General features: G+C 44.5%; 1 protein-coding gene across 1 annotated transcript; it reads left to right on the plus strand.

The window, feature by feature from the left end:
* Positions 1–6,997: 6,997 nt before the first annotated feature.
* SIKE1 (suppressor of IKBKE 1) lies at positions 6,998–53,844 on the plus strand. The gene is made up of 6 exons (XM_082247827.1): positions 6,998–7,067; positions 9,997–10,157; positions 12,449–12,554; positions 23,165–23,307; positions 34,745–34,858; positions 53,734–53,844. Exons 2-6 carry the CDS (start codon positions 9,999–10,001, stop codon positions 53,833–53,835), a joined length of 624 nt encoding a protein of 207 aa, XP_082103953.1. The 5' UTR covers positions 6,998–7,067; positions 9,997–9,998; the 3' UTR covers positions 53,836–53,844.
* Positions 53,845–72,089: the final 18,245 nt, after the last annotated feature.

A 72,089-nucleotide genomic window follows, 5' to 3' on the forward strand; every position in this document is an offset into this window, starting at 1 on the left:
TTGGGGTTCTGTGAGGCCTATGTTACAAGGGTCCCAGACCTCACCCCACCAGGAAATATTGCTCGGGCCAGGGATCAGAACACTGCCTATGAGGAGATGATCCAAAGAGTGCATACCCCATTTTCTCCACCAGGGAGAGGTAACCGGAAAACCCTCCCCAGACTGTCAAGAATGCAGAGGCGGATGCAAAAGAAAGTTGCCTTGGAGTATGGCTATGACTACCCATATGCTCCAAGGGAGGTCATGCTATTAGTGGAAAAATACAGAGACTGGTGGTGCGATGAACTTATCTGGGACTATCTATTTGTCCCTAAGCGGTACAGAGATTCTCTGGAGGAAGGATTGAAAGACAAATTTAAAAAGGTCAAGGTTCAGTGGCATAGGCACACCCTAATCATCCTTCCCTGCAGGGCCGGCCGCTTTAATAGGGCCGCCCGCAGCGCCACTTTAAGTATTGCCGGCCGCTGCATTGATTGGGGCCGCTCGCGCTCGCCGCTGATTGGCCGCTGTGCAGGCTGCGTGCACTGCCCCGCCCCCGGCCCCCGCTGCGCTCCAGAGTGACCGGCGTCTGTCTCTTCCTACGTCAGCTGCTGTGAGCAGCATGACGTCAGGGGGCGGCTGCGCCTGCGCGGCGGACGGTGGTGCTGGTGGCTGGTGCATCAATTCAACTGAGGCGAGCTGGCTGGCGAGTCTCTGTCACAGCGCCGACGATCCCTCCCCCTCCCAGTCTCCCACACAGACGACGAGACGTCACGCACGCCAGCAGCATGTGATCGCAGGTTAGCCTGAGGTCAGTCAGAGTCTCATGACTGAGAGTGTCTGAGTGTGCAGTGCAGTCCGGTTTCATGCTGGCAGAGTCGACTCGAGTGTGGAGTGTCCCATGCCTGGTAAGGATCCTCATGCTGCCTCCTCTACTATTGTTTGTTTTCACTGCATTGCCAATGACCGATCCAGGAGGACTCGGTACCTGCAAGGTGTACCCGCTCCATTGTACAGGGCAGCCCACACAGCCAATCACATGTCAGATACCTCCCACTTACAGCTGACAGAATAATGATAGAAGATTGCAGATTGGTTGGTTGCTATTTGTCATCATTTAAAGATCACCATACACATTACATTCTGACAATGGTGGCCATGCACTGTACAAATGGAATAAATTGCTTAGGTGGGGGGGGTCTCCTGTTACATTTATGGGAAATCTAAAGAAGATTGTACAATCTGTACATATAATGTGTCAGACCTCCTATATGACCATCTCCTGTACCATGTCCGCACAGCCTATGACATCTCCTGTACCATGTCCACACAGCCTCTGACATCTCCTGTACCATGTCTGCAACCTCTGACATCTGCTGTAATATGTCTGCAACCTCTGACATCTCCTGTACCATGTCCTCACAGCCTCTGACATCTCCTGTACCATGTCTGCACAGCCTCTGACATGTCCTGTATCATGTCCACACGGCCTCTGACATATATATACACATACACGCACGCACACACGCATGCACACACGTGTTTGAGCTTTGGTTTGAGGTACACACCCTAATGCCATAGGCAGCTCACGCCTATGTTCAGTGGTACTATGGACGCTCCATCTACATAGATAGGGTGGAGTTCCGTCGCCCAGATGGCTCCAGACAAACCTGGTTCATCCGAGTCAAAAAAGAAAATGGGGAATATGTTCAAATACCTCATCTGGAGTACTATATCTGAGAGAAAATAAATTAATTAGTGGCTAAAGGAGGAAGGAGAGACTTAACAAGAAAATTTGTGTGGCCGGCCGGCTACCACAACTGACTAAGGAAATCTTTTGTTCATACAATAATAGAGTGCTGAATTCAAGTTGCATCTGTTGAAGTGAAATAGACCCCGTGGGCCATCGGGCCAGGGTCTTTGGGAAAGTCAAGTGTTGCATTGTTAGACCTTCTTAGACCATCGGGTCGGGGTCTGTTGTGGATTACAAATGGTGAGTGAGATTTCACCCACAGTCTACACAGAAGAAGAAATTGTTGCAAAGTTTGTGAGGGCCAAGAGCTTTGGTGTAGGGTGCCGTGCTGGACCCTTGTGATGTTTCCCTGACTCAGCAGGACTGTAGGCCATCAGAGACTGTGGCCTGCCCTGTTTCCTTACTGAAGTGCTCAAAGAGACAGCAGGGGGCGCTGTGTTTCACTTCAATAAAGAGGACTCTGTTTAGACAGCTAGTGTCAGGGGATCAGCTCTTCTAAGTTAAAGGAGGACCCCGGCGTGTCAAGACACTGGTTGGCAGAGGCCATCAGGGAGGGAATGGAAAGGTCGCCCTTGTAATTTTGAAGGAGGGTCTTTCTATTCAACTGTCAGTTATTTAGAAATGTGATGTGATTTCCATGTGATGTATGAGATTGACTAACTTTTGCTTCCTTTCTTCATACAGGTGGGACCACCTTAGAGTTAGGCAGTCAGGATGTTTGCATTATATTTTTCCTTGTTGTCCTCCACCAGGTGAGTTCATTTGTTGGGGGTGCATCTGTTTTCATGCACCTTAAAACGTGTATATACATGTATACATATACAGCAGATATAAAGATATATTTTTTCACGCTAATTTATTCTGTAAATTTGTTTTTCCCTTCTCCCCCTTTCCAGGTTTGTGGGATAATCCTGATTCTTTTTCGGCAGAGTTTTTGATAGGAGGCGGCTGCCTCAGAGTCAGAGGGACCTGACTCATTTTGGTGTGGGGTGGGTGTAGCACCCTACAAATAGGTGCTAAGTGAAACTATAGTGGGCCTTGTCTGCCTAACAGCAGGGCTGTGGTTTATCTAGTCAGGGCTTCCAGATGTGCCTGCTGAGGGGAGAAATATCCCCACTGGCTCCTGTGAGAGGCTTCTCATAGGGCAGTGACGGAAGCCCAATCAGGGGACACATCCCAGCTTGTAACTACCCCAGAAGGCAGATTACGCTGCAAGGGATTCTGGGAGTGGGTATAAGTTTGGGGGGAAGTGCGTGGCATGGTGTCTTTGGGGGGAGCAGAGTCCCAGGAAGGAGAGTGCGGCTGTCTCTCCTCCTGTCTGAGGAAGGTGGATGTCTCGGGTGTCGCCTGAGAGTCCAGAGAGTGCTGAGTTGAGCTGAGGGGGATCCGCAGTGCCGAGAGCTTGCAGAGAGAGAGGAGTCCAGTCTCAGGAAAGCCTACACAGGTCGTGAGTACTGAGGACTGCCCCTGGGGTCAGAGGGGACCCCTCCGGAAGAGGTTCGGGGATCCAAGGTCAGCTAGCTGTAAAGGGGGTACCTAGGTTGAGGACCCTGAAGTGTAAAGGGGGTACATAGTCAGTGGACCCTGAAGAGTTCAAGGAGCAAAGGGGGCACCTGCAGTCTGGGCCCTGAATTGTATTGCGTGTGCCAGTTACAGTGTTAGCTATTTGGAGTTCTACAAAATACTACCTCAAGCTGTGCCAGGCGGGGGAAAAGTATTCAAAGACTTACACAGTGAAGCAGTGTCAGGAGTACTACAGTTCAGTCTTGGATCTACTGGACTATGGGTCGGTGATTCAACACCTACTCTGTTGTACAAAGTGTTCTCAGGGTCAGTGAGCGTTGGTTGGCGCTGGCTAGCGTCAAGGAAGCGCCAATGAGCATTTTTCCAGGATTAAAGTCCCAATTGTAATTAATTCAATCCCAGAGAGGAGTATCCCACTCATTCCCTTCTCCCATCCCCTTAATTTATAATAAAAACCACAAAGATGCCGGAGTTGTCACTGTTTCAATTGTCACACCTGGGGACTCAGCTCACATGGGCTGGAGAGGATTCCGGTACTAATGGCAGACCCACATCAGGCCACAGGCCTGGAAACCTTGCTACACTGGGTACACACGATCCAAATATCGGCCGGTTCAGGAGGAACCAGACAACATTTGGACACTGTGTAAAGCTGCCTGTCTGACAGAAGCCAGTCTCACAACTGGCATGATGGAAAACCAGCATCTGACCAGCAGCTGATCAGCGCTCGCAGCCATTGGCTGCCAGTGTGTTGTGGTGGGGGGGGGGGGGGGAGTTCCCCTATCAGAACACAATAGCACAGTGGAAGAGATCCCTGCACCAACATCACGTAGTACAGCGACCTCTCAGTTTTTTTTTTTCATTCAGCTTGCTGGGTTGAACGAAAAAAAAAAAACGAAATGTGTGTACTTAGCTTTAAAGAGGAAGTAAGGTCAATTGTTTTGTTTTTTTGTTTTTTTTTCCTACCTGGAACCTCCAAACGAAGCCCTCGGGTGCCGCCGGTCACGGCACAGGGCTCTGAAGAAACGGCATGGGCAGCTGTTCCTTCAGAGCGCATTTACCGATGATGTCATCGGCGCAGTATACAGTAAATATCTCCTAAACAGTGCAAGTTTAGGAGATATTTACAGTGCCTATAGGTAAGCCTTATTATAGGCTTACATATAGGTGCAGAGTTTGATGAACTAACAAAATAAAGCCAATCTCCAGCTAACAATTTTTTTTTTTTTTAAGCAGTTACATCAACAGTTTTTTTTCCTTTTGAGATAAAGGTTTTACATAAATAAATAAAAGCTGATCATTGTAAGTATCCTGTCATTGTTAAATGGTTTGTCTCAACCCTCTGAGGCCTCATACACACTGGATATTTTTGCTGTCTCTCCAATACTCCTTTCCCCCTGGCAGAAGTGTTTTGGCAGAAAAAAAATGCTTATAAAAGCGTGTAACGCGCTTGGGCGTTAGTTCATTTCACTGGCCAGAATAATAATTTATTCCAGCCATTGAAATTAATTAACGTTTACGCGCTTCGCACGATACGTGCATTTATGGCCAGTTATAGGTGAGGGCAGTGGCCATTTGTATGTACTGTTGGAATACTGGTGATGGGACGCACTGGACACCTTTGCTGCTATGGTGCTATATGCTGGATGTCCAGTGTGCCCCTGTTTTTTTAACCACCCTGGCGGTATTCCCGAGTGTTGCTCGGGGTTAACTTTCAGTACCAAAATCGGTAACCCCGAGCCACACTCGGGATTACCCCAGAATCACACTAACCTTCCCTGTGATCCCCCGCCATCCTCCCCGCTGTCCTCTCCGGCGTCCTCAGTCTCTCCCCGCTCTGTGCATGGCCGATTGCCGGCTCTTGTCTTCCGGTTCCCTTCCCTGCGAGCGTTGCGACGCAGGGGGTGGAACTGGCGGCAAACTCAAAAGTGTAAATACACAAATGACATGATACAAAGCTGTGATCCTAACGGATTACACTGTATCATGCCATTTCAGCACAGGATTTCACCTGGTGACTTTTCCAGTGCCCTGCTTGTGCTTTTCCAGTGCTGTGTGCCTGGAAAATTTTGAATGACCATCGTGTCCAAAAAGCGTACTTTTATCGCAAAAGCGCTTTTAGACGAACTGGAAAACAGCGACAGCGAAACTGAGTTACTTGAAGAACATCATCAGGTACGGAAAGTGACGACATTGACGATTCTGATGTCTCTTTCTGGCACATAGCTTGTGGAATTTGGGAAGTATATCAAATGATTCATGAGGAACCATTTCCTTTGGAAATTCTGAAGATTCATTTTATATACTTCCCAAATTCCACAAGCTATATGCCAGAAAGAGACATCAGAATTGTCGCTGTCATCACTTTCCGTACCTGATGACGAATTTTCCCACGAATCGCTATCGCTCAGTTCTTCAAGTAACTCAGTTTCGCTGTCGATGTTTTCCAGTTCGTCTCAAAGCGCTTTTGCGCAAAAAGAACACTTTTTGGACGCCATGGTCGTTCTCTATTTTCCAGGCACAAAGAACTGGAAAAGCACAGGCAGGGCACTGGAAAAGTCATCAGGTGCAATCCTGTGGTGAAATGGCATGATACAGTGTAATCCATTAGGATCACAACTTGGTATCATGTCATTTAGTGTATTTACATTTTTTAAATTGCCACCAGTTCCACCCCCCTGCGTCGCAACGCTCGCAGGGAAGGGAACCGGAAGACAGGTGCCGGCATCGGCCGAGCACACAACAGGAGGACGGCGGGGAAGGATGGTGGGGGAGGACGGCAGGGGATCGCAGGGGAAGGTGAGTTTTAAAATGTAAAACAACAGATTTCCATGCAAAAGAATGTACCGCTTTTAGCACAGAAATCTGGACATAATCAGACCGCCAGGGAGGTTAAAGAGGGGTGGGCACCCTCCAGGCTCATCTGCCCTCTGCCTATCTATTATAATGCATGTGCGTCTACTATGGAGGTTCTCAAAATTTGGAGTTCGGACTGCAGATAAAACTGGGGTGCTGTGAAGTGGCCCTGCAGCTTACGCATGTATTTGAAAATGTGTGCAAACAAAACCCCTGTTCTAACGCATTTTGTTAGATCAGTTTGGTTGGTCGCATGCTGCTTGGTAAGATGAGCTTGGAAATCTCTTTGTATTTGTTTGACCTACGTCGCCCTTCCAGTGCTCCCTGATGAAAAGACTAGTTATAGGTGGGGCAGTGGGCATTTGTTTGTAGATTTTTCTATTGCTTTGGGGAAAAACACGTGTAAATGCACATAAACAGGTGAACAATATGCTCCATATTTTTTCTGCCACCAGTCTTGGCATTTTTCTGCAGCTTAGTGTGCATGGACACTAAAAGATACAAGAGAATATTTAAATATGCCCGTGTGCATGTTATTCATGTAAATACAGATAAATTGAATGCTAGCTTATGCTCAACATCCAGTGTGCTTCAGACTTAGAAAAGCATGACATAAAGTTCTGGACGCTATACCGCTACTGACCACTAGGCGGCATACGTCTCACACAATATTCAGGAAATGGTTCCTTCTCCCGACTTCAAGCGCTGTATAAAACACAAGTAAAATACACATAAATGCGTTTGTTGTTCTATTTTTATGTTAAGTAGCCTGAACTTTTTGGGGTTATATCTCTCCCTTCATAGGAAGTTTCAAGGGAAAATGCCATTAAGAAATATGGCCGCATGTGTCGTGTACGTCATTATGATGCTGCCAACCAGGGCTCTGGGTTGTGATATCCGGTCAATGGCAGCGGAAGTTGGCGGCAGTGTTGGAGCGCAGAGAAAGATTTGACAGGTAAAGGCTGAAATAGGTTTTCAGTTTGTTTTCATGCGGAAAGTCCTGTGATTGGTCAGGTAATGGTAAAAGGGGAAGAGGAGGATGTTCTGTTTGCAGGAATGATAACAGAGATCTATATGTGCGGTGCTAGATGGGTTTTGTATGTAGGGGATCTCTAAGAATTGCTGCCTGGTATATGGAATGGATCAGTGATCGCTCTACATGTCCTCAGGGTCCACACGGCATGTTAGGCAGACATGCCATCATAAGCAGCATGGCAGGGGAAAACTGGAGGTGCAGATGGGTTAGGGGGGGGGGAACAAGACTGATCAGGAACAAGGGTGAGCGGGTACATAGAGGAAGGATACACAGGGTACAGCAAACAGAGCAGGATAATATCTGGCAGAAAGCAAAACACTGGAGCACTTAGTGGGGGGGGGGGGGGGCGCAGCAATACCCCTTCCCTTGCAGCAGCCTCTACTGTTCTTGCCAGGGAAAGGGCACAGCCCGGTCGGTCAGGGGCCAGGGAAAGGGGCACAGCCCGACCGGTCAGGGGCCCGGGAAAGTAACACAGCCCGGCGGGTCAGGGGCCAGGGAAAGGGGCACAGCCCGGTGAGTCAGGGGAAAGGGGCACAGCCCAGCGGGTCAGGGGCCAGGGCAAGGGGCACAGCCCGGCTGGTCAGGGGCCAGGGAAAAGGGCCTGGCCAGTCAGGGGCCAGGGAAAGGGGCACAGCCCGGCCGGTCAGGGGCCAGGGAAAGGGGCACAGCCCGGCCGGTCAGGGGCCAGGAAAAGGGGCCCGGCCGGTCAGGGGCCAGGAAAAGGGGCACAGGCCGGCGGGTCTGGGGCCAGGGAACCGGCACAGCCCGGCGGGTCTGGGGCCAGGGAACTGGCACAGCAACTGGCTTGACAGCTGGCAGTAGATCCTCACAGGCCAACTTGGCAGCTGACCACCAGAGACAGGCTTGGCAGCTGAACATCAGAGGCTTAGCAGTGGATAACAGACCACCAGAGGCAGGCTTGACAGCATGGCACAGGGGACTTTTACTCCGAAGGAGGCTATATTTTTCATTCAATATCTTGGAGCTGAGAACAATTTATCGTTCCCTTCTATGGTACCTTCTCAAGGGTCTTCTGGTAGAATACAGCCCAACAATCCCACAAAGTTGTGCAGCTCAGAAGGAGACGGATCTCATCTTACATTGGGCAGAGACAAATATTCCAGCCATATCTGCCATGCGCATTCTGGAAGTGGAAAATTGGCAGTTGGACTTTGTATGTGACCAATAACTGATGCCAGGGGAATGGTTGCTACACCTGGAGGTGTTCAGGGAGGTCTGACTTTGTTGAGGGACACTGTACATGGTCAACAAGAAACTTGGACAGCTTTGTGTTCGGAATAAGGGATCCTCTAGAATTGGCAGTGCACGCCCATCTGACTCGGTGGGATCAATTCCATCTGTTTTATGTGTTCCCTCCACTTCAGTTGTTATCACATCTGCTTTCTTTCTTGGACATTCTTCATATGTTAGTGGAACCACCCTGACCTTCTGTCACAAGGTCTCATTTAGCATCCTTCTCAGTTGCTGGCTTTGTACTGGCATGGTTGTTGAGGCTCAGGCCAGAAGGAAAAGATGCTTCACTGTATTGGTGTTCTTAAGGCAAGAGAGGCTACTTCCTGCAAGGTGTAGCAACGTACCAGGAAGGCATATTTCCATTGGTCTGAACAGAAGAACTTCCAGCTCCACCGTTAATCTATGGGTCACTTGCTTTCCTTCCTACAGTCAAAAACTGTCCTTGAGTACCCTGAAAGGGCAGGTCATTTTGTTCCAGAGACATCTAGCCTCGAAGCCTATTGCTGAAGGCCTTTGTTCAATAGGTTGCTTACATCAGTGGTTCTCAATTCCGGTCCTCGGGACCCACTAACAGGCCAGATTTTAAGTATTACCTTGGGGGATGCAGACTAGAATACTGCAATCACTGAGCAGCAAATTAGATCACCTGTGATGTAATTTAGTTATCTTGCAAACCTGGCCTGTTGGTGGGTCCCGAGGACCGGAGTTGGGAACCACTGGCTTACATCATCCTGCTCCGTCGGTCGCCAATGACACTGTGAGACCTGTCCATGAGAGTCTCGGTCCTCCAAAAGCTGCCCTTTGAACCAATCCAGGAAGTCCTCTTGCTGTATTTTACCCATAAGGTGGCTTTTCTGGTGGCTGTTACCTCAGTTAGACAGATTTCAGAGCTGGCATCCACAAATGAGGATATTAAGTTGCCCTTGCCCTAAAGGTCCAAAGTAGACATCTATCCACTGTTTGGATGAGATGTGAGCTGTGTTATGTTATGGCTATGGTATCCATCAGAAATATGGACTCGTCTTCATTTTGCCAGATGGAGCCAAAAAGGGTTTGCTGCCTCATGATCTAAAATTGCTAGGTGGATTTGCCAGACCATTTCTTGGTCCTATTCTATCAAGGGTAACGAGCCTCCCTTCTCAACTAAGGCTTATTCTACTAAACCTGTTTGGCACACCTTGGGTGTTTCAAAATCAGACTTCTGTTTCTCAGCTTAGCAAGTCCTTCCTTTTTTTTTTTTTTTTTTTGTCATTTTTTATGTACCTGTAAAATATTTTCTTGGAGAACAGCACTGGGCACAGGGCCCCACCCTCTGTGTTTTTGGTCCTTCATTTCTTGCTATAAAACTGTGGATCACATGGTGGGGGGGGGGGGGGATTATTCAAGGGAGTGTTTCAAAGCTTTGACTGGCTTTGCCAATATCCAATCACCTGAAGGTGGAGCATAACCCATTCATTATGATTACAGGCCTGGCCTGTGCCGTATTGCAAGATAAAGTATTTTACAGCTACATAAAAAAAATTAGATTTTTTTTTTTTCTTTATAGCTACAATGTTTTTTTTCTATCATGTTATTTTCATTTTGTCCTTTGCAGCTATGACGTGCACTATAGACAAGATCTTACAAGATGCCAAAACTTTGTTAGAGAGACTGAAAGATCACGACAATGCTGCAGAGTCCTTAATTGAGCAGTCAAGCTCTCTGCATAAGCGGGTGGAAGCCATGAAAGAGGTTGGGACAACTTTACCAGAAAAGGTAGGTATTTTTTTTTTTTTTTTTTGCTTTACAACCACTTTAAGCTGTAAAAGCCTCAAGTTTTTCACCTTAATGCATTCTATGCATTAAGGGGAAAAACCTTTTGTGCTGCAGCTCCTCCTAGACCGCCCCCTTATCTGATCCAGCGATGTACACGATGGATAGCAGCGGGAACCATTGGCTCCCTCTGCTCTCAATCAAATCCAGCGACATAGCAGTGGGGGGGGGGGGGGGGCAGGGCCGATTCCCGCTGTGTGAGTTAATGGACATAGCAGTGGGACTCAGGAGCGAGCCCGCATGGGTTCCCCAATGGAAGGGGATTACATTTTTTTTTTTTCCATTTCCCCAATTTTCTTTTTGCTAGAAAGTTACTTAGAACCCCTAAACTTTATAGATTTTTTTCTTGGCAGAGGCCCTAGAGAATAAAATTTTTTATGTCACACGGTTTCTGCACAGTGGTTTTTCAAACGCAATTTGTCTGGGAAAAAATACACGCCAATTTTTTAAAGCAAAAAAAAAAAAAAATATGTAACTCTATTTTGGCTAACATATAAAAGATCCTGTTACACCAAGTAAATTGATACCTAAAATTGCGCATGCTCGTGGAATGTGGAATGGCGACAAACTACGATACTTAAAAATCTCCAATCTCCTGCTTTAAAAATGTTTTACAGGTTACCAGTTTAGAGCTAGAATGGGGGTCTAGCACTAGAATAATTGCTCGCGCTATAAAGTTTGCAGCGATACCTAACATGTGGTGTAAACACTGTTTTGACATATGCAGGTCACCTACATATGCGTTTGCCTCTGTGCTTGAGCATGGGGTGACTGGGGCGCTTTACAAAATTATTATTTTTTTTTTTTAACTGTTTTATTTTTTTTACTGTCCCTTTTATTTTTTTGGATCATTTTTTATTCCTATCACAAGAAATGTAAACATCCCTTGTGAAAAAAATAAAGCATGACAGGTCCTCTTTGTGGCTACATCTGGGGTCTAAAAGACACAAGATCTCTCCTCTACCCTTAAAAGCATCAGATAGCGGGGGAAAAAAAAAAAACAAAAAAAACCTTGATCTCATGCTTTCCAAAAAAGGCAGTGTTTAAATCTGCCCTAACCGGAAGTGAGGAAAATGCTTGTCGCTTCCAGTTTCCTAGAGCATAGGGGTGATGCGAGATGATCTAGCCTCCAATCCCCTCCATTGTAAGCCAGCACCACCGCCAGCTTGGATTTTAGGGCTCCAGAAGGTGGCTGGAGAGGGGACCCTCTTCTGCTGCCTGAAAAAAGCAACCCAGCGGCTAGTTACCCTCTATGATTGCTTTTGCATTGTAGAGCACTGCCGGCTCTAGAAAAAAAAAAAATACCAGAGTCATGGCTGACAGTTGCAGCCTTTACCCCGGTATAACCATTTGCAGTAAATCACGTACATGTACGTGATTGGGCTGCAAGTGGTTAAACAAAGGGAAAATTTCCTTGCGAAGTGAACATCCTTTCTTCCTTTTGGAAATCAACTTTTAGTCCTTAAAAACTTGGGGGGGTTTACTCTTCTCTCAGCAGTTTGCAAAAAAGAAAAGTGGTGTGATCCCACTTTAATGTTTGATCACTCTAATAGTGCAAATATGTAGAGTGTGTGGTTACATCTCAGGCAGATAAAGTGTATCTAAAGACAGAATTTGTTTTCCATTTGAATAGTGTAGGCCAATGTTTAAATATCTGTCAAGTTTGTATTGCTGTTACTTGTCTCTGTGTCCAAGTTCATTTGTATTCCTGATGTGGCTGACTTTAACTAGTCTCTTTAACTAGTGATGAGTTAATTGATCTGTCTGATGAGGATTTAGGCCCCTTTCACACTGTCCGTCCGTAGGACGGACTCCGTTTATCTCAGCGGGGGATCGATCCGCCGATCCCCCGCTGAGCAGGAGGATGACAGCTGTGTCTCCGTGCTGTGTGCGGAGATACAGCTGTCAGTTCCCCATGCATCTCTATGGGGGAATCGGATGGGAACGGACCGTCTGTCCGTTCCCATCCGATCCGATCCGCTGGACGGATGGAAAATAGGGTTTCCACCCGTCCAGATTTGACGGATTGGATGTCAGCGGACATGTCTCCGCTGACATCCTATGCCCCATAGGGATGCATTGGGGGGTCGTTCAGATCCGCCAAAAAAACATACAGGTGGATCTGAACGGTCCGCCTGTGTGAAAGAGCCCTAATAGTGGACCAATGAGACAGCTGAAAACAGCACAGAGCTAAATGAAAATGTAAAAGCAATTACTTTTTTTTTCTTCTACAGTATCAAGAAGACTTGACAGAGTTAAAGGATGCTTCAAAGTACAAACCACACTTGCTTTTATGTCAAGAAAATACTCAAATAAGAGATCTTCAGCAAGAAAATAAAGGTAATATAAAGGTTTCCAAGCTCACACTTCCCCACTATGTCAATTCATAATTTCCCCCTTCATCTTCCAGGACAGCTACTTGGAGAGATGATTGGCTCCGCCTGCTACAGGAAACTCGAATCGGACACAATTTAAAGGGCCCTCCCCGTCCTCTGACCCTCAGTTTGTTTTGTGTTTCCAGACCTCCAGGAGTACACACTGAAATGTTTGTTATTTTCTTTGGTCTGGTAACAAAACAAAATTGGGAGACTCGATGGGCTACGGACTTTTTCTGCCATCACTTTTCTATGTTTCTTAAACATTTTTTCACTTTATATTTTATTACACTCATTGATATTGGTATAGTATTGTATTTTATGGTGGTTAATACTCAGGCTGTGGTCTGCTGTATTTTCTCCTTTACCTAAAAGGGTTTCCCTTGTTTGGTGGCACTTGCCTTATTGACTTGAGAAGGCAACTTCCGCATCCCGGTTCTCTTCGGGCCCCTGAAGTATGTTTGCCATGGTTAGCCAGGAGGGGAGAGCATGCGGTGTATGGACTTCCTCTCTCTGCTTTTGGTGTACCAAAATGGCGTCTGATAACGCACTTCTGGTGACGTGGCAAGATGGCGCCGGAACCAGAAGTGGCCAAACATGCTTTCGGACATGAGGTTACCTTTTCCCCACTGGCCCGGGAAGATGCCTAACCGGGGGGGCGCTGGTAGGAATCGGTCAGCTCCTTGCAGTGGCAGGAAGCTCTGCCTTAGCAGCGGCGCATTCAGTCGGGTTTGAGGCTCCTTACAGCATCCCCCAATCAGCATTACAGCCTGTGCGCTCCCTAAGATGGACAGTGAGGACACCCCTACTAATGGAGCTGTATCCTCTGCCAATACTGCCTCAAAGGTATGTGTCTCTCCTATTTTTTGAATGGCGTGCCATCAGAGCCCGTGTGGTTATTTTGCAGACCGTGAAAGTTGTCCTTGTATGCTTTAAGGCTGGCCATACACTATACAATTTTCTTATTCAATTTCCTTTAGATTTACCTTAAACTATGTAGTGCAAGGGCCTGCCTGACTGCATACAAATTGAAAGTGTTTAGGTTTGACCCTATATTACATGGTTTTGGTAAATCTAAAGGAAAGTTGAACAAGAAAATTGTATAGTGTATGGCCAGCCTTACTCTCTGCTTTCTTCCAGGCCAACAAACTACTTCTAAAAAAAATGTGGAAATTGTAGGCCTAGATTTCTTGATAGTTGCTAGAAGTTACTGTGTGATAATTTTATTCCGAGTGTATTCATTGTGTTCAGAGTCAGTTGCCTCTTTGAAGCAATTATCTGTGAAGGAGGTGGTTTCCTCCTTTTCAATCTTTTAGTGATAGGCTGTAGGGGTTGGGCCTTTCCACCTCAGTCAGTTACAGTTACTTAGTAACCTTTACCTATAGTCTGTCAGATCTCCCCCCCTTTGGAATTTGAAACAATCTCGGGCTGTTTCTGACCTTTCCAGTTCATCATTCTCTGAATGATCTGATTCTTGCTGAGTGGAAAGAGCCTGGAAAAGGGTTGTTTAAGTCCAGGGAGCCATAAGAGTCTTTATCTCTTTCAGTCTGAAATTGAAGCAGTATTTTTTAGGTGCCCTTGATTAGATGCTCCTCTGTCTCCGGTATCTAAGAGATCAGACCTATCCTTCGAGGATTCTGGCATACTGAAAGATCAGATGGACAGGAAAGCAGATGCACTGCTGCGTAAAGCCTGGGATGCCTCAGCTTTCTCCCTGGGTGCAGCCCTAGCTTCCACGTGTGTGGCTAGAAATCTAGATACGTGGATTCAAAGATTAGATGTTATACTTTCCTTCGACACGCCTGTAGAGGAGGTTAGAGAATCCCTTCCCTTAGTTGCTAAATCTGTGGCATTTTTGGCTGACATTGCAGGTGAAACTGTTAAATCTGTGACCATAACATCAGCACTTAATAATTCCAGTAGGCGAGCTATCTGGTTGAAGTCCTGAGAGGGGACCTTGCTTCCAAAAGTAAGTTGTGCGGTATTCCTTTTGAGGGTAACTTTTGCTTGGTTCCACTATAGAGGAACTACTAGCAGGCTCTTCAGATAAAATTTAAGCGTTTCCCCTCTAAGAGAGGTAAACCTCGAGGGTAAGGGACCTTTTCGTGATTTACAAAATAAATCTGAGAGAAGGGGTCATTCAATAAGGACAAGTCAAAGGGGGTGTTATCTTTGCTCCTTCAGCCCCAACCAAAAATTCACAGTGCCGCCAGTTTGGGGTTGGGAGGAAGGCTGACCGTGTTTGCCGACCAGTGGGCAGAGATCACCGAAAATGCATTTATCCTCCAGATTTTAAAAGAGGCTTACAGGTTAGAGTTCAAACTCCCCCCCCGCCCCAGAGATTTATTTTTCTCACCAGGCTGCCCAGGGACCAGGAGAGAAGGCGGGCCATGTTAGACCTGCTCTAGCTTTTGGAGTCTTAAAAAGTAATTTCTTCTGTTCCAGAGAATAAAAAATGTAAATATATCAAGGGGGTAAATAAGGTGCACGAGGGAAGGATTTTCAATCTGAAAGCAAAATCAAGAACACGGGGACATGACCTCAAACTAACTGGAGGGAAGTTCAAAACTAATCTTAGAAAGTATTATTTTACTGAAAGGGTAGTTGATGCTTGGAATAAACTACCAGCAGAGGTAGTGAGACAGTCAACAGTAAATGGCTCCAAACATGCTTGGAACAAACATAGATCTATAAAAAAAAGTTAACGAAAAAAACAAAACAAAATGGGGAGACTCGATGGACTACGGTCTTTTTCTGCCATCACTTTTCTATGTTTCTTAAAAGTTTTTTCACTTTATATTTTATTACAGTCATTGATATTAGTATAGTATTGTATTTTATTGAGCTGTTTTTAAAGGGATAGCACACCTATTGTTTGTCACAATTTTTATAAAGAATTATTTTTGGTTTATTGCTTAAAATAACTTGAAACATTAGAGAAGGAAAGGAGGGGGTATCTTGGGACTTTAACGGTGCATGATCACTCTGTGCGACAGAGTTGTGCGTCTGACCGGGCTGTGCGACTGTGAGTGTTGTGCGACTGACCAGACTGTGCGACTGTGAGTGTTGTGCGACTGACCGGGCTGTGCGACTGTGAGTGTTGTGCGACTGACCGGGCTGTGAGATTGGGAGTGTTGTGCAACTGAGTGTCAAGTGAGTGTAGCGGAGTACCAGAGGGTGAGAAGGTAGAGTTAGGAAGCCAGGAAATAGCCACATAGGATAGACTTAAATCGCTGAATCCCCATTAGATTAGATTAGTAGGTACAATGCCCGGCGGGTGTGGAGATGCGACACAGTGTACATCTTGTGATATGTATGCGTTCCTCAGACATGTGATCGAGGGCGAATACAAATGCGCAAAATGTAAGCACGTTGCTTCCCTGGAAGCCCAGGTCCTGAATCTAGGGAAGCAGCTGGCAACACTGAGACGAATGTCCATACCGGAGGAGAGCCAGGATCGTACCAGTCAGGTGCAGGCAGGGGTCTGCACAGAGGTGGGCGGAGTATTGGAGGTGCAAGCATCAGAGCAGAATAGAGGGGTGACAGTTAGGAGGGGTAGAAGGGGACAAGGCAAGGAGGCTGATCCTGGGCTGGAGCACCCCAATAGATACGCCCCGTTGTGTGATGTTGGGGAAACCAGTCAGGGACCAGCATTGCTGGAGCAGAGTGACGCCCCTAGCTGCCAGGGGAAGAACTCCTCCAGTGAGGCCGGGAGAAAGGGAAAGGAAAGACAGGTGCTGGTGGTAGGGGACTCAATTATTAGAAGGACAGACAGTGTAATCTGTGACAAAGACCGTGTGCGCCGAACAGTCTGTTGTTTGCCGGGCGCTCGGGTTCGGCACATCGCGGATCGGGTGAACAGATTATTGGGTGGGGCTGGGGAAGACCCAGCTGTCATGGTACACGTGGGTACCAATGACATAGGCAGAGGAAGATGGAGAGTCCTAAACGATTTCAGGGACTTAGGAGCTAAGTTGAGGAGTAGGACCTCCAAGGTAGTATTTTCCGAAATACTACCTGTACCTCGAGCCACACCAAAGAGGCAGCGGGAGATTAGGGAAGTTAACGAGTGGCTGAGGAGCTGGTGTAGTAAGGAGGGTTTCGGGTTCCTGGAGAACTGGGCTGACTTCTCAGTCGACCACCGGCTCTTTGGTAGGGACGGATTGCACCTAAATGGGGAGGGTGCAGCCGTACTGGGTGAGAGGATGGCCACAAAGTTAGAGGGGCTTTTAAACTAGGGAGGGGGGGAGGGTACAGATGTAGAATTAGTCAGGGGAAAGCAAGATTCAGAGGGCAGAAATGGGGGCATTAGCGGTAGGGTGTTCGGAGCTCCTAAACCCAGGGTGGGTATGGGGAAAAATCAAGAGAGCAGCCTAATAAAAACAAATGAGGATATATGTAACCGATCAAAATTAACCACTTTACCACCGGAGGATTTTGCTGTCTTCCGTCCAGGCCACTTTTTGCGATTCGGCGCTGTGCGACTTCAACTGACAATTGCGCGGTCGTGCGACGCTGTACCCAAACGAAATTTACGTCCTTTTTTTCCCACAAACAGAGCTTTCTTTTGGTGGTATTTGATCACCTGTGCGATTTTTACCATTTTGCGCTATAAACAAAAAAAGAGCGTTTATTTTGAAAAAATAACAATATTTTTAACATTTTTTTTATATGAAATTCCCCCCAAAAAAGATGTAAAAACCAATTTTTTAAAAAAATTTTGGCCAATTTGTTTTCTGCTACCTATGTTTGGTAAAAAAAATCGCAATAAGCGTATTTTGATTGGTTTGTGCAAAAGTTATTGCGTTTACTAACAAAGGGAAAGATTTCTGTCATTTTTGGTGGTTTTTTTTTTTTAACGCGTAATGGCGGCAATCTGCGTTTTTTTTTTTTTTTTTTTTTTTTTTTTGTGGGACTGCGACATTGCGGCGGACAGATCGGACCCTTGACTGACATTTTTGACACTTTTGGGGGTACCAGTGACATTACTGCAGTAATCAGTGCTATATATATGCACTGTTACTGTAAAAATTACACTGGCAGGGAAGGGGTTAATTTTATTGGAGAGGGAGGGGTTAATGTATGCCTGGTGCTTACTGACGTGTAGGGGGGGAGGTGACTGAGTGAGACATGGACAGATCGGATGTCCAGCTATGCTGAACAGTCCGATCTGTCACTCCCTGTCACTATGGAGATCCGTCCGCTTGTGTTTACACAGGCGGGCGGATCTCCACACTAGATCCCCGGCGATCGGGGCAGAGCAGCGGCGATCGCCGCTGCTCCTCCCCTGGCCCGACTCCCGCTGTGAATGAAAACAGCGGGAGCGAGCCTCCGGCGGCGCGCAAGCGCCGCCCAGAAGGGGGAGTGTCTGACGATGTTAATACTACGTCGTCAGACGATAACGAACCACTCTGCCGCAGTAGTATTACCGCGAGCAGACGTAAAGTGGTTAAGAGGTTTGTATACCAATGCCAGAAGCCTGGCCAACAAGATGGGAGAGCTGGAGCTGCTGATGTTTGAGGAGGACTTAGATTTTGTGGGGATAACTGAGACTTGGTTTGACAGCTCCCATGACTGGATGGCGACCATTCAGGGGTATTCCCTTTATCGCAGGGATAGAGAAGGTAAAAAAGGGGGAGGGGTATGTCTGTATATTAAGAACAGTATACAGGTAAATATGAGGGATGATATTAATAATGGAGCTAAGGACGAGGCAGAATCCCTATGGGTAGAGCTTCAAAGGGAAGGAACGGTGGGGAAGGTAATATTGGGCGTATGCTATAGGCCCCCCAACCAGAGGGAGAAGGGTGAGGAGGACCTCATGTTACAGATAGGATTGGCAGCAAGGATGGGAAATGTCATTATAATGGGGGACTTTAATTATCCAGATATAGACTGGGCCGAAGGAACTTCGCACTCAGCCAAGGCTAGGCAGTTCCTAAATGTTTTGCAGGACAATTTCATGGGTCAGATGGTGAATGCACCGACAAGAAACAATGCGGTACTTGACCTACTGATGACCAACAATACAGACCTGCTCAAGGATCTAGAAACACGGGACAACTTAGGAAACAGTGACCATAGGTCAATTGGTTTCAGTATTAATTACAGTAATAGGAAGCACAAGGGTAATATAAGGACACTGAATTTCAAAAGAGCCAATTTCCCTAAACTGCGCTCGCTGCTAGAAAATTTCAAATGGGATAGAACCCTGGGAACAAAGAACACAGAGGAAAAATGGGAGTGCTTCAAGAGCATACTTAACAAGGGGATTGGCCAGTGCATTCCAAAGGGAAATAAATTTAAAAGAGCAAAACTAAACCCTGGGTGGCTAAACTCCAACATAAAAATGTATATTAGTGCTAAAGAAAAGGCCTTCAAAAAATACAAGACTGAGGGGTCATTGGCAGCATTTAAGCATTACAAAGAGTGTAATAAGAAATGTAAAGATGAAATCAGGGCGGCTAAAATAGAACACGAGAGACATATAGCGGAGGAGAGTAAAAAGAACCCCAAGAAGTTCTTTAAGTATATAAACAGTAAGAAAGCGAGGCCAGAACACATTGGCCCCATAAAAGATGACAAAGGAAATATGGCCACTGAGGACAGAGAAAAGGCGGAAGTGTTAAATAATTTCTTCTCTTCAGTCTTCACAAAAGAATCGGGGGGGCTATACGAACCTTGCTTGTAAGGCCGAACTAAATAATACACCTCAGGAAATACCGCCATGGCTAACAGAAGATAGACTTAAAACTAAACTAGAGAAACTTAACATAAATAAATCACCGGGACCCGATGGCTTGCACCCGAGGGTTCTTAATGAGCTCAGCCAGGTGATTGCCAGACCATTATTCTTGATCTTTAAGGATAGTTTACAGACGGGTATAGTGCCAGCTGATTGGAAAAAAGCCAACGTGGTACCAATATTTAAAAAGGGGCCGAGATGTATCCCGGGTAACTATAGGTCGGTCAGCCTAACATCAGTAGTCTGCAAAATTTTGGAGGGGATGTTAAGGGACCACATACAAGACTTTAGTAATGAAAATGGTATTATAAGTAGTAATCAGCATGGATTCATGAAAAATCGTTCTTGCCAAACCAATCTATTAACCTTCTACGATGAAGTGAGCTGCCACCTAGATAAGGAAAAGCCTGTGGATGTGGTGTATCTGGACTTTGCAAAGGCCTTTGACACCGTTCCCCACAAACGCTTACTGTACAAACTAAGGAAGGTAGGTATGGACCATAAGGTGAGTACCTGGATAGAGAACTGGCTCCAGGGGAGAGTCCAGAGGGTGGTGATTAATGGGGAGTACTCGGATTGGGCGGGTGTGGAAAGTGGGGTCCCCCAGGGTTCTGTCCTGGGACCAATCCTGTTTAATTTATTCATAAATGATCTAGAGGAGGGGATATCTAGTACAATCTCAGTATTTGCAGATGATACTAAACTAGGCTTGGCAATATCTTCTATGCAGGATGTGGAAACCTTGCAAGCGGACCTGAACAAAATAACGGGGTGGGCAACTACATGGCAGATGAGGTTTAATGTTGAAAAATGTAAAGTAATGCACCTGGGGGCCAGAAACCAGAAAGCAAGCTACTCACTAGGGGGGGAACCTCTGGGTGAGTCTAGGATGGAAAAGGACTTGGGGGTACTGGTAGACAACAGGCTTGGCAGTGGCATGCAATGCCAAGCCGCTGCAAGCAAAGCCAATAGAATACTGGGATGTATAAAAAAGGGGATTCACTCCAGAAATAAAGAGATTGTTCTCCCGCTCTACAAGACTCTGGTCCGGCCACATCTGGAGTATGCTGTACAGTTCTGGGCACCGGTCCTCAGGAAGGATGTGCTGGAACTGGAGAAAGTCCAGAGAAGGGCAACAAAAATGATTAGGGGAATGGAGGACATCAGCTATGAGGATAGGCTACAAGCACTGAACCTATTCTCTCTGGAGAAGAGACGAATGAGGGGGGATATGATATCAATGTACAAATACTGTACTGGCGACCCTAGCATAAGGAACAAACTATTCAGAGAAAGGAGATACAATAAGACACGTGGCCACTCACTAAAACTAGAGGAAGGGCGGTTTAACCTTAAAGTGCGTAAGGGGTTCTTCACTGTAAGAGCGGTAAGGATGTGGAATTCTCTTCCACAAGCAGTCGTATCAGCAGGGAGCATTGATAGTTTCAAAAAACTAGTAGATGGGCACCTTAGAGACCACAACATACAGGGGTATACGATGTACGGTTAAAAGCAAACACACACACACATCATAGGTTGAACTGGATGGACTGATGTCTTTTTTCAACCTCACTAACTATGTAACTATGTAAAAAAGTGTTAAGCTAATCAGGACACATGCTTTTTTAAAAAAAAGAAGTCAAACAATTTTATTAGGCGACTACATTAAAGCACTCAAATCACAAAAAACACAGACAAGGGTATAACAAGGGGCATGGGGTATGGATTGGTTCTGAACGCTAAATGGTTTTTGACCATTTTCGCCAAGTCAGCCTTCTTCAGAAAATTAGCGTAGACAAGGGTCCCTCTATCAAGTAAAGCATATACATGTCAATACAAGAAAATTGGTGCATTTTTAACCACTTACCGACCGACTATATACGGCGGCGGTCAGCCCCTCCCAGGCAAACTGACGTATCGGTACGTCACTAGCCTGGGAGCGAATAGGAGGCGAGCGTGCGCCGCCGGAGGCGCGCCCCCGCTCCTACCAGAAGAAGCCGGCGCGTGTGACCGGTGGACCCGATGTCCGCCGGTCACTCGCGATCGTCGGGTAGAGAGGGAGAAAGGCAGGCGGCTAGTGTACACAAAGCCGCCTGTCACTCTCCCCTGTGTAAAAGCACAGATCACTCGGTCCTGCTATGTAGGACCATTGATCTGTGCTGTTACACACAAAGCCACATCCAATCACAGTAAGAAACACGCCCCTAGGGACACACTTAACCCCTTCCCTCCCAGTGTCATTTTTACAGTAACAGTGCATATGTATAGCACTGATTACTGTAGTAATGTCACTGGTACCCCCAAAAGTGTCAAAAATGTCAGTCAAGGGTCCGATCTGTCCGCCGCAATGTCGCAGTACCGCAAAAAAAATCGCAGATCGCTGCCATTACTCTGCCATGGACCATTACTGGTCCAGTAAGTAATCTTCACTATATACTTATTCGTCATATACTTTTCTTTAAATGTAGTAAATTGTACTCCGTATCTTGGGCTAATTGAATACCTATGTGTTTCATTAAGATACTACCTCTATATTGTTGGCTCCTACATTACCACTCTCTGCAGGAGACCAATAGTGGCCGTTCCTGCGTGGCTCCTGGAAGTCTGTGCTTCACAAACTTGGGCTCACACATCCCCATTTTCCATTATCTGCTCCAATATACAGGTTTGGTCAGTTCTTTTATACTTCGGGTCTCACTGGGCGGATTTTGGTCAATATGCATGAACATTGATTTATCTGTATCTGCACTAAATGTATATCAATATTCTTGTATTGACATTACTTGATAGAGGGACCCTTGTCTATGGTAATTTTCTGAAGAAGCCTGACTTGGCAAAACCGGTCAAAAACCATTTAGTGTTCAGAACCAATCCATACCCCATGCCCCTTGTTATGGCATTAATTTTTTATTATACCCTTGTCTGTGTTTTTTGTGATTTGAGTTCTTTTAATGTAGTCGCCTAGTAAAATTGTTTGACATCTTTTTTTAAAAAACATGTGTCCTGATTAGTTTAGCACTTTAAGTGATCATGCACCATTAAAGTCCCAAGATACCCCCTCCTTTCCTTCTCTTATACATTATGGGGATGTTGGTGCATTATTAACTTTATTATATTGGCACCATCTATTTGATTTTCTAACTTGTAACATTGTTTATTCATTTAAAAATGATCACAAATGAACATATGAAATATTTAGATTTTCAAGGAACAATCAAGCATTTAAAAGTTTTATGTGTTTGTAAATTAGTTGAATTCAAACTATCACACCTACCTAGGAGAGTGAGGTTGATTTACTAAAGGCAAACAGACTGTGCACTTTGCAAAGTGCAGTTGCTCCAGAGCTTAGTAAATGAGGTAAGGCTCGTTTACCCAATCATGTGCAAGGAAAAAAATTAAGAATAAAAATACAGCATTTTTGCTTGTACATGATTGGATGATGGAAGTCAGCAAAGCTTCTGCTCATTTACTAAGCTCTGAAACAACTGCACTTTACAAAGTCCACAGTCTTATTTGCCTTCAGTAAATCAGTAAATCAGCCCCACAGTGTTCCATGGGGTCATGACCACCGTCTCTTTGAGCTCTTGCTTTGCACCATTGCCCGCACAAATTGGAGCATGCGAAATTATTGGCACGACAAACAACCATTTCAATGCAGTCTGGAAGCAGTATGAGAATCTGCAAGGTTTCATAAAACCCAAATAAATGCAAATTGGGATACCTGTTTTATTAATATAGTGGCAGTACTTTTGTATAGCTTGAGCAAGTCGCTGATTGTACTCCTTATATTGCCTATGGACTTTTTTAAATCTACATTTTATGTATTGCAGAGTTATGGCTGTCTTTGGAGGAGCATCAGTATGCACTGGAGCTGATCATGAGCAAGTACAGGAGACAGATGCTACAGCTAATAGCAAACAAAAAGCCTGCACCCACAGAGCCAGTTCTAGAAGCTCACGAAACATATTCTTCTGTAAGCCATATGTATAAAGTAATGTATTGTTTTACTTGTATACAGTAGCATTCATTCAATATAGAAAAATATTATTTTGCTTATTCTTAACTCTACTCGGCACGTTATAGTATGTGTGCTATAATCTTTTCTGATCACACTCAAGTGTATGTGAACTCATTCTTAAAATTACTCTAGTTATGAACCGGCACACTCGTTTTTTTTATTTTAATGCATTCTCTGCATTAGGGTATAAAAACCTTCTGTATGCAGCCCTCCTTTATACTTACCTGGGCCCGATCTCAATCTAATACTGTGCCCGAGAGCAGCAGCGCTCTTTCTCTCTTTCTTCACTGGACAAAGAGGCAGCAGTGGGAGCCATTGGTTCCTGCTGCTGTCAATCACAGCCAGATAATGGGAGGTGGAGCCAAGCAATGCTCTGTGTATCAGACACTCAGAGCACAGCTCGGGATCGAGCCCGCATGAGTGCCACTATGGGAAGCCACTTGCTATGGGGTGCACTCAACCAGGAGCACAAGCGGGGGACCCGAGAAGAGGAGGAACAGTGCTGCTCTGTGCAAAACCATTGCACAGAGAAGAGAAGTGTAACCTGTTATTTAGAAAACAAAATAATAGGTTTACAATCCCTTTAAAGTGGAACTTCACTCAAAAGGGGAAGTTACACTTTAAGGCCTCCTCTCCCACTTCTCTATCATATTTGGCAATTTTTTTGGGGGGGCGGAGAGGGGGGGGGAGTGGGTATCTGGTTTTGGAGATACAAGTGAAAGTTATTCTTACCCCCCCCCCCCCCTGGAGTCTTCTGGGACATGTCACAGGTCCCAGAACACTACAGGACCATTCACAATGCGCAGCAGGCACCCGGCACAGTTAAGTTCCTCCACCTCAAACTTGCTCATTTACAGTTTCTCACAAAAGCGAGTACACCCCTCACATTTTTGTGAGATACTGTATGTGTTTATGGACCTTGTTTGTGCACTCGTGTGCAGTCATGTTGGAACAGGAAGGGGCCATCCCCAAAGTGCTCCCACCAGGTTGGGAGAATGAAATTGTCCAAAATGTCTTCGTCTGCTGACGCCTTAGAGCAAGGGTCTTCAAACTATGGCCCTCCAGCTGTTTAGGAACTGCAATTCCCATCATGTCTAGTCATGTCTGTGAATGTCAGAGTTTTACAATGCCTCATGGGATGTGTAGTTCAGCAACAGCTGGAGGGCCGTTGTTTGAGGATCCCTGCCTTAGAGTTCCCTTCACTGGAACTAAGGGACTAAGCCCAACCCCTGAAAAACAACCTCACGCCATAATCCCCCCTCCACCAAATTATTTGGACCAGTGACCAAAGCAAGGTCAATAAAGACATGGATGAGCGAGTTTGGGGTGGTGTAATTGACTGGGCTGCACAGAGTACTGTCCTCAACCCGATAGAGCACCTTTGGGATGAATTAGAGCAGAGACTGTGAGCCAGGCCTTCTCGTCCACATCCAGTGCCTGACCTCATAAATGCACTTCTGGAAGAATGGTGAAACATTCCCATAGACACACTCCTAAACCTTGTGGATAGCATTCCTAGAAGAGTTGAAGCTGTTATAGCTGCAAAGGGTGGGCCAACTCAATATTGAACCCTATAGGCTAAGACTGGGATACCATTAAAGTTCATATGCATGTAAAGGCTGGCCTCCTAATACTTTTGGTAATATAGTATACGTTCAGAAATAAAGCTATGTGTAGGGAAAAAGTATTAAACACTTTAACTGAAATGTATTTAATACTTCACAAGACGCATCCTGTATGGAGAAACTAGTCGTATGCATTGCCCAGGTGTGATTTTGGCCCATTCTTCCTCATAGTCTTCAAATCTTGAAGGTTCCGTGGGCCTCTTCTATGAACTTTGATCTTTAGTTATTTCCATAGATTTTCTATTGGATTCAAGTCAGGTGATTGGCTGGGCCATTCTTGCAGCTTTTTTTTCTTTCTTTGAAATCAATTGAGAGTTTCCTTGGCTTTGTGTTTGGGATCATTGTCTTGCTGAAATGTCCACACTCCTTTCATCTTTATTATCCTGGTAGATGGCAGCAGATTTTTATCAAGAACGTCTTGGTACATTTTTCCATTCATGCTTCCTTCAACGATATGAAGTTTGCCAGTGCCATATGCTGAAAAATAGCCTTACACCATAATGTTCCCTCCTCCAAACTTCATTGTTGATATGGTGTTTTTGGGGTGATGTGCAGTGCCATTTGACCTCCAAACATGGTGTGTATTATGTCATCCAAAGAGTTCAATTTTGTTCTCTGACCAGACTATATTCTCCCAGTATTTCACAGGCTTGTCTAAATGTTGTGCAGCAAATTTTAAATGATCTTTAACATGCTTTTTCTTCAGCAATGGAGTCTTGCCTGGTGAGCGTGCATACAGGCCATAGCAGTTGAGTGCATTACTTATGGTTTTCTTTGAAACAATTGTAAGTGCTAATTCCAGTTCTTTTTGAAGCTCTCCACAAGTGGTCCTTGGCTCTTGAACAACTCTTCTAATAATTATTTCACTCTGTCAGAAATCTTGCGAGGAGCACCTGCTTGTGGCCGGTTTATGGTGAAATGATGGTCTTTCCCCTTCCAGATTATGGCTCCAACAGTGCTCAATGGAACATCCAGAGGTTTAGAAATCCTTCTGTAACCAATGCCATCAGTATTTTTTGCAACAATAAGTTTGCAAAGGTCTTGAGAGAGCCCTTTGCTGTTACCCATCATGAGATTTCTTGTGTGACACGCTAGTAATGAGACACCTTTTTATAGGCCATCAGTTAAGACTGAACCAGCTGATAATTTGCACTGACAGCGAGCAGGATTGCTTTCTAATTACTGATAGATTTCAGCTGGTGTCTTGACTTTCCATGCCTTTTTTGCACCTCCCTTTCTTGATGTGTTTAATCCTTTTTCCCTGTGTCATTCTGTTTTTATTACACATAACTTAATTTCTGAACTTATTTGTTTTGGTTTCTTTGTAGTAATGGTTGTATGCATGGGTTGTTACCGACATGTAGTGAAAAATAAAACAATGTTCTTCATCTCTGAAGGACGAGGCCCATATGGAGTAGGAGGGAGGTTGAGGTGGTGGTGGATGTGGCGGTCTCATAGGCGTGCGCACAGGGTGTGCCGGATGTGCCTGGGCACACCCTAATCACCTAGGGCACATAGCATTATCGCTCTGTTTGCCAGTGAGGAGATGGGAAAGATCTCCCTCGGACCTGCTCTGCTCTATTTCACTTTGCCAGCAGGGAGAGTAATGTATCGGGGCCATGTACATGTAGGCAAACACATGCATGTGTATTTAAACTTTGGGGTGCACACCCTAATGCAATAGGCTGCGCACACCTATGGGCGGTGTAGGTGGAAGCGGCGGTGGAGGAGGAGGAGGACGAGGTAGCCAACACTGCTTCTTTTCACACATTTTAAATGAGGGTACACCCCAAAAGAATGAGAGAGCAAAAACGTAACAATGGCTGGGTAAGGTCGGTATCCATCGCTATTCTGCACAAGGTACGGAAAAGTCCCGTGGGATCCATGCCTGGTTCATTTTAATGAACGTGAGCTTGTCCACATTGTCTCTGGACAGGCGGCTGCGCTTGTCTGTTATAACGCCCCCAGCCGTGCTAAATACTCGTTCAGATAATACACTGGCTGCAGGGCACGCCAGCACCTCCAAGGCGTAAAGGGCAAGCTCAGGCCATGTGCCCAATTTGGAGACCCAGAAGTTGAAGGGGGCAGACCCGTCATTCACTACATGTAGGCGTGTGCACACATACTGCTCCACCATGTTGGTAAAATGCTGCCTCCTGCTAAGACGTTCCATCTGAGCTGCTGGTGCTGCTGTTTGTTGTGGCGTGCTGACAAAGCTTTTCCACATTTCGGCCATGCTAACCCTGCCTTCTGAGGTGCTGGCGGTGCCCTGGTTGCGTTGGCGACCTCTTCCTCCTCCCCCACCTCCTCCTCCTCTGCCTTGTGCTTCCACTGTGGCCCCACTGTCAGGTGGGAATGCCAGTAGCATCGCGTCTACCAGCGTGCGCTTGTACTCGCGCATCTTGCGATCGCGCTCCAGTGAGTGAATTAAGGACGGTACGTTGTCCTTGTAACGGGGATCCAGCAGCGTGGCCACCCAGTAATCAGCACAAGTTAGAATGTGGGCAACTCGGCGGTCGTTGTGGAGACACTGCAGCATGTAATCGCTCATGTGTGCCAGGCTGCCCAGAGGCAACGAAAGGCTGCCCTCTGTGGGAGGTGTATCGTCCGTGTCCTCTGTATCCCCCCAGCCATGCACCAGTGATGGCCATGAGCTGGCCTGGGTGCCACCCTGCTGTGAACATGGTTCCATCTCCTCCTCCAGCTCCTCCTCCTCATCCTCCAGAACTGTGCCCCTGCTGGACAATTGTGTCCCTGGCGTTTGTGTGTGCAGGAACCCACCCTCGGAGCCCCTTGCGAATGACTGTCCTGAAAGCCTTGGAAATGTTACCTCTTCATCCTCCTCCTCCTCCTCCTCATCCTGTGCCACATCCTCTTCCATCGTCGCCCGAATTTTTTTTTCAAGGAGGCATAGAAGTGGGATAGTTAAGCTGAGAACGGCGTCATCGCCACTGGCCATGTTGGTGGAGTACTCAAAACAGCGCAACAAGGCACACAGGTCTCGCATGGAGGCCCAGTTATTGGTGGTGAAGTGGTGCTGTTCCGCAGAGCGACTCACGCGTGCGTGCTGCAGCTGAAACTCCACTTTGGCCTGCTGCTGCTCGCACAGTCTTTGCAGCATGTGCAAGGTGGAGTTCCACCTTGTGGGCACGTCACATATGAGGCGGTGAGCGGGAAGGCCGAAGTTACGCTGCAGCGCTGACAGGCGAGCAGCAGCAGGGTGAGCACGCCGAAAGTGCGCACAGACGGCCCGCACTTTCTGCAGCAGCTCTGACATATCGGGGTAGTTTTTAAGGAACCTCTGCACCACCAAATTCAGCACATGTGCCATGCAAGGGATGTGTGTCAAACCGACTAGGCCCAGAGCTGCTATGAGATTTCGCCCGTTATCGCACACCACCAGGCCGGGCTTGAGGCTCGCTGGCAGCAACCACTCATTTGTCTGCTGTTCCATGCTCCTCCACAACTCCTGCGCGGTGTGTGGTTTGTCCCCTAAACAGGCAAGTTGTAAAACTGCCTATAGTAAAGAAAGAATTCCGCGCGAATGGATCTGCTAGTGTGGTTGGCTGCAGCGGAGTAGGAGGAGTTAGGAACAGGAGGCAAACTGAAGCGCCCTGCAATCCTCGGTGGTGGAAGGACATGCGCCAAATTGCTATCCGCCTCAGGCCCATCCGCCACTGCATTTACCCAGTGTGCCGTTAGGGAGATATAACGCCCCTGACCGTGCTTACTGGTCCACGTATCTGTAGTTAGGTGGACCTTGGCACAGATGGCGTTGCGCAGTGCACACCTGATTTTTTTCCCCCACTTGGTTGTGCAGGGAAGGGATGGCTTGCCTGGAAAAGTAGTGGTGGCTGGGCACGACGTACTGTGGGACAGCCACCGACATAAGGTTTTTAAAACTGTGCGTCTCCACCAGACGGAATGACAGCATTTCAAAGGCCAAGAATTTTGAAATGCTGGCATTCAGGGCCAGGGATCGCGGGTGGGTAGGGGGGTACTTCCTCTTCCTCTCAAGTGTTTGGGAGATGGAAAGCTGAACGCTTCCACGGGACATTGTGGAGATGGTTGGTGACCCAGGTGGTGGTGTTGCTGACAGATCCTCTGTTTGCGGGGTGCCAGGTGCCGGTATCACTACAGATGTGGCTGGAGCGGCTGAGACTGCAGCAGAAGAGGAAGCAGGATGAGCCAGAGACGTTTCTTGGTTTTGAAGGTGTCTACTCCACTGCAGCTCGAGCTTTGCACTTAGATGCCTGATCATGCAGGTTGTGCTCAGGTTGAGAAGGTTTATGCCTCGCTTCAGGCTCTGATTGCACAGGGTGCAAACCACTCGTGTCCTGTCATCTGCACATTTTCTAAAGAACTTCCACGCTAGAGAACTCCTTTGAGCTGACTTTGGTGCGCTCATTCCCTTGCTGCGTTGGGCAGTAGGCCTGCCTAGGCGTAGTGTCTAGGGCACGGCCGCTCCGCTTCTGCACCCTGCTCCCTCTTCTGCTGTGCTGGTGGCTCTGTGCGACCACCGCCTCTTCCTCCAAACTACTCAGGTCACCTGCATGACGTTCATTCCATGTGGAGTCGAGGACCTCATCGTCCTCCACATCATCTTCCACCCAGTCTTCACCCCTGCCCTCCTTGTCGGTCTCCACAATGCTGAACGCCACAGCAGTTGGCACCTGCGTTTTGTCATCATCGGAGACGTGCTGCGATGGTCCTTGCATGTACTCATCTTGAGAAATGAGTGGTTGGGCATCGCTGCACTCAATCTCTTCCACTTCTGGGGTAGGGCTAGGTGGATGGCCCTGGGAAACCCTGCTGACAGAGTCTTCAAAAAGAAGAAGAGACTGCTGTATGGCTTGGGGCTCAGACTGCTTGCCTGATTTGCAAGGGGGTGAGGTGAAAGACGGTTGGACATCGGCTGCAGGTGCCAACTCTGACCTTTCTGTAGTAGACTGGGTGGGAGACAATATGAAGGAACTGGAGGCACTGTCAGCAGCAAACCAATCTACTATCGCCTCTACGTGTTCTGGCCTCATCACTTCTAGAGGCGTATGATGCCCTACCAAATACTAATGCAGGTTCTGTCGCCTACTCACACTTGAGGAAGGTGTTTCACTTGTGCGTGTAGCTGGCACAGATCGACCACGTCCTCTCCTTGCAACAGGAGCTCTACCAGCAGCACCACGACCCAGTCCACGGCCCTATTTGACGGTCTCCTCATATTTCTGTAATTTAAGATCTTGCCCTAGAAAGGTGTTTATTGAATAGCGGAACAAAACAACAACAGTATCGCACGGGTGTATCTCACAGTCAAATATGCAAACTATGCCGCAATTTAATGTTTTTTACCCCAAAAGGGTGTATATTGAATAGCGGAATAGGATAAAAAACGGTGTATCTCACACGTACAAACACAGACTAGGCCCGATTAAATTTTTTTGTACCCTAAAGGGAGGATGAGGAAGAGTAGTAGGAGGAGTTGGGAACAGGAGGCAAACTGAAGCGCCCTGCAATCCTTGGCGGGGAAGGAGATGCGCCAAACAAATTTAAAAGGTGTATCTCACACGTACCGATACAGACTATGCCGTAATTTAATTTTTTTACACTCCAAAAGGGTGTATATTGAATAGCGGAATAGGAAAAATTTTATAATACGGTGTATCTCACACGTACAAACACAGACTAGGCCCCGATTACAATTTTTTGTACCCTAAAGGCAGGATGAGGAAGAGGAGTAGGAGGAGTTGGGAACAGGAGGCAAACTGAAGCGCCCTGCAATCCTCGGCGGTAGAAGGAGATGCGCCAAACAAATTTAAAAAGGTGTATCTCACATGTACCGATACAGACTATCCCGCAATTTAATTTTTTACACTCAAAGAGGGTGTATATTGAATAGCGGAATAGGACAAATTTTACAAAACGGTGTATCTCACACGTACAAACACAAACTAGGCCCCGATTACAATTTTTTGTACCCTAAAGGCAGGATGAGGAAGAGGAGTAGGAGGAGCAGGCAGGAGGCAGACTGAAGCACCCTCAAATCCTCGGCAGTATGAGATGCGCCCCAAAAATTGGAAAGGTGTATCTCACAAGTACCGACACAGACTATCACGCAATTTAATTGTTTATACCCAAAGGTTTTTGATTAAATAGCGGAATAGAAAATATGATCCAAAAAAGTGTATGTATATCACACGTACACAACCACACTAGGCCCCAATTACTATTGTTTGTACCCCTAAAAGGCTGGATGAGGAGTAGGGGGAGTATGGAACAGGCAGCACCCTCAAATCTTCAGAAGTATGAGATGAACCCCAAAAACTTGGAAAGGTGGATCTCACACGTACCAACACTGACTATCCCCCAATTTAACTGATCCCCAAAGGTTTTTGATTAAATAGCGGAATAGAAAATATGATCAAAAAGAGTGTATGTATCTCACACGTACACAACCACACTAGGCCCCAATTACTATTGTTTGTACCCCTAAAAAGGATGGATGAGGAGTTGGAGGAGTATGGAACAGGCAGCACCCTCAAATCTTCAGAAGTATGAGATGAACCCCAAAAACTTGGAAAGGTGGATCTCACACGTACCAACACAGACTATCCCCCAATTTAACTGATCCCCAAAGGTTTTTGATTAAATAGCGGAATAGAAAATATGATCAAAAAGAGTGTATGTATCTCACACGTACACAACCACACTAGGCCCCAATTACTATTGTTTGTACCCCTAAAAGGATGGATGAGGAGTAGGAGGAGTATGGAACAGGCAGCACCCTCAAATCTTCAGAAGTATGAGATGAACCCCAAAAACTTGGAAAGGTGGATCTCACACGTACCAACACAGACTATCCCCCAATTTAACTGATCCCCAAAGGTTTTTGATTAAATAGCGGAATAGAAAATATGATCCAAAAAAGTGTATGTATATCACACGTACACAACCACACTAGGCCCCAATTACTATTGTTTGTACCCCTAAAAGGCTGGATGAGGAGTAGGGGGAGTATGGAACAGGCAGCACCCTCAAATCTTCAGAAGTATGAGATGAACCCCAAAAACCCCAAATATCATTCAGCTCTGCTGCAGGCCACAACTTAATTTTTTTAACCCAAGGCTGTATATTGAATAGTGGAATAGAAAAAAAGTGTATGATTTTTGAAACCACTCAATATTAGCACATGTGAACTGAACACAGAAGTTTATGATCAGTCACTCGGCACAGCACAGCTGAAGGAAAAAGGCTTCACACAGTGTCTGATAGAAAAATACTTTTCTCCTTCCTCCTCAGTGGGCAAAAAAGATTGTGTTCACTGCACCCCAAAAAGATTGTGTTCACTGCACCCCAAAAAGATTGTGTTCACTGCACCCCAAAAAGATTGTGTTCACTGCACCCCCAAAAGATTGTGTTCACTGCACCCCCAAAAGATAGTGTTCACTGTACCCCAAAAAGATTGTGTTCACTGCAGCCCACACACAGCAAAATGGATGTGGATCACTGACACCTGCCTATCTCCTATCCCACACCAGACAGCAATATCGATTGTAGTTTGTAGAACACACTTTTCCTAAAAATCAGCAGACTCTATCCCTAACAGGATTGATAAGATCGTAGATCGGGACTGCAAACCCCACCCCACACAGCAATATCGATTGTAGTTTGTAGAACACACTTTCCCTAAAAATCAGCAGACTCTCTCCCTAACAGGATTGATAAGATCGTAGATTGGGTGACTGCAAACCCCACCCCACACAGCAATGTCGATTGTAGTTTGTAGAACGCACTGTCCCTAAAATCAGCAGACTCTCTCCCTAAAATGCCTACAACTCGCCCTGCCTAACACACTCCGACCTGTCCCTCAATTCTATCCGGACACAAATGTTTTTTTTTTCCTGTCTGTCCCTAATCAGCAGCCAGCACGTTGATGTGTGCTCTCTCCCTGATCTAAACAGCAGAATGACGCCGCAGCGGCGCTGCCTCGAACTTATAAAGACTTGGTCACATGCTTCAGACGGCCAATCACAGCTACTGATACATTTGCAGGCATGGCTGGGATGGCTTAGGCACACCAGTTAAACGCTTGTTGATTGGCTGTTGAAAGCCCGCCATGAAAAGCGCGCCAAAGCATGCAAAACCCGGAAATAAAACGACCGAACACGGATTTTTACCCAAATATACAGTAAAGTGTTCATGTCCGTGTTCGGGTAACAAAAATCCAATTATTCGGTACGAACACGAATAATACAGTCCGTGTTCGCTCAACCCTACTTGTCATTACAAATTCAATGTAAATGAATGAGAGCCTTCTTAATATGCACTACTGAAGTCGCTCCGACTTCAGAAGAGGTTCCTGTACTACTTCAAGGCGACCTCTGTCCAACTTGTGCACATAGACCACAATGGGAGTCGCCTCTAAGTCGGATCCTTATCTATTTTCAAGCGACTGTGATCAGACTTTCCAGGAAGAAGAAAAAGATTAGCATTCCCCACAGACAAAGTCGCCTATAATTTAAGTCTCTTGCAAGTCTCTGCTAAAAAGTAGCTCCTTCATGGGGCAACTTTCTGGTCGTGGTAGTGTGAACCGGCTCTTAGAAATATATTTACCTAGAAAAATGGTGACATGTTCAATACTTATTTTACCCGGCGTATCAATGTATAATTTTTGTTTTTTATTGTTACAGTAAGGCTTTTTATTTTTGTCCCCTTATTTTTTTTTTTATTTTTTTTTTCGGGGGTTAAATTTACAATTGATCCCTGCCAACTCTCCTTTGCCTGTCCCAACTCTCCTTTTGCCTGTTAATCTACCTTAGTGGCCAGTAAGGGCATTTTCATTGTAATGATAGAAATCAAAGAGGGGCACAAAAGAGGCTTTGTTGGTTTTTAAAAGATATAGTTGTAATTGTAGCGCCAGCTTCCTTTTCCACACTAAAGCCCCGTACACACGTACCGATTGTCGGCCGTAATCGGCCGATTGTAGGCTTGTTAGTATGATGCTTCCGACAGCCGACAGCGCATTTTCGGCCGAACAGAATCTGTCATGCAGGCATTAAAATTTTTGTTGGCCAACACCAGAACGGCCGATTGTTCGCCAGTCAGTACAGATTTCGGCCGACAGACAGCAGATTTGCAAGACTGGGCATGCTCAGAAAAGAAAAAAGACAAGGAAAGTTAACCATCACATGACATCACTTCTGCAGTCGGCTGTTGTTGGCCGACAAAATTCATGTGCAGTCTTTTGCAGTTTTCAACAGACACGACAGCCCTGGACAAAAGACGGCCGATCGTTCGGTCGACGATCAGTACGTGTGTACGGGGCTTAAGAAGTGCCTTGTATCGCATGCGTTTTTTGCAAATTCCCGTAATCATATTTTAGGGCCTTAATTTGAGTGGGCTGCCCTACGCGTGAAAAATGCTTAAAGATGCTACCATGATTTTAAAAACCGCGTCGTACCAAAACGTATGGCACTGCAGTACTATGTGTTTTGGTAGATGCACATGCGTGCACAATTCCTGGATAAGGGGACCAATCTGACATATTAAAACCCGCATGCAATTGGTGTGAATGAGCCTTAAAAGTTCATTTTTAAGTTTTAGTTAGAATTATTGGTCATGTAATAAAGGGTTCTACAGTTAATGCAGAAGAAATATTCCTTGATTTATTTTTTTCTCCAGCTGAGCTGTGTGCTAAATAATTTGTATTTCCCTAGTTTTTTTTTTTTCTCAACTGTGATATTCCGTCAAACTATGTTCTTTTTCTGCTAAAGGAAATAGAGAGACACATTGACCGGATATGTACTATGGGAGAAGTCATGAGACAAGCCATCCAGATCGATGAGGATAAGGCATACAGTATTCAAGAAAGACTTGCCCAACTAGAGGTAAGAAGTGTTTGTTTTTTTTTTTTTCTTTTTTTTTTTTTTTTTCTTTTTTTAACCATACGTCAAGGCAAAATAAAAAAAAATATCTTTTGTATATCTTAGCAAAACATGCACATCTCCCTATGCTTTATCCCTTTTAAAGCCATGCGAAGAACTAGGAGGGTTAAATATCCTTTTTGAGATAACAAAGGAAGTAAGTAGTGGAAGAGGGCAGCTCTGAATTTCTACCCAGATTAACAGGCTTTTTTTAATTTCTCTTATCAACTAGATATGACAAAATGCTTCCAGTTGTATATTTAAAGTGTGAACCACTGTTCGATCCGATTCTGAGGCGGCTCAAAAAATGCCTCATGTGCGAGTTTGCTGTGGATGCGTTGCGAATTCAGCCATACAAAGTGCATGGCTGAACTCGCATCCGCACAGGAGATCGCATGTAATGAAGGAGCAGTGCGCTCCGAATTACATGCGATCAGCGCATCCGCATAAGTGTGAACCGGCACTTAAGCATACATGTTGCATATATAAATAAATAAATAAAAAATGTAAACTTGTTTCATAACTGCATAGCATGCATGCTTAGGTGCCACATCTTGCCCTTACAGTGCCTGAATGCCCGTACCGCCATGCACTGCTGAAAATCCATAAAGACCTTCTACAAATAGAGAATTCCTAAAAGTCGTTTTTCGCATATGGCTGAGCATGAAATTCTCCCACCATACTGATGATGGTGCAGGGACCTGGGGATGGGTTGCTTAGTGGCAAAGAACTGCATTGTGGGATGGTAGATGGAGTACACACCCAATGTCAGGATTTATTAAGGGACTACCACGTTACAGCGCAGCTGTGAGGGTTTGTTTTTTTCCAACTAAAAAACTGGTCGTTATTTAAAACAGAACTCCAGGAAAACAACTTAATACACAAATGAAATGCATGAGTTATTTTAGCTTCCAGGGATGTAAAAACATTATCATCAGAATCCATGTTTACATGTAATTTTCATATACATGCATGCTAGATTCTGAATGCTGTATTTTGACTTTACATTAAAGTAGATCTCCACCCTCTTATAATGTTCCTTCTCCTCCTCCTGTCCTGTTTAAGAATAGACCTGTCTTTTAAGTAATTTGTCCGGTCCCACCCAATGCATGTCATTCTCCTAGGCAAATGATGTGCACAATACTTGCAGTGCCTCCTGGGGTATGATCGTCATATATACCAGAAGGCATATTGTTTAATTTAGAAAGAAGGGGGGGGGGGCAGGCCTAGCGGCAGATTACTGGGAGGTCCTCCCGCTGAACTTGGAAGAGCCAACGCTGGTGCTGCAAAAGACAGAAGGATCTCAGCGGGACAACTCTTGGGTGGGTGAGTATATGAAATGTGCAGGACCCGCCTTCCGGGAAGCAGTGATTAAAAATAATAATAATTTAGCGGGGTACTTTTTTAAAGTGTATCTATATCCCAAACTTTTTTCTTTTTTTTTTTTATTTTGTTTAGTGTAGGAAAGTTTTAAAACTCCTGTTGGGGTTTTATTGCTGTCTGAGTTAGAGATTTCCTCTCATTTCCTGTCTATGGGAAACCCTTTTTACCCCTTTTTACCAGATGGAAAGTAAAACTTGACAGCGGTTTTATCCTTCCCCACACACTATAAAAATATGAAAAAAAATAAAAATGTAGGCAAAGATACATTTTAACTCTCTTCTATCCAAGGATCACAGATGCTTAGATGCCCAGGCCACATTTAGCAGCATTAGCTTGTGTAGATTACAAATGATAGCATATTCTTTTTAACAATATGTAAGGCCTTTATTTGGTACAATGTTTAAAAAATATCGGTTCTGTGTTGTTTTTAGTATATTAATTATATATTTTTATTCATGTTTAGGTGTCTTTTTTTTTTTTTTAACCACTTGATCTCCAAAAGATTTTACCCCTCTATAACCAGAGCATTTTTTGCTATTCAGCACTGTGCTATTTTAACTGGCAATTGCTTGGTCATGCAACACTATACCCAAATGAAATTTTCTATAATTTTTTTTCACCCAAAAAGAGCTTTCTTTTGGTGGTAATTGATCACCACTGGTTTTATTATATATATAATATAAAATGTATTATATAAACAAAAAGAAGAGAATATTTTGCAAAAAAACCCTAAATAAGTGAATTACACCTTGATGAAATTAATAAATGGTGTTCCATGAAGTTACAAATTCCACCTATATTGCCATCTTGTGGGCAAATGACTAAATGCAAGTCCAAAAATGTTATACCGTGGCAAGGCAATTAATAATATATACAGTGCCTTGCCAAAGTATTCACCCCCCTTGACTTTTTACTTATTTTGTTAAATTACAGCCTTAAGTTTAATGTTTTGTTTACTCTGAATTGTATGTGATGGATCTAAACACATCAGTCTAAGTTGGTGAAGTGAAATCAGAAAAATATAAACATAAAACCTATATTTTTTAGAAATGGAAAACAGAAAATTGGCATGTGCGTATGTATTCACCCCCTTTGTTATGAAGTCCATAAAAAGCTCTGGTGCAACCAATTATCTTCAGAAGTCACATAATTATTGAAATGATGTCCACCTGTGTACAATCTAAGTGTCACATGATCTGTCATTACATATACACACCTTTTTTGAAAGGCCCCAGAGGCTGCAACACCTAAGCAAAAGGGGCACCACTAATCAAACACTACCATGAAGACCACCAAAGAACTCTCCAAACAAGTAAGGGACAAGTCAGGGATAGGTTATAAAAAATATCCAAATCTTTGATGATCCCCAGGAGCACCATCAAATCTATCATAACCAAATGGAAAGAACACGGCACAACAGCTAACCTGCCAAGAGACGGCCGCCCACCAAAACTCACGGACCGGGCAAGGAGGGGATTAATCAGAGAAGCAGGACAGAGACTAATGCCCCGTACACACGTGCAGATTATCTGAAGACTTTTGTCTTCAGATTTACCTTTTCTATGTAGTGCAAGGGCCTGCCGGATTGCATACAAATTGAAAGTGTTTAGGTTTGACCTCATATTATATGGTTTTGGTAAGTCTGCAGACAAAAGTCTTCAGATAATCTGCACGTGTGTACAGGGCATTAAGGTAACCCTGGAGGAGCTTGCAGAGTTCCACAGCAGAGACTGGAGTATCTGTACATAGGACGACCATACGCTCTATAGAGTTGGGCTTTTTGACAGAATGGCCAGAAGAAAGCCATTACTTTCAGCAAAAAACAAAATGGCACGTTTTGAGTTTGCGAAAAGGCATGTGGGAGACTCCCAAAATGTATGGAGGAAGGTGCTCTGGTCTGATGAGACTAAAGTTGAACTTTTCGGCCATCAAAGAAAACGCTTTGTTTGGCGCAAAACCAACACATCACCTAAAGAACACCATCTCCATGTTTTTCAGCAGCCGAGACTGGGAAACTGATCAGAGTTGAGGGAAAGATGGATGGTGCTACATACAGGGATATTCTTGAGCAAAACCTGTACTGCTCTGTGCGTGATTTTTAGGCTAGGACGGAAGTTCACCTTCCAGCAGGACAATCACCCCAAACACACTGCTAAAGCAACACTTGAGTGGTTTGAGGGAAAACATGTAAATGTGTTAGAATGGTCTAGTCAAAGCCCAGACCTCAATCCAATAATAAATCTGTGGTCAGACTTAAAGATTTCTGTTCACAAGCGCAAACCATCTAACTTGAAGGAGCTGGAGCATTTGTGCAAGGAGAAATGGGCAAAAATCCCAGTGGTAAGATGTGGCAAGGTCATAGAGACCTATCCAAAGCGACTTGGAGCTGTGATTGCCGCAAAAGGTGGCTCTACAAAGTATTGACTTTAGAGGGGTGAATAGTTATGCACATTGACTTTTTCTGTTATTTTTGTCCTATTTGTTGTTTGCTTCACAATAAAAATTAAAAAGAAAAAAACTTCAAAGTAGGGGGAATGTTCTGTAAATTAAATGATGCAAATCCTCAAACAATCCATATTAATTCCTGGTTGTGAGGCAACACAAAATGCCAAGGGGGTGAATACTTTTGCAAGGCACTGTATTTTATTTATGATTGAATGCCAGGTAGAACGAATAATAAAATGTGTACATAAAAATGTATTTTTATAAAAAAATTGGAAAGTTAAACAAATTATGACTACATAATTATCACCTCATATATTTACCTCCTCCCGCCCACGCTATAGCCGAAAGACGGCTACAGCGCGGGCTCTAATTTCCAGGAGGCCGTCTTTATACGGCCTCCCAGTAACAGGCTCCCCGCGCGCTCCCACGAGCGCGCATCGGGGAAAATCTGTGTCGGCCGTGTCCCTTGGACACAGCTAATCACAGATCGTGGTGAATGGCCAATCGCAGCGGCCATTTACCACGTGATCGGAACGTGCAATGAGAGATGATCTCAAATGTAAACATATGAGATCATCTCTCATCGCCAGCTCTCCTTCCTCACACAGAGACTACGTGTGAGGAAGAGGAGAGCCGATCAGCGGTAAGGGGACACAGAGAAATGTAATCAGGGCACTGATCACCAGTTCCCTGATTACACAAGAGGGAAAATAAAATGCCATAACTGCCCACAGTGCTCGCCATCAGTGCCCATAGTGCTGCCAGTCAGTGCCCATAAGTGCCTGCTCATCTAGGCACTGACTAGCAGCACTATGGGCACTGAGTGTGGGCACTGATGGTGCTGCCCATCACTGCCGCCCGTCAGTGCCACCTCATCAGTGCCCAGCAGTGCCACCTATCAGTGCTCATCAGTACCTCGTCATCAGTGCCACCTCATCAGTGCCCATAAGTGCCACCTTATCAGCGCACATCAGTGAAGGAGAAAAAATTATTTATTTTCAAAATTTACTCACAGAAAATAAGAAAACTTTTTTTTTTTTTTTTTTTTTCAAAATTTTCTGTCTTTTTTTCTTTTCTTTTTTTTGTAAGAAATAAAAAACCCAGAGGTGATTAAATACCACCAAAAGAAAGCTCTTTGTGTGAAAAAAATGATAAAAAAATTCATATGGGTACATTGTAGCATGACTTTGTCATTCAAAGCGTGAGAGCGCTGAAAGCTGAAAATTGGCCTGGGCAGGAAGGGGGTAAAAGTGCCCTGTAGGCAAGTGGTTAAAACACCACATTAAAAATTTGAGATAAAGCAGTTTATGTCTATATCAATGTTCAAAACTTCTGGATTTAAAGTGCATAATTCATATATCCAGCGTGTTTTTCATTTTCTGACACTGCCTTGCGCATGTTTGTGCCACTTTAATGTCGTATCTATCCCACAGAAGGTTAGGAGGCTAGGATCAAAATGGTTGGAAAGATTGTGTTCCCTAAACCCCCTTTTTTATATTATTTAGATGTTCCCCTAATCTAGTGGCTAGCTTGCGTGTAGCCTGGCCTAAATATTGTTGGCCAAAAGGGCACGAAAGTAGGTAAGTAAAATTAGTACTTTGGCATTGTAATTAATTTCTTTACCTGATGAGTCCTTTTAAGTAAAATTAGATTTAAACTGTTTGATCTTTCTTGGCCTATTTTTTTACCGTCCTACAGGGTTTACATATACCACAGGAATAAAACCCCTTCTGGTCCAAGAATGGTGCCCAGTTTAATGGGGGGATTCCGGCACATTATGTACCTCAGGGGCTCTGCAGTATACAAAATGCAGTCTATTTGGTAGAATATTCCCAAGTATCTTATCACTTAGTAAAACAGGCCAATGTTCAAATTTTTATATTAGTTGTTAAAATCTATAATCGCTAAAATCTCCATCTTCCCTGGGTTTATCCCTACTTAGCTCATTCCTATCCAGGGACACTGCTTGTTGTTTGGTATCTCGAAGTTGCTTTTCCTTATACCGTTTGGCTGCATATCTATCAATAAGCAGTTCAGCTTGAATTTTGGCCTTATCCACGTCTTTACAATTCTGGTGGGCGGTATACCCAAAGGTCAATTCATGTGGCTCTGCTGTAACTGTAAGGATGTGGATGAGTTCAATAATCAAGCTAAACTGTCTACTGATAGATTTGTAGCCAAAGAGTTTAAGGAAAAGCAACTTAGAGATACCAAACGACAAGTAGTGTCCCTGGATAGGAATGAGCTGCTTAGGGATAAACCCAGGGAAGATGCAGATTTTCATACTCTTTTCATTTAGAGATTTTAACAACCAATATAAAAAGTTTCAACAGGTGGTACTGAAACATTAGACAATAACCCTCAGCCTCACGCCTAAACTGTAGACACCGTTGTGCGGAGCATAAATGGGTTGTGTGCGCTGTCTTGGCCGCGCCCCAAGTTGAAGTCAGAAAGTGACGAAACGCGTCGGGGCATGGCCAGACGACGCACCCAATCGTCGATCACGGCTGTGGAGGACTTCCGGGACTACCCGATTTGGCGTGGAGCCACATCTGAGTAGCAGTGGATGCCCACCGCATTTGCCGTTTGTGAGAGATGAGCTTACCGATATTCTACTAAAAGTGAGTGCAATGTATGATGTTTTTACTCTAATAAAGTTACTATCAGACGTATTGCACTAGTGGAGGTATTTCTTATTTTCCACATACATGGGAGGAATAGTGGAAGAGTGTTACTGAGTTGGACCACGAACCATCCCTTGCTGGTGCCTGCTTATCCTGTGGCAACTTGTGACAACGTGTGGATTTGCTTATATACATGCGAGGTGTGCTCATTTATGAGAATAGATGAGCATTGGGATCCGGTGAGTGGCCATTCATTACTTTCCCCCTGCACTTGGTGGAATAGAGGTGACCCTACCAGACTACACGGGACATTGGTGATCCAGTAGAGTGTGCCTACATGAGTTTATGAGGAACGCTTAGACCCTTAGTGTCATCAGTGATCTGGTGGTGAATGGGACTGATGTTCACTATACCGCTTTGTTAATAAGCTTGTGGGACTATTCACTGAATGTTTTGGGGACTGAGTTATCAACTACATTTCATTTGGGGGATATCTACAGTTTATTTAATGAGACATTTCTATATTGTTTCTGCGCTACTATTCTTCTTTTTATTTTAAGTATCAGGTACTGAAACATTGGCCCATTTTACTTGGGGATAAGCTACTAGTGAATATTCTACCAGATAGACTGTGTTTTTGTATACCGCAGAGCCCCCCAACCTGGGGGACATATTGGTCCATAAGTAACAGAATCTCCCCATTAAACTGGGCACATAACTGTTAAAAATTGGGCACATTCTTGGACCAGAAGGGGTTTTATTCCTGTGGTAGATGCTAACTCTGTAGGACAGTAAAAAATAGGCCAAGAAAGATCATATCAGTATTATCAGGTAAAGAACTTATTTCCATGACAAAGTACATATGTTACTTACCTACTTTAGTGCTCTTGTGGCCACCAATATGCAGACCAGATTACATGGGTACTAGCCACTAGATTAGGGGAACATCTAAATAATATAAAAAAGGGGTTTAGGGAACACAATCTCTCCAACCATTTTAGGCTATACCAAAATAAAGATCCTATCCTCCAAACCTGTGGTATAGATACAGAATAAATTCAGAAAGAGAACCTCGCGAGCTACTGTGTGTGTTCACCAAAATAAAACTATGGACACAGGCTGCTGACTCTGATCACATTCCCATAATTATTTACAAAGTTCAACCATTTCAATATAAGTACCTCGCTACTTTCCCTTGTTTGTCTTGTGCAATCTAAAAAAATCTTGTGTCAATTCATACAAAAAGTAAAACTAATAAAATAACGTCAATACATAAAATACATATTTCAAGCCAAAATAACATGCAGTGCTAAGTCTAAAAAAATGTCCATATTTCATATATTTCGCCTGTGATGTAATTCCTTCAATATATCAGAGTGCGTGAATTCAATCCAAAAACACATGTGTTCCAAAGACACCGATGTGCTCCAAATTAAAATGATGTGCCACCTCACTCGTGTCCGTCCGTACCCCTCCGTCCCCCTCCCCTCCTGGCTGTATCCTCACCTCAAAAAGTGTAACCCCACAATTAGGTCAGATTGCACTTGTGAGCCTCCCCTGGGCTCAGTCCGATATATCTGGATCTCCCGGTTCCTCTGCTCTTCCGTAAGGTAATCTCCCAGGCAGTGGATTGTAATGAGGCAATTCTTAGATGTGATGGCTGTATTAGCTTCCTTTTTTAGGCATTCTTTCTTCTATTTTCATCTGGGGATCCAGCCAACAAGTCTGTTGTTTTTCTTAAGCTCTCCAGCAGAATGTATAATCTGAACCTCCAGGTGTCTCCCATTGGTGACAAATTGGTCTATAATGTGCCGGAATGGTGCCCCCAATAAACTAGGCATCCTTCTTGTTTTTTTTTTCCTGTGGTAAATGCAAACCCTGTAGGACAGTAAAAAAAAGTAGGCCAAGAAAGATCAAATAGTTTAAATCTAATGTTAAAGATAAGTCAAAGGACTTATTAGGTAAAGAAATGAACCTCTTGCTGACCGCCCACCGTAGTATTACTGCGGCAGGGCGGCTCGGCTGCGCAAAATCATGTAGTACTACGTGATTTCGTGCAAGAGGTCTCGGTGGCGCGCTCCCACTGTGTTTAGATAAAGTGGGAGGTGTGCAGTGGGAGGATCGGCGGCGATTCCGCCGGCCTCCCGCAATCATCAGATAAACTGACAGAAAACCCGCATGCTTATGTAAACAAACAGACAGACAGGGAGAGATCAGGAGTTTCAGCTAAGCTGAAACCCCCCAGTCTCTCTGTGCCTGTCACAGAACCATTCCCCCACACAGTCAGCAAGCATATTTAGGCACACATTAACCCCTTTAATTACCTCCAGTGTTAACCCCTTCCCTGCCAGTGTCATTTATACAGTAACCATGCATAATATTTAGCACTGATTACTGTATTAATGTCACTTTTTCCCCAAAAATGTCAGTTAGGGGCTCGATCTGTCCGCCGCAATGTCTCAGTCCCGCTAAAAACCGCTGATCGCCACCATTACTAATGAGAACAAAAAAATTATTAAAAATTCCAAAAATCTATCCCGTAGTTTGTAAACTCTATAACTTTTGCGCAAACCAATGAAAATACGCTTTGGGATTTTTTTTAACAAAAATATGTAGCAAAATACAAATTGGCCTACACTGATAAAAAAAAACTTAGATTTTTTTTTTTTTTTATTGGTAATGTTTTATAGCAGAAAGTAAAAAAAATATGGTGTGTTTTTTTTTTTTGTTTGTTTTTTTTTTTTTTTTTTTTCAAAATTTGTCTCTCCCTTTTTTTTTTTAGCGCAAAATCTAAAAACGGAAGAGGTGATCAAATACCACCAAAAGAAAGCTCTATTTGTGGGAAAAAAGGGGATCAATTGTATTTGGGTACAGCGTCGCACGACCGCTCAATTTTTCGTTAAAGTAACGCAGTGCCGAATCGCAAAAAATGGCCTGATCTTTAAGGGGGTAAAACCTTCTGGATCTGAAGTGGTTAATTACATGCCAAAGTACTAATTTTTACTTACCTAATTTAATGCCCTTATGGCCAACAATATGTAAGCCAGACTAGATTAGGGGAATATCTAAATAATAATATAAAAAAGGGGTTTAGGGAACACAATCTCTCCAACCATTTTAAGCTACACCATAATAAAGATCCTAGCCTCCTACCCTGTGGTATAGATACGACCCCAGAGGGGCACAGACGTGCGTAAGGCAGTGTCAAAAAATAAAATGCTGGCTATATGAATTTTGCAGTTTAAATCCGGAAGGTTTGAACATCGATATAGACATTACCTGCTTTATCTCTGCTTTTTAATATGAGGTGATAATTTATTATTATTTTCTTTTTTTTTTTACTATATATATATATATATATATATATATATATATATATATATATATATATATATATATATATATATATATATATATATATATATACAAATTGTATTATTAGTACTGTCATTGAATCATATATAAAATATATATTCGTATTAGTCTTGCCGCAGCATCATTTTTGGACTTGCATTTAGTCCTTTGCCCACAAGATGGCAATATAGGGTGATATTGTAACTTCACAGGACCACTAATTAATTTCATCAAGTTGTAATCCATTTTTCTCTTACGTCCTCCGACAGTCGCCGCCTCTTCATATTCGTCACATATGGGGTATTAGACTTTGCTCCGTAGGAGTAGCTAGGCAACAGAATATGTTAACAATAAAGCTTTAACATATCCCACCCTCAAGGGGTGGTCCCCTCAGTCAATACCCTCCTACTTCCTGCAACCATATCTCAGTTTTAATGTCTAGCTTGTCAGGAGTGGCTGGCTCTCTCTGTGCTGGGACTTTTTGTCCCAGACTCTTTCTTCTTTTTGATATTTTGTTTGAGTTTTCTCTCTACCTTTACTTAGCTGTTATTTTTGTCAGCATTAGTTAGTTCTTCGGACGAAGAGGATCATGCGGACTGGGTCTCGGGCTGATCCCCCTGGTCGCAGGTCGTGGGTCAGTGGCTTCCCAGTCTGCCATCGAGCGTTCAGCCAGGTAACGCTCCTGGCACAGTGAACGACCCATCCCTGTTCGGTGCAGGGATGATTGGTGAGGTGGCTACCTCACCGGACGCTGTGCGGTTTCTGAACCGCCATTGTGTGCGTCTTGAATTGCGACTCTCCCTGCCTCATGTGCAGCGGCTTGTTCGCCTGTGCGGGTTCCCCACGCCATGTGAGGTAAGTGTATCTATGTGGGGACCTGTCTGTCTGGGGGGGGTCTCAGTCTGGGACTGTGTAACCTGCCTTTAATCACACTGCTTGTCTCCCTATCTCTCGGCTGCATGCTGTGGGCTGCAAGGGGGGGGGGGAGCTGTATGACACTGAGTATGTCAGGCTGGGCAGTGTGAGGAGCTGTGTGCTGTGGGGCATGTTTTTAATGGCATGTTGGGGCATATACAGCGATCGCTGCGGCGATCTAACATGTATCCATATAATGGGATAATATTGTGTGTGATTTTATGCACTGTGGAGCGGCGATTTCGGCGCCAAACGACGCCATTTTACCGGCGCCCGCTCCGGCCGCATGGTTTACATGCACGGCGGCCATTTTCTTGTAGCCTCCATAGGCTTACATAGAGCGCCCTGGCAGCATCACTTCCTCTCTCCTGGAAGCACCGATCGAGGCAGCAGCAGCAGCGGAGTCTCCTCAGGTTTTATCCTTCTATTCCTGTGTTCCATTGCCTGTATTCAGTCTGTATATTCCCTGTGGGGGTCTCATTGTGCCTGAGTGTGGTGCGGTGGGCTGCGCTTGCCGCGCTTGCTGTAAGGGGGCAGTTAACCCTTGGTTGTCTGGCATACAGGGGCAATGGATTCTCAGGAGGGCAAGTTTCCCACAGTATTGGTGGAAAGCCAGGGGACCGCTGTTTCCCCCCCAGGGGGGGATTTAGCCACTATTGTGGCTGGCCTTGCTGCACAGGTGCAAATGCTGGTGGCTGCTCAATCTACTAAACGGCCCAGAGTTGCTCTGTCCTCTGATTCTGAGGGTGAAGGTGATGGGGCTGTTCTGGCGGGGACCCCCCTATCGGGGTCCCGCTCCTCTCTTGATCTAGTGGGGTCTGAGGTAGAGGCTGAAGTTGAGGGGGTTGTAAATTCTCCCCCTGGCTCGCCTGAAGAGCTTGCAATCATGGATGAGTTGATTGCTTCCATTAAGCAGACGCTACGTTTGCAGGACGAGGTGTGTCCCCCAGCTGCCTTGGCGGCTTATGGGACGCAGAGAAAACGCAGGACGCCGCAGGTTTTTCCCTGCAATGCTGATTTTCAGCGCGCTGTTAAGGACCAATGGCGCGATTTGCGCAAGCCTTTTGCGGTACCAAGTAAATTTAAGCTGCGTTATCCTTTCTCGCCTGCCACTGATGAACGGTGGTGTGTGCCTCCGCCAGTGGATCATGCTATTGCGGTTTTGAACAAAGCCACTGCGATCCCTGCAGAGGGATCCCCTGTTTTCCGTGATGCCACGGATAGGAGACTGGAGTCTCTTGCCCGTCATACTTATTCTGTTACGGGTTCTATGCTTAAGGCTCTGTTTGCTTCTCTCATGGCGGCCCAGGCGATCGCAAGTTGGACGCAGATGCTTAGGCGCGTCCTAGTGGCCGATTCGGCCTCGGCGGCGACCCTGGATATGGTGGATCAGATCCACCAGGGTGTCATGTATCTGTGTGATGCGGACCTGGACCTGATTCCGTTGGCCGCGCGTGTGCACAGCGTGGCGGTGTTGTCTCGCCGCCTGGTTTGGTTGAAATGTTGGTCGGTGGACCAATCTTCACGTAAAACCTTAGCCAATCTGCCTTATGATGGGTCTCGCCTTTTTGGGGAGTCCCTGGATGTGTTGATTAAGGGGATTACCGGGGGTAAGAGCACTCTCTTGCCCCATTTCCCCAAGGCTAAGGGGGCTTCTGGGAAGAAGCATGCTCATTTTCGGCCCCCTCAGGGGTCCTTTCGTGCCTTTCGGCCGCACTACAAGGGCAAACCATTCAAGGGCCAAGGCTCTCAGAAGAAGCCCTGGTCTGGGAAACAGAAGTCCGGTCAATCCGGACCTGCGGCCCATAACAGTTCGGCCTGAAGGGGCGCCCTCACCCAGTTTTGGGGTGGGGGGACGCTTGCTCGGTTTTCTTCAGCCCTGGTTGGCCCGTGTGAGGGACAGATGGGTTCTGGAAATCGTTCGATCTGGTTACAAGATCGAGTTTCTCTCTCGGCCGGAGAGCAGATTTTTTCCCTCAAATCTTCAACTGTCTCCAGAGCGCCTGCGGGATCTGCACCTGGCGGTGCGGGACCTGAGGGCTCAGGGAGTGGTGGTTCCGGTGCCTCATCGGGACAGATTTCGGGGGTTTTATTCCAATCTGTTCACCGTGCCCAGGAAGGAGGGCAAGGTTCGTCCGATTCTGGACTTGAAAGCTCTGAACCGCTCTGTGCGAGTTCGCAAGTTCCGCATGGAATCCCTACGCTCGGTGGTGGCTGCCCTGGTTCCGGGGGAATTCATGGCCTCCATCGATTTGAAGGATGCGTACCTTCACATCCCCATATTCGAGGGTCATCAGAAGTACCTTCGATTTGCCATTGCGGAGGATCACTACCAGTTTGTGGCGTTGCCCTTTGGGCTCGCCTCGGCTCCGCGGGTCTTCACCAAGGTGCTTGCACCGGTTCTGGCATTATTGAGAGCCCAGGGCATTTCTGTCCTGGGGTATCTGGACGACATTCTGGTTCGGTCTGCGACCAGACAGGGTCTGGAGAAGGACCTGTCTGTCACAATGCAAACTCTGCAGGAGTTCGGTTGGACGATAAATGTTCCAAAGTCGACACTGAGTCCGTCGGTTCGTCTCCCCTATCTGGGAATGATACTGGACTCGGTGCAGGCGAAGGTCTTCCTGCCGGAAGACAAACTCAGGACTCTTCAGGAGGAAGTCAGGTCCCTCAGGGACGTTCCACACTCGTCTCTGCGGACGGGTATGAGATGTCTGGGATTGATGGTCTCGGCCTTCGAGGCGATTCCTTTTGCGCAGTTTCACACGCGGGGTCTCCAAGCGGAGATCCTGTCCAGGTGGGACGGGCGACCTCAATCTCTGGATCTTCAGATCTCGTTGAGTCATCGCACCAGGGAAAACCTTCTGTGGTGGCTCCAGTTCCCGTTGGTGTCCGGGGGCAAGTCGTTTCGTCCGATCTCGTGGACGATAATCACCACGGATGCCAGCCTGTCGGGCTGGGGTGGTGTTCTGGGCGTTCTGTCCGCCCAGGGGACCTGGTCGGAGGGGGAGTCTTCACTTCCGATCAACATTCTGGAATTGCGTGCGATAAGGCTCTGTCTTCATCGCTGGACGGACCGGCTGCAGGGCTGCCCGGTTCGGGTGCAGACGGACAATGCCACGGCGGTGGCCTACATCAACCACCAAGGGGGCACCAGGAGTGCCCGATCGGCTCGAGAAGTGGCCGACATTCTGTCTTGGGCCGAGACTCATGTCCCGGCAATAACGGCGGTTCACATTCCGGGAGTGGAGAACTGGCAGGCGGACTATCTGAGTCGCCAGACCCTGGATCAGGGGGAATGGTCTCTCCACCCGGCTGTCTTCCAGATGTTGTGCGCGAAGTGGGGTCTTCCAGATGTGGACCTGTTCGCGTCTCGCCTCAACTACAAGGTGAAGAGGTTCGTGGCAAGGACGCGCGACCCTCGGGCAGACGCGTCGGACGCGTTAGTGGCCCCGTGGCATCAGTACAGGCTGATGTACGCGTTTCCACCGATTCAGTTGCTGTCCAGGTTCCTTCGCAGGTTGCACTCGGAACGCAGCACGGTGATTCTTGTGGCACCGGACTGGCCTCGCCGGTCCTGGTACGCAGACCTCGCGAATCTGGCGGTCGACGCTCCTTGGCGTCTGCCTCTTCGAGACGATCTACTGTCTCAAGGACCGATTTACCATCCTGCTTTACAGTCGCTGGCTTTGACGGCCTGGCTGTTGAGACCGAGGTCCTGAAGGAGAAGGGTCTCTCTCCAGAGGTCGTTCATACTTTGATCAACGCGAGGAAGTCTTCCTCGGGGAAGGTTTATTACCGTACTTGGAAGGCCTATTTTGCCTGGTGTGAGTCCAGGGGGTTTTCACCCCGCACGTACTCGGTTTCCCGTGTGCTGTCTTTCCTTCAGACGGGTGTCGATCAGCGTTTGGCGCTGGCTACGATTAAGGGTCAGGTGTCGGCGCTGGCCGTTCTGTTTCAACGTCCCGTGGCTTCCAACTCCTTGGTTGGCACTTTTATTCAGGGTGTGCGGCATCTGGTTCCTCCTAGGAGGGATCCTTTGCCCCCTTGGGACTTGAATCTAGTTCTATCTGTGTTACAACGTGCTCCTTTTGAACAGATCAGGGAGATCTCGTTGTCTATGTTGTCCAAAAAGGTCGCCTTTTTGGTGGCGATCACTTCGGCTCGCAGAGTGTCGGAACTGGCGGCTTTGTCCTGCAAGTCTCCGTACCTGGTTGTTCATTTGGATAAGGTGGTCTTGCGACCTAATCCTTCTTTTCTACCGAAACGAGTTTCGGAATTCCATCTTAACGAGGATATTGTTTTGCCTTCATTGTGCACGAAGCCTAAACATCCGAAGGAGGTGAGATTGCACTCTCTGGATGTTGTTCGGGCGATAAGGGTTTACCTTAAATCGACTGAGTCTTTTCGTAAGCCTGACTCCTTGTTTGTTCTTCCAGAGGGTCCTCGGAAGGGCATGGCGGCTTCCGCCTCTACCATTGCCAAATGGATCAGGCAGACCATTGAACAGGCCTATGCCTTGCAGGGGAAGGTTCCCCCTGTGCCTGTGAAGGCGCACTCTACTAGATCACTGAGTACGTCTTGGGCCTGCCGTCATGGGGCTTCTGTGGCCCAGGTGTGTAAGGCGGCGACTTGGTCGACCGTACACACTTTCACAAAATTCTACAAAGTAGATGTTCAGGCATCGGCGGATGCTTCCTTTGGCCGCAAGGTTCTTAGTGCGGCTGTTCCATAGGGTCCCTTGTTGGGGACTCCTGGCTGTTGGGATAGTTTTTTTGTATCCCCTGGTTTTTTTTTGTCTTTTCCTGGGTTGTTGCTCCTGTTGAGCACTTATTTTTGCTGTTGCCCAGCTGGTTTCCTTCCTTTGGTAAGGTTCCTTTCTTTGATGTGGAGACTGCGTTGCCTTTCGGCGCGGATGCGTTTCCCACCCCTCATGTTTGCACTGCTTTGGGACGTCCCCATATGTGACGAATATGAAGAGGCGGCGACTGTCGGAGGACGTAAGAGAAAACGGAATTTTTGTAAAATCTTACCTGTAAAATTCCTTTCTCTGAGTCCTCCGACAGTCGCCGCCCCCGCCCCTCTTTTGGGGTTTGAATGTATACTCTACTGCTATTCCACTAAAACTGAGATATGGTTGCAGGAAGTAGGAGGGTATTGACTGAGGGGACCACCCCTTGAGGGTGGGATATGTTAAAGCTTTATTGTTAACATATTCTGTTGCCTAGCTACTCCTTCGGAGCAAAGTCTAATACCCCATATGTGACGAATATGAAGAGGCGGCGACTGTCGGAGGACTCAGAGAAAGGAATTTTACAGGTAAGATTTTACAAAAATTCCGTTATTTAGGGTTTGGTGCTAGGTTGTAGTAGCGATATGTTGTGCTCCCTAATTGTCTTGTTATTGCACATTTTACAATGTACAGTGGGTACGGAAAGTATTCAGACCCCCTTAAATTTTTCACTCTTTGTTATATTGCAGCCATTTGCTAAAATCATTTAGGTTCATTCTTCTTCCTCATGAATGTACACATAGCACCCCATACTGACAGAAAAACACAGAATTGTTGACATTGTTGCAGATTTATTAAAAAAGAAAAACTGAAATATCACATGGTCCTAAGTATTCAGACCCTTTGCTCAGTATTTAGTAGAAGCCCCCTTTTGATCTAATACAGCCAGGAGTCTTTTTGGGAAAGATGCAACAAGTCTTTCACACCTGGATTTGGGGATCCTCTGCCATTCCTCCTTGCAGATCCTCTCCAGTTCTGTCAGGTTGGATGGTAAACGTTGGTGGACAGCCATTTTTAGGTCTCTCCAGAGATGCTCAATTGGGTTTAAGTCAGGGCTCTGGCTGGGCCATTCAAGAACAGTCACGGAGTTGTTGTGAAGCCACTCCTTCGTTATTTTAGCTGTGTGCTTAGGGTCATTGTCTTGTTGGAAGGTAAACCTTCGGCCCAGTCTGAGGTCCAGAGCACTCTGGAGAAGGTTTTTGTCCAGGATATCCCTGTACTTGGCCGCATTCATCTTTCCCTCGATTGCAACCAGTCGTCCTGTCCCTGCAGCTGAAAAACACCCCCACAGCATGATGCTGCCACCACCATGCTTCACTGTTGGGACTGTATTGGACAGGTGATGAGCAGTGCCTGGTTTTCTCCACACATACCGCTTAGAATTAAGGCCAAAAAGTTATATTTTGGTCTCATCAGACCAGAGAATCTTATTTCTCACCATCTTGGAGTCCTTCAGGTGTTTTTTAGCAAACTCCATGCGGGCTTTCATGTGTCTTACACTGAGGAGAGGCTTCCGTCGGGCCACTCTGCCATAAAGCCCCGACTGGTGGAGGGCTGCAGTGATGGTTGACTTTCTACAACTTTCTCCCATCTCCTGACTGCATCTCTGGAGCTCAGCCACAGTGATCTTTGGGTTCTTCTTTACTTCTCTCACCAAGGCTCTTCTCCCCCGATAGCTCAGTTTGGCCGGACGGCCAGCTCTAGGAAGGGTTCTGGTCGTCCCAAACTACTTCCATTTGAGGATTATGGAGGCCACTGTGCTCTTAGGAACCTTAAGTGCAGCAGAAATCTTTTTGTAACCTTGGCCAGATCTGTGCCTTGCCACAATTCTGTGTCTGAGCTCTTCAGGCAGTTCCTTTTGACCTCATGATTCTCATTTGCTCTGACATGCATTGTGATCTGGAAGGTCTTATATAGACAGGTGTGTGGCTTTCCTAATCAAGTCCAATCAGTATAATCAAACACAGCTGGACTCAAATGAAGGTGTAGAACCATCTCAAGGATGATCAGAAGAAATGGAAAGCACCTGAGTTAAATATATGAGTGTCACAGCAAAGGGTCTGAATACTTAGGACCATGTGATATTTCAGTTTTTCTTTTTTTAATAAATCTGCAACAATGTCAACAATTCTGTGTTTTTCTGTCAGTATGGGGAGCTATGTGTACATTCATGAGGAAGAAGAATGAACCTAAATGATTTTAGCAAATGGCTGCAATATAACAAAGAGTGAAAAATTTAAGGGGGTCTGAATACTTTCCGTACCCACTGTAAATATGTGATCCCACACTTCACGTGCAGCGAGCGCGCGATCTGTGGGTGCATGGCACTATGTAAACCAGGCACAGTTTTGCTCTGATGGGGGAAAGGATGGACTGATTACTGTATTAGTGTCACTGGTTCCTGCAAAGTGTCAGTGTCTGATTGTCCACTCCAATATCACAGTCCCGCTATAAGTCGCTGATCACTGCCATTACTACTATAAAAGTAAATAGATAAAAATTCCAGTATATATATCCCATAGTTTGTAGATGCTATGTCATTCGCGTAAACCAATCAGTATACGCTCATTGGGATTTTTTTACTAAAAGCATGTAGCAGAATGCATATTGACCTAAATTTATAAAGAAATTCAATTTTTTTTTTAATTTACATTGATGGTCTTTATTTCATTTTTTTTTTTTTTTTTTTTCTCTATAGCACAATAAAAATAAAAAAATCCAGTGGTTATCAAGTATTATCAAAAGAAAGCTCTATTTTGTGGGGTAAAAAAAAAAAAAAAAAAAAAAAAATTTTTTTTTTTTTTGGGTTACAGCTCTGCATGACCACGCAATTGTCATTTCAAATAACGCAGTGCTGTATTGCAAAAGTGGCCTGGTCATGAAGGGGGGTAAATCTTCTGGAGGTCAAGTGGTTAATCGTAACTGGTGTGGTGATCTATGTGAAGTGATTTTTTTTTTTAAATCATAATACCTCTAAAATCCAATATAAATGTTCCGGTGACAACCCAAAATGTTGGACTTTTAATTTCAGCCCCTTCTAAAATGGCCACATACAAAGCACAAAGGGTGAGTGAATCTCCCTAGCAGGGACAGCAATATATACCTTTGCAGGGTTTCTAAACCTTAACCACACTATCCAAAACTGAAAAACCAATAATTGACAACTAAAAACATGCATTTTCTGAATTCAGTTGTGTATAAAATATTTTCCTTGCATTCATTTTTCATAGTATAGTATATTTGCTAAACAAAGTCAAATTTGCATTGCTTTAAATTGTTTGTATAATTGGTTTTCCTTTTTTATTTAATTTTTTTTCCCATAATAGTTGGAAAACAAGGAACTTCGGGAAATCCTATCTGTAAGCAAGGAGTCCCTGCATTCAGGAAAAAAGGAATCGGACTGGAATTCACTAGAGAAATCGCAGTGATACTCTTCAATCACATCCTTTTGCAAAATACATTCACTGGACACACAACAGTAATAGGAACCATTTCTATTATCCTCTAAACCCCAGCCTACACTGTCCTGTGTACAGCACTGCAGTGACCGTAAATATTTTCAGTGCAAAGTATGAAGATGTTAATGGTGGCTCGATGGCTTCAGTGTATGTGAGTCTTCGTTTCAGAATTGCAGTGGTTCAAGAAATAAGGTCCACAACCTATTGTGAAATCACTTGGACTTTGCTTTCAGATTTGTCTTATGGAAAATTATAAAAATGTAGATGTATTATTTAAATAAGTTAAAACATAGAAATATATGTATGAAAAAAAAAATCCTTCAAAAATGATCACGTGGAATTCTTTTCTTGCTCACAACTTGGCAACCCTCTCCTTCCCCCTCCTTTGTGTTCTAGTATATACAATATGTGGTCTGAAATATGACATCCTGTAAAGATTTGTAACCATTACCTACTCATGCTGCCTGACAGCACATTTTACATATTGTAAGCATTATTACAGCACGCCTTTCCAATACAGTTTGAGAAGAGGGAAACACATAAAAATATGGACTTTATAGGCACTTATACACAGTATCTCACAAAAGTGAGTACAACCCTCACATGTTTGCAAATATTTATTATATCTTTTCATTTTTGTAAATATTTTATTATATCTTTTCATGTGACAACACTGAAGAAATTACACTTTGCTACAATGTAAAGTAGTGAGTGTACAGCTTGTATAACAGTGTAAATTTGCTGTCCCCTCAAAATAATTCAACACACAGCCAATCATGTCTAAACTGCTGGCAACAAAAGTGAGTACACCCCTAAGTGAAATTGTCCAAATTGGGCCCAATTAGCCATTTTCCCTCCCCAGTGTCATGTGACTCATTAGTGTTTTACAAGGTCTCAGGTGTGAATGGGGAGCATGAGTTCAATATGGCAACTCATGGCAAAGAACTCTCTGAGGGTCTGAAAAAAGAATTGTTGCTCTACATAAAGTAGGCCTAGATGATAAGCAGATTACCAAGACCCTGATACTGAGCTGCAGCATGGTGGCCAAGACCATACAGAGGTTTAACAGGACAGGTTGCACTCAGAACAGGCTTCATAATGGTCGACCAAAGAAGTTGAGTGCATGTGCTTAACGTCATATCCAGAGGTTGTCTTTGGGAAATAGATGAATGAGTGCTGCCAGTATTGCTGCAGAGGTTGAAGAGGTGGGGAGTCAGCCTGTCAGTACTTAGACCATACGCTGCACACTACATCAAATTGCTCTGCATGGCTGTCTTCCCAGAAGGAAGCCTCTTCTAAACATTATGCACAAGAAAGCCCGCAAGCAGTTTGCTGTAGACAAGCAGACTAAAGCTGGATACACACTAGCCAACTTTTGTGGTTAGATTTCCTTCAGATTTACCTTTTCTATGTAGTGCAAGGGCCTGCCAGGTTGCATACAAATTGAAAGTGTTTAGGTTTGACCTCATACTATGTTTCTATATTATATGGTTTTGGTAAATCTAAAGGAAAAAGTCTTCAGAAAATCTTATAGTGTGTATGGCCCATAAGTACATGGATTTCTGGAACCATGTCCTGTGGTCTGCTGAGACCAAGATAAACTTGTTTTGTTCAGATGGTCTCAAGCGTGTGTGGCAGCAACCAGGTGAGTACAAAGACAAGTGTGTCTTGCCTACAGTCAAGCATGGTGGTGGGAGTGTCATGGTCTGGGGCTGCACGAGTGTTGCCGGCACTGGGGAGCTACAGTTCATTGAGAGAATAATGAATGCCAAAATGTACTTTGACATAATAAAGCAGAGCATGATCCCCTCCCCTCGGAGACTGGATCGCAGGGTAGTATTCCAACTTAATTTGACCCCAAACACGCCTCCAAGACGACCACTGCCTTGCTAAAGAAGCTGAGGGTAAAGGTGATGGACTGGCCAAGCATGTCTCCAGACCTAAACCCTATTGAGCATCTGCAGGGCATCCTTAAACTGAAGGTGGAGGAGCGCAAGGTCTCTAACATCAACCAGCTCCGTGATGTCATGGAGGAGTGGAAGAGAACTACAGTGGCAACTTGTGAAGCTCTGGTGATGCCAAAGAGGGTTAAGGCAGGGCTGGAAAATAATGGTGGCCACACAAAATATTGACTCTTTGGGCCCAATTTGGACATTTCCACTTAGGGGTGTACTCACTTTTGTTGCCAGCCATTTGGACATGAATGGCTGTGTTTTGAATTATTTTAGGTGGATAAGCACATTTACACTGTTATACGAGCTGTGCACTCACTACTTTGTAGCAAAGTGTAATTTCTTCAGTGTTGTCACATGAAAAGATATAATAAAATATTTACAAAAATGTTAGGGGTGTACTCACTTTTGTGAGATCCTGTATATAAAATTAACAAATGTATTGATCTACCTTAAATTAAAATCGTTTGTATACAATATAACCATTAGATAAAGAAATGTTCCTATAAAAACAATAATAGATCGCGCCCCTCTAGGGGGACTTGCATCTAGCTCACGACCTATTGTTTTTTTATAGGAAAATCTATTTATCTAATTGTTATATTGTATACAAACTATTTTAATGTAGATCAATAAATTTGTTAATTTTATATCTATGTGCCTATAAAGTTCATATTTTTTCAAATTCCCAATTATGTATATCTGTTAAGATGTGGCATGGGTAATAGTCAATGTGCCAATGGGCCACTAAATGGACACCAGATTCACTTATTTCAATTGGAAAGGGAAACACAGGAAAGTCAAGTCGAAACTGCACACACATTTGGTCTTTGAAAATAGTAACATTCTTCGTTCCCAGGGTACAGTAAATCAAACATAGCACAAGTTCTAGCCTTCTTCAGGTACAGCCTTCTAGCCAACAGTTTCAAATATTTAAATAAATGATATGGTGCAGCGCTATTGAACCCCCATATATTGCAATCCAGTATTTAACAAATCATGAAGTGTAATCATAAAAAGGGAATTTTTCATACAAAATAAATACATAAAATAAGTATGAGTCTCTTGTAAATATTATTCCACGGTCGTGCTCCTATAAAGATGAAATAGTGCCACCACCACCAGGTGAATTGTACGCTCATCTCACTCCTGCTAATTACAGACTTTTTTTTTTTTACAACACCCGCCAGTCCCTCTGGACTGGATGTCTTTCTTCCCTCCTTGGTTCTAATACTGCCGTCTAAACCAATACTCCTCACACGGGACCACATGTAATATAAAGGCAACTCCATAGTGTTCTCCATACAAACAGTTTAATGCCACCATTAAAAACACATACAAGAAATTAATACTATTGTTAAAAATACTGGATTGCAATATATGGGGGGTTCAGTAGCGCTGCAACATATCATTTATTAATACTGTTGTTTTAGTGTGGTGGAATCACTAAAAGGGGTAAGGCAGCAACTGATGAGTTATTTCTGGATGTTTGATTTATGTATTAGTCTATACATATTTTGTATCCGTTTATAGTGTTTGTTTAGAGAAAGTGAGTGGGTTTATTTATTCACAGTTGGTGCTCATTGTACACATTACATCTAGTGTAGCACCCTCCTAGATAGGTGCTAGGCAGGGAGAATAGTTTTCTCTGCCTGCTTAACAGGGGAGCAGCAGGTAAAACATAGTTTGCTCTCTCTGCTTATCAGGGGAGCCTGATCGATGGTTAGGCCTGCTCATTGTGCTCAATGTGTATTCATCTGGTCTGGGGGAGTGTCCCCACTCTATCCAATAGGGAGGCATGTTGGACAGTGGAGGAAACCTGGCCAAAGATACACAGGCTTTTGTAACTGTTCCAGTGGGTTGGCACACAGAGGGGCATCATGGGATAGGGGTAAAAGCCGAGAGCACATGAGGCAGGGGGTCCCAGAAGCTAAGTCCCAGAAGGAGAGTACGGCTGTTTCTTCTTCTGCAGCTGGGAAAGGTGGTCATAGGCAGTCTGCCTGGTGACCCTGAAGGTGTTGCTGAAAGCAGAGGTCCAGTGGATGCTGACAAGTGGAGTTTGGAGGCAACGGTGACTCTGAAAAAAAAGTGTCCCGTGAGTACAGAGGAGCTTGCCCAGGGGTCTGCCAAGAAGGGGACCAGTCCAGAAGCTAGGGTCAGCGGACAGGCGTTAGCACACCAGGTTTGAGAGGAAAGGGGTGCCAGTTACAGAACCCTGAAGAGAACAACTGAAACAGGAACCTTTAAAACTATCTTCACTTCAGTGGCAAGGTGAAGAAGCTGCCTTGCTGCACACTACAGCTAGTTGTCCTCAAGATTGTGCATAGTTCAGAGTTGGACTATTCCACTCATCCCTTCTCCTATCCCAGTTCTCAATAAAAAAAACACAAAAACCAACATCCCCTGGATTGATTTTTGACTGAGCCAAGGACTTTAAATGCTGTTTGTCTGCTATCCATTGCTAAGGGTAACCAAGGGGAATCCAGAAAGCATAATTATCAGCAGTGCTACACTAGTTTCAAATGTTTGGTGGCTCTCTCATCAAAAATCCCCTGACAGAGGAAAACCTAGCCTCGGGGTCCATTCACGCTTTTGTGTTTTAATGAAATTTGCATTTTAATGCACGCTAAGATGCATGTGCCCAGGTTTCCCAAAATAAGTAGTCATCGAAAAAAAAAGTGTAGCATTCCAAACAAGTAGAAAAACTAACAAGTATTACTTCCCAATATAAAAATAGGAATCCATATATATATATATATATATATATATATATATATAGAACTGTTGATGCTATGCAAATATAATAGTGCCTGAATATAATATGTTCTTCCGAAGCACTGTGAATTGTGTCCACACAGTCACATAAATCTCTATATAAACAACTGTACATAATAAGTCAATTCCTGTAGAGACCACACTCTTCTATTCAATCCAAAACTGTGATCCACCACCTTCTTGAATACCACAACACTTGTGTATAAAAAGGATGTATGCTCGCCCTCAATTGTGAACAGCCTGCACTGACCCCATATAGAATTTCCAAATAAGCGTCTCCAAATACAGGCAGTCCCCTGGTTAAGAACAAGATACAGTGCCTTGCAAAAATATTCACCCCCTTGGCATTTTTCGTGTTTTGTTGCCTCACAACCTGGAATTAACATGGATTGTTTGAGAATTTGCATCATTTAATTTACAGAACATGTCCACAACTTTGAAGATGTTTTTTTTATTATTAATATTATTGTGAAGCAAACAACAATTAGGACAGAATAACAGAAAAAGTCAATGTGCATAACTATTCACCCCTCTAAAGTCAATACTTTGTAGAGCCATCTTTTGCGGCAATCACAGCTCCAAGTCGCTTTGGATAGGTCTCTATGAGCTTGCCACATCTTACCACTTGGATTTTTGCCCATTTCTCCTTGCAAAACTGCTCCAGCTCCTTCAAGTTGGATGGTTTGCACTTGTGAACAGCAATCTTTAAAGGGCCATACACACTATAAAATTTTCTGAAGACTTTTTCCTTCAGATTTACCTTTTCTATGTAGTGCAAGGGCCTGCCAGATTGCATACAAATTGAAAGTGTTTAGGTTTGACCTCATATTACAGTAAAACCTTGGTTTGAGAGTAACTTGGTTTGAGAGCGCTTTGCAAGACAAGCAAATTTTTTAAATAAATTTTGATTTGATATACAAGCGATGTCTTGATATACAAGTAGCGTCATGTATAAAAAAGAAGAGAGGAGCCTCTAAAGTGTAGCAATATGGTTCCATTTAATGAAGGCTCAATATTTAGCAACTCACATGGCTGATGAATAAAACAGGCACATCTAAGTAAGCAGACATCTGTTGTAAAGCTGTCCACATAGACCATCCTCTGCACAGCCATCTTCATCATCCCTTCCCCGCTGCACTCCACGAGTGATTCAAAGCCTCACTTTCAGATCACTCTACTGCAGGCTATTCTTCCCGGTCACGATTGCAGACTGACAGTGGTGAGAGCCGGTGGTTCAGAAGATGATCTATGTGGACAGCTTTACCCCTGATGCCTGCATACTTAGGTGTGCCTATTTTAATCATCAACCATGTGAGTTGCTACATGTTGAACCTTCATTAAATGTAATCATATTGCTACACTTAGAGGCGCCTCTCATCTCTCTTATATTCTGTAGCTCTGCTAGATTTTGCTTCTAATCCCCTTGGGAAGGCTGTATATTGTGGATGGACATTTTATGGTTACACAAGCTATCACATTGCTATAATCTTTGTATATAGACTATAAACTGAAGGACTTGTGGAACGAATCATCTGAGTTTCCATTATTTCTCATGGGGAAATTTGCTTTGATATGAGAGTGCTTTGAATTACAAGCATGTTTCCAGAACGAATTATGCTCGCAATCCAAGGTTTTACTGTATATGGTTTTGGTAAGTCAAAAGGAAAAAGTCTTCAGAAAATCTTATAGTGTGTATGGCCCATTAGTCTGACCACAGATTTTCTATTGAATTGAGATCTGGGCTTTGACTAGACCATTCCAACACATTTACATGTTTCCCCTTAAACCACTCAAGTGTTGCTTTAGCAGTGTGTTTGGAGTCATAGTCCTGCTGGTAGGTGAACCTCCGTCCTAGCCTCAAATCACACACAGAGTAATACAGTGTAACGGACCGTTTCAGCAGACAAGGGGTTAAAATCCGTTTATGCGATATGCCCCTTTCTGAGAGACAGGCCAGCTACTTGCAGGACACCAAACTCCCGAACTGCATACAAAATAGCACTCCAACCTGGAACCTCACGAATAGCTGCTAGCAGACGAACAGGAAAAGCATACATCAGCTTACACTCCTAGCAATCAGTCTCCAACAGCATACAGTGAATCCCCCCAAGAACGAGACAAGGCTCCGTGTGGAAGGTCAAGCAGTGGTCTGACTTAGAACTGTTTATTAAATCCACACAAACACATTATATACACTATCAGGTAATGTGAGTCTCATTGCATTAGCTTATGCAGATAGATTTGTAAACAGGCACAAAATAACACTAAACTGATTATCTAGCCACCTGGCCAGAACAATGCAAGGTCATTAGCATGTAAGAATGGAACAGGAATACTTAACACACCCGACAATAGGTGAATGCAAAGCCACCTCAGACAAAAAGCAACATTTTCATAACTTCTAAAATATGCATCACATTCAAATAAAACTTACATTTTCAGAATCAGCATACTTCAAATGCAAACATAACCAAAAATCATAGAAATCCCTCCAGGGGTTAAAAAGTTAGACGGAAGTCCTTTTCTGACCAACCGCAGGCACGTTTTCATGCCCAAATACAGTCTTAAAGGGGTAAAAGTCCCTAGGTCCATAGTCATATTGCAGGAGGCAAGCAACCAGGCTTCTCCAACGCCCAGTGGCGAGATTGGTCTCGTCACATACAGGTTTTGCTCAAGAATATCCATGTATTTAGCACCATACATCTTTCCCTCAACTCTGACCAGTTTCCCAGTCCTGGCTGCTGAAAAACATCCCCACAGCATGATTCTGACACCACCATGTTTCACTGTGGGGATGGTGTTCTTTGGGTGATGTGATGTGTTGGGTTTGCGCCAGACATAGCGTTTTCTTTGATGGCCGAAAAGTTCAACTTTAGTCTCATCAGACCAGAACACCTTCCTCCATACATTTTGGGAGTCTCCCACTTTGCCATTTTGTTTTTTGCTGAAAGTAATGGCTTTCTTCTGGCCATTCTGTCAAAAAGCCCAACTCTATAGAGCGTATGGCTTATTGTCGTCCTATGTACAGATACTCCAGTCTCTGCTGTGGAACTCTGCAGCTCCTCCAGGGTTAACTTAGGTCTCTGTGACGCCTCTCTGATTAATCCCCTCCTTGCCTGGTCCATGAGTTTTGGTGGGCGGCCATCTCTTGACAGGTTTGCTGTTGTGCCATGTTCTTTCCATTTGGTTATGATCGATTTGATGGTGCTCCTGGGGATCAGCAAAGATTTGGATATTTTTTATAACCTAACCCTGACTTGTACTTCTCAACAACATTGTCCCTTACTTGTTTGGAGTTCCTTGGTCTTCATGGCAGTGTTTGGTTAGTGGTGCCTTTTGCTTAGGTGTTGCAGCCTCTGGAGCCTTTCAAAAAAGGTGTGTATATGTAATGACAGATCATGTGACACTTAGATTGAACACAGGTGGACATCATTTCATTAATTATGTGACTTCTGAAGGTAATTGGTTGCACCGGAGCTTTTTATGGGCTTCATAACAAAAGTGGTGAATACATACGCACATGTAAATTTGCTGTTTTCTATTTCTAAAAAAAAGTTGTGTGTCTATATTTTTCTCATTTTACTTCACCAACTTAGACTATTGTGTTCTGATCCATCACATAAATATCAGATTAACAAAACATTGAATTTAGGGCTGTAATGTAACAAAATAGGTAAAAAGTCAAGGGGAGTGAATACTTTTGCAAGGCACTGTAGGTTCTGTATGTTTGTTTTCAGGATGAATTTGTTTGTAAGTTGGAACAGGTACATTTTTTTAAGTGTAACTCCAGCCAAAAAAAATTTACGTTTTTTTTGGATAGCATAGTGAAGGCTTAAAACCCCTGTAACGTTTGTAAGGGTTTTTTTGCACACATCTGCCAATGAACGTGTCCTTGGCTGAAAACAAAAAGAGGAGACTACATAGTTGTGATGGTATTCACCATCACTGGAATTTAAAGACAGATAAGTAATGGTTTGGATTGCTTCATATTTGCCAGCAATATCTCCATATAGAAATATTAATATTTATTCCCATTTGCCATGAAATCTGTAATTCCTAAATGCTGTGTATATTACATATCTTTCAATGTCAGCAAGGTTTTCCTTTTGTTTGCGTATTGGGAATGTGGATTGCCCTGTCTCATTGTAAGTGCTAATGACCTCCCATTGTTCTGTGTCTGGCTATTGTGTACATTGATTGCCCCCTAGGGGCTTCTGTCTCATTGCACATGGCAGTCCTTCTGGTCAAGCTATCTGACCAATCCCTGCTGACTCATTTTCAAGTCCTCATTTGCATGGCTAAGGAGGACCTGAAGGAGACCACAGGTACTTTACAATTGACCAATAGGAAAGTGGTTGTTGGGGGCGGGATGTTCCAAATTCTGTATATAAGTCTTGTTCAATAAAGTTGTTTTGAGTTCCTTCACCCTCAATCTAGAGTTCTGTCTCCTATTGGGGGAATCTACTGCAAGGGATTGCTATGGTCTTCCATACTCCCTTAGAGAATCACTGAGCTCTTGTAAGAGCTTGTGTAAGAGCTTGTTCTGCTGCACTCTCTGGGGAAAGAGAGGTTCACCCACAGGAACCTGGAGCCTTGTCGTAGGTCCAGGGTGGGTAGGAGATTGCGAGACCCTAACCAAGCTGCGGTGGATCGTGGGGTCTGAAGTGGTTACGGTGTCTGGTGGATTGCTTGGAACCCTTGGAAAGCACTAGGAGCATCTGTCAACGGAGGTACCCGGTCTGGGGTGCCCTGTTCCGTTACAATAGTGCTCGCTATTTCTTACTTTATTAAAACTCACCGTCCTTGGCAATTTTGACATTTCGCACATACATGTTAAAATATGCATTTTTTTTTTTGTTCGTGAAAATAAACCATATATATTTTTTGGAATAGGAATGGTTAGTTTGGTTCAATAAAAACACAAGTCCATCTAGTTTAACCAAAAAAGGAATAAATAAAATAAAAATCATACAATCCTATATACACAATACTATACCCACATTTGATCCAGAGGAAGGCAAAAAAATCCCAGCAAAGCATAATACAATTTTCTCCAGTAGTGAAAAAAATTCCTTCCTGATCCCCCAAGAGGCAATCGGATATTCCCAGGATTAACTTTACCTATAAATGTTAGTATCCAGTCACTGTATATTATGTACAGTTTTTAAAGCTACTTTTTAAATCTACTGAGCTGGCCAGAACCACCTCTGGAGGGAGTCTGTTCCACGTTTTCATTTACTGTGAAGAAACCTTTCTGTATTTGGAGATTAAATCTCTTCCTCTAGATGTAAAGAGTGCCCCCTTGTCCTCTGCGATGACCTTGAAGTGAATAACTCAACACCAAGTTCACTATATGGACCACCTATGTATTTATACATGCTTATCATATTCCCCCTTAATCTCCTCTTCTAGAATAAAGAGAGAGAATAAATTCAGTTCTTCTAATCTTCCTCATAGCTGAGCTCCTCCGTGCCTCTTATCAGTTTGGTTGCCTTTCTCTGCACTTTTTCCAGTTTCCCAATATCCTTTTTATAAACTGGCGCCCAAAACTGAACTGCATATTCCAGATGAGTTCTTACTAATGATGTCTACAGGGCACCGGACATGTCACCCATTGAGCATGTTTGGGATGCTCTGGATAAGCGTATACAACAGTGTGTTCCAGGTCCTGCCAATATCCAGAACTTTGCATAGCCATTGAAGAGGAGTGGACCAACATTCCACAGGCCACAATCAACAACCTTATCAACTCTATGCGAAGGAGATGTATTGCACTGCGTGAGGCAAATGGTGGTCACACCAGATACTGACTGGTTTTCGGACCCCCCCCCCCCCCCAATACAGTAAAACTGCACATTTTAGAGTTGCCTTTATTGTGGCCAGCCTAAGGCACACCTGTGCAATAATCATGCTGTCTAATCAGCATCTTGATATGCCACACCTGTGAGGTGAATGGATAATCTCAGCAAAGGAGAAATGCACACTAACACAGATTCAGACAGAATTGTGAACAATATTTAAAAGAAATAGGCCGTTTGTGTTCATAGAAAAAGTCTTGGATCTTGAAATTTAGCTCATTAACCACTTGCCGACCGCTCACATGGAGCGTACTGCGGCAAAGTGGCTCGTTCCCGTCCAGCGACGTAGACCTACGTCTACGTCGCTGGACTCCTCCCCCTGTAGGCGGCGCTCTCGCGCCGCCGGAGGTGCGCTCCCGCTGTTTTCATTCACAGCGGGAGTCAGGCCAGGGGAGGAGCGGCGGCGATCGCCGCTGCTCTGCCCCGATCGTCGGGGAATCGAGTGAGGAGATCCGCCCGCCTGTGTAAACAGAGCGAGCGGATCTCCTAAGTGACAGGGACTGACAGATCGGAGTGTTCAGCATAGCTGAACATCCGATCTGTCCTTCTGTCACTCAGTCACCTCCCCCCCCCCCACACGTCAGTAAGCACCAGGCATACATTAACCCCTCCCTCTCCAATAAAATTAACCCCTTCACTGCCAGTGTCATTTTTACAGTAACAGTGCATATGTATAGCACTGATTACTGCAGTAATGTCACTGGTACCCCCAAAAGAGTCAAAAATGTCAGTCAGGGGTCCGATCTGTCCGCCGCAATGTCGCAGTCCCGCAAAAAAAAAAATCGCAAATCACCGCCATTACGCGTTAAAAAACAACAAAAATGACAAAAATCTTTCCCTTTGTTAGTAAACGCGATAACTTTTGCGCAAACCAATCAAAATACGCTTTTTGCGATTTTTTTTTACCAAACATATGTAGCATAAAACAAATTGGCCGAAAATGTTAAAAAATGTTGATTTTTACTTTTTTTTGGGGGGGAATTTCATATAAAAAAATGTGAAAAATATTGTTATTTTTGCAAAATTGACGCTCTTTTTTTGTTTATAGCGCGTGATCAAAAAATCGCACAGGTGATCAAATACCACCAAAAGAAAGCTCTGTTTGTGGGGAAAAAAAGGACGTCAAATTAGTTTAGGTACAGCGTCGCACGACCACGCAATTGTCCGTTAAAGTCACGCAGTGCCGAATCACAAAATACCCCCTGGTCTTTTAGCAGCCAAATCCTCCGGGGCTTAAGTGATTAACTGTGTGTGTCAAACACTTTTGCAAAATACCTCCACAGCCACCCCTCTATCTAAGGTTTTACTTACCTCCTCTTAAAAATAAATCAGGTTTGTTTGACAACTTCTGTCTTTCATGAATCCATGCTGTCTGTTGCTTAACCAGTTCTGTTTACCTGCTTAATGACCAGGCCCTATTTTGCGATTCGGCACTGCGATACTTTAACGGACAATTGCGCAGTCATGCAATGCTGTACCCAAATAAAATTGACATCCTTTTTTCCCCACAAATAGAGCTTTCTTTTGGTGGTATTTGATCACCTGTGCGCTTTTAATTTTTTGCGCTATAAACAAAAAAATGCAGCAATTTTGAAAAAAAAAAAACTATTTTTCACATTCTGCTATATGACACTCTCTGCAGGACTGCGACATTGCGGCGGACAGATCGGACCCCTAACTGACATTTTTGAAACTTTTGGGGGTACCAGTGACATTACTACAGTAATCAGTGCTAAAAATATGCACTGTTACTGTAATAATGCCATTGGCAGGGAAGGGGTTAATACTGTCGGTGATCAAGGGGTTAAATGTAAGCCTAGGGGAGTGATTCTAACTGTGGGGGGGGGGGGTGGACTTGTGAGATGATCACAGAGACATGCGATCCTATATAGCAGGATCACATAGTCTATAGGTTTTATATCAGCCAACTGTCCTTCTTTGTCAGCGGGGAGAGATCACCGGTGTCAAGCGGCTAGCGGAGCCGCCTGACACACGCACTGGCTTCCCCGCTGACAATCGGGGGCAGGAGCGCCTCCGGTGGCGCACGCTCGCCCCCTAGCTCCTCCCAGGCAAATTACGTATTTATGCGTGGTTTTGCCTGGGAGAGCCACTCTGCCACCGTATATATACAGTATATGGTTGGCAAGTGGTTAAAATATTTATTTCTAGCAAGAATTCATCTATGTGTTTTTTTTTTTTTAACTCTCCAGTATCTTCCCAAATGTATAGTTAAACTAACAGGTCTATAGTTATTCGTAAAAACTTTGATCCCTTTTTAAACATAAGCACAACATTGGCCTTACACTAATCCAGTGGTACTATGTCAGTCATTCAAGAGTCCCTAAAAATTTGAAACAATGGCTTTGAAATGACAGAGCTCAATACCTTTTAGGATCCGTGGGTGTAGGCCATCCGGTCCAGGTGCTTTATCCGCCTTTAGTCTGTCTAAATATTTCTGGGCCATATCAATTTTGAGCCATTGTGGATCATTTGGGGCTTTGTCAATACCATCCTAATTATGGACATGAGCTCCCCCATGCTCCTTTGTATACACAGAGATGAAGAAAGTATTAAATACAATTTCCTTCTCTTTGTCCCCTTTGTCTTTGTTCACCATATATTTTGCAGTGTGTTCACATACAGTCTTTTTGAATAATTCGAATTTCTGTTCTGTGTTAATCTATGCCAATATTCCCTCCCAGTCTAAGTCTTGGAGAGCAGCCCTCAGTCTTGGAAAATTTGCTCTTATAGTTAAGTGTTTTTATCTTTCTGGTATGTGCTTGTTGCTTACAGCTAACATTAGAGACTGCGCCAAAGGCAACTACTACCACTCACTCTTCTAAATCTTGCACTGTATTTAAGTCTAAGTCCAGACATTTCCCTGATCTGCTTACTTGTCCTAACATTTGGGCCTTCTTACAACAAACCATTAGCGATCTAAAATCCTATAAATGGCAACCTACAGCTACCAATCTTCTGAACAAAGAACTGCTCTTCAAGCACTGCAAACCAATGATTACATTGTTATTAAGCCATCTGATAAGGGTGGCAACATTGTTGTTATTTCTCATCTACAATACCCCACTATGTGTTTTGACATTTTAAAAAATCAACAATGTTATCGCCCTATTAAGGAGAACTGGACCTCAATTTTTGCAAATGAATATGTAATGTTCAATATGTACGAAGGCTTATACGGATGGGTTGATAGATAGGGATACTCTGGACTATGTAATTATTACATTTCAACGATTGGCCACCTTCTATGCACTGCCTAAGATACACAAGAACTCCGGGTAGACCCATTATCTCTGGGAATGAGTCTTTAACCAAAAGAGCTAGTAGATTGTTGATCTATTTTTGATGCCCCATGTTTTGGGATTACCCTTATATATCCGTGACACTTCTGACCTCCTTAGACATGTGGATGGGACTCATGTTCCCCCCCGGATGCCCTGCTCGTTGCTGTGGATATAGAGGCTCTTTACTCTTTTATCCCGCATGAGCAGGGCATCCGGGTGACTGAGTCCTTCCTTATGGAGCAGGACCAAACCACATGGCCCTTAAATGTTTTCATTCTTGATCTATTGAAGTTTATCTTAACTCGGAATCATTTCATATTTATGGATCAAATATACCTTTAAACTCAAGGCATAGCTATGGGCACATGTTGTGCCCCAGCTTACGCCAATCTCTATTTGGGAGGTTGGGAGATGTATATCTTTGCCAATGATGACTATAGTTTGTGGCTGTCAAATGTTCTCTTTTGGTTTCGATATATTGATGACCTTGTGATTATCTGGACTGGTTCCAGGGAAGAATTATTATGCTTCCTAGAAGCTCTTAATGGTAATGATTTCAATTTGAAATTTACACACAACATCAGTGAACAACAGTCACCTTTCCTGGACCTCACTCTGTCTATTAGTGAGGAGGGTTATCTCACTACCAATCTTTATCATAAACCAAGCACTGGCAATACTATACTTCATGCGTCCAGATTTCACCCTGCTTCTCTAGTTAAGAGTATTCCCTACGCTCAATATCTATGGATACGTAGAAATTGTTCATCTGATGAGGATTTCGTTAGTCAATCCGGGTTTTTTGCTTCAAAGATTGCTACTCCAAATCCTTATTAAGGAAAGCATTCAACAAAGCAAAAGCTCAATCTAGGTCAGATTTACTATTCAGAAATACAGCTAAAACCCAATCCAACATGGTCAAATTTATTACACACTATTCGATACATGAACAATCCTTACGGTCACTTATGTCATGACACTGACATTCATTGTCAGAAGACCACGTACTATCCAGATATGCACGATCAACTCCTGAACTTGTCTTCAGACGACCTACAGCCTTACATGATACACTCACTTCCAGTCATTACATTAATCGGTCCTTCCCGTCCCCCGGCCCCTGGGGTACCTATTGTTGTGGTGGCTGCCACCGATGCCCCTGGGTCACTGAGGGGCTGGGTATACGCCTACCCAGCGGCCAATGGCACCGATCACGACATCATGCTGACTGTAAAACCCAAGGGGTGATATATTTAATGACGTGTAAATGCAAAGCATTTTATGTGGGTAAAACCATTAGGGAATTTGGCCATAGGATCAGGGATCGTGTTTTTTTACTCTGGTAACGGTAAAGTGGTTACCCCTGTGACATATAGGCCTACACCACGGTTTTGACAGCTCTACTGTCTCTTTCTTTGTACTAGAGGTAATCCCCCAAAATTCGAGAGGGGGTGATTGGGATCCCTCGATCCGAAACCCTTTGGATTGAAAAGTTGGCTGCAACTATTCCCCCCAGGAATTAATAAAATTAATTCCTACAAACCTTTTCTTTAATTTCCATGATTGTACAGGTTGCATGTGTGCTATTCCAAATCAGCTGGTTATAATTGTTAGTATTGTATACCCGATTAATCAAATGAATATTATTTTTTGGAATCATTCCTATTGTCTTTTATGTATCTGTGCTTTTTGGATTATAGTATTTGTTTTTTCATGCATTTGATCCCTATTTTTTCCTTTTATTGGACTCCCATCTATTCCTGTAGTCACTATGGGCCTTTCCATGGCTGGGTCCCCACACCTGGGTGGTGTAATGTTCTGGTACCTTTGGGTACCCTAATTACTCTTTCATAAGTGTATGCGCCCCACCATTCTCTTTTGGTAAGGTGCGCATACACCTTTAAGACTGATGCTGTCATCACTGAGCGCCGGACTGGATGGCTATTTAGATCGCCGGCTCTCACTCACATGTGTTCGTTCAAACTGCTTTGTGCCTTGATGCTAACCTGTCTTGAAGCTCTCATACTTGCAAGCATACCTCGCTGTCGGAACCACGCTGCGCTGATCCCTGTATCCCGCTACCGGATCATCCGCTCTTGCCGAACCTCTCCTCTGCTACATTGCTATTAGTGATAAGTACCCCACAGGGGAAACCTCTATAACCTTCATACTAAAGCTTACACTATCTAGCTCTGCATACTAAGGACTATTACTACATCTGCATTATCTAAGATTGCTAGCTCTTGAGCCTACTACCACCTGTTCTTGCACTGGGTTGATCTCTCTTGTATGTCCACCTGCTACTCTGTCATCTGCTACCATACATGATTGCTAAACCTATCTGCATCCCATCTGCTACTATCTTACTTTCAAGAACATTTCCTTTCAAGTGTCTGTCATCTACCATCTCTACCCAATCTGTCTCTTCAGCCTATCATCACTGTGTTACTATATACATAAGTCACTCTAGGAAACATCTTACTGAGTGTGTGTATTTACTTGCTGAATTGAGATCATCCACACATGATGAGTCATTGGGAGTTGGGATTGGTGTCTCAGCGTTTCTCTACATGACTACTGAAGTGGAATATTTCTGCAGCTGAAAATCCACATCATACATAAAACGCAGGAGCGTTACAGATTGAACGAACCTCAAATGGATTCAGCAGAAATAACCACTCAGATGACACAATTAAAACAGCAAGTAACTGCGTTAATACACGCACTTGCTGAATTAAAAGAAGACAGTCAGGCTCTGTCGCAGCAGGTAATTAGACTGACACAACTTACCACTGCTCAGTCCCCTGAACCCAAAATAAATCCTCCTTTGGTATTTACAGGCGATCGCAAAAAATTTCGCGAATTTAAAAACGCATGTGAGTTACTTTTCTTGCTAAAACCCCGTACCTACCTTACTGATCACATTAAGGTTTGTACCATTATTTCTTACCTAACAGGCGATCCTCGGGCCTGGGCAGACTCTCTTTTTGAGAAAAGCGACCAGCTTCTCAACTCCTATGCCTTGTTCCTAGCAGAACTCACTAGCCTATATGATGATCCCAATAGGCAGAGTACTGCCGATCTTCAATTAAGATCCTTGAAACAAGGTGGGAGACCTGTAGAAGACTTTGTCGCAGAATTCAAGAGATGGACCCTTGATTCAGAATGGAATGATGCATCTCTGAAATCCCAATTTAGGCTTGGCCTATCAGAGGCCGTTAAAGACGAGCTCGCCCGAGCGGATCTGCCAAAAACCCTGGATGCATTGATACAACTCAGTATCACCATAGATAGAAGACTGCGAGAAAGAAAGGCTGAGAAAATGGGAATGCCATTATCCAGTTCTTCTCGGATTTCGGCCGTTGACCCCGTTCCTATGGAGGTAGGAACCATACGCCCACCTCTATCAACTATGGAAAGAGCCAGAAGACGATCTGGTAATCTCTGCTTGTACTGTGCATCCCCGGATCACAAGATAAACGTCTGTCCCCTAGTCTACAAAAAGAAGGGTGAGTGTTCACATGTCCTCCTAGGGGGATTGACAACTTCAATCACTAACCCTTACCTTTCTGTTTGCTTAACATTACAGTGGGACCAGAACAGGATTACTACTAAGGCCATGATTGACACAGGATCTTGTGGAAATTATATTGACATACGTTTTGCTGCTTTAAATAAAGTCCCTATTATTTCTAAACTTAAACCTGTCTCAGTGAGTCTTATTAACGGTGTTCCTTTATCCTCTGGTCCGATCACTGATCAGACACAGGCACTCCTAGTCACTACTAACGGGTCTCATATGGAGACCACTACCTTCGATCTAATACCTTCACCCCACTTTCCCATTGTTTTGGGACTTCCCTGGTTGCACACACATCAACCAACCATAGATTGGAAGGAACGGACCCTGACCTTCCTCTCTTGCTATTGCGAGGGTACGTGTAACCTCCCGTCTTTCGGGAAGATCCTGTCTGTGGTGACAGATGAGATTGCACCACTATGTTATCAGGATCTCTCTGAGGTTTTTCTTGAGAAAAATGCTCAAGCACTACCTCCCCATCGAGACTATGATTGTAGCATTGATCTACTCCCAAATAGCAAATTGCCGTTCGGTCATGTTTATCCTCTTTCACAGGATGAACTTTCCCATCTCAAAGACTATTTGGATGAGAATTTGGAAAAAGGTTTTATTAGACCTTCCACTTCTTCCACAGCAGCAGGACTCTTTTTTGTCCGCAATAAGGACTCAAGTCTCAGGCCTATCATCGACTATAGGCAATTGAATGCTATTACAATAAAAGATCGCTATCCTCTACCGCTTATCCCTGAGCTCATTG

This window comes from Pelophylax lessonae (genome assembly GCF_965119305.1).
Source record: "Pelophylax lessonae genome assembly, chromosome: 2".
Taxonomy (NCBI): domain Eukaryota; kingdom Metazoa; phylum Chordata; class Amphibia; order Anura; family Ranidae; genus Pelophylax; species Pelophylax lessonae.

Coding starts and splice junctions, on each gene's coding strand:
- SIKE1 (XM_082247827.1), top strand. CDS start 9,999: ATGACGTGCACTATAGACAAGATCTTACAAGATGCCAAAACTTTGTTA. Junction 10,158..12,448: donor GGACAACTTTACCAGAAAAG/GTAGGTATTTTT, acceptor TTTCTTCTACAG/TATCAAGAAGACTTGACAGA. Junction 12,555..23,164: donor TCTTCAGCAAGAAAATAAAG/GTAATATAAAGG, acceptor TATGTATTGCAG/AGTTATGGCTGTCTTTGGAG.